Genomic DNA, 72,089 nt, shown 5'->3' on the forward strand with positions numbered 1-72,089 from the left:
TATGGGGTGGAAGAGGTCTGGACCACTTGGAACGCTTTTAATTACCTTTGTGCCAAAGTCAGCAAATCAAATGCTGAAGTGGTGATATGGAGATAATTTATCAGACCCAAATGTGGTGAGAGGAAGACCATGCAATACCATCTGGTCTATCCATTTTTTCCAAGATGACTCCTGCATGATGTTCAATCTTGCTGAGGCCAATGCTAGAGCACTGAAATGTTCTCATCAGGAGAAAAAAAAATGACTTTAGTGGATAGATAGCCATAGAAGACTATTTTTCACAAGTAGAACCCAATATATTTCAACTCCCTTTAACAAGGGTATAGTTTACAACTAACAATCATAAGAGCTCAGATCTCTCACTGTGTGACATGCTTATTTACATGGTCACCTAGCCAGAGATGGTAAAGAATTTCCCATTACTCTGAATTCACTCCATGGTACTATATATATATTAGTGCCAGACATTGGAAATTGAACAGCTGATATGCTGAATGAGAAGTTACGTAAAGCAAACTGATTATACCCTCCCTTGAATTCAAGCACCATTACCCATTTATGGAGGTAGTTAGTATGGATGCTATGGGACTATTCGGCATTCCTTCACCTTGGCACGCCAGCAGAGAATATGATAATCTATTGCTTATATTTGATCATAGTTTTATAATACTGTGGAATTCATTAAAAAAAATATCTTCCTGGTAGGAGACATTAGAATTAATGATGCTTTAGATATAGAAAAGAATAAATATATATTTTAGAATCCTGGGACGAGCTAGTTAGATCAAAAAATTGGAAAATGCTTTCATATCATACATGCTTTGTCCTGGGATTTCACATTTTTTCATGCATAACAGATAAAAAGGTTTAATTGAATGTGGACAGTTTTCATGGCATGCCAGTTTGCTCTTTCTGGAGACAAATCATCGAGTCATTATGTAAAACTGTTTTTATATTGGCATCTGGAATTGCACTTTTGGAATATGTGTTGGAAAATGAGCAGCTGACATGGTAAATGATAATAAGTTAAAGACATTCTGATGTCAGTTCTAATTTAGCTCTGGTATCAAAGGCAGATCATTCTCATTTATAGATACTGACTCATTTCTCTTACTTCTATGGGCCAGATGTATCAAATTGGCACAGCACAGGCGGCACAATTGCATATTAGCACAGTTATACTGGGGGGGGGGGGGGGCACTGTGATGCCTGAATGTATCAAGGGATTCTGAAATAATGAGACTGCACAATTCAAGTGCAAAATTTATAAATAGTGCCACCAAAGCACCGCACAATGGCACCAACAGGCTGCTTTGTGCTTGCTGAGGAGAGAAGAACTGTAATAGCACACAGAGAAGGCAGAAGAACAGTAATTATATTTAGTTTGAACAACTTTCCAGAACCCACCATGGCTGCAGAGAAAGGGCAAGCCTTCTCAGAACCAGGAGAAATAAAAAGGATCTAAAAAAAAAAGAGAGATGCAGTCATTAGTAAAGAAGATGAAAACAAGTGAGATTAAATTGTTTAAGCTTGGATCGTGGAAAAAAAAAAGCATACCCAGCACAAAAAAAACAAACAAACAAAAAAAAAAAACATTAATACTCAGGTCAACGCCTGAGAGAATAATATGCTTGAGCTGCCGTTAGAAAGTTGCAAACCCTCGTAAGCTCTGGAACAATTTGAAAAAGACCAAAAGAATAGTAACTATTAACAGTAAAGCAGTGTTTCCTAATTGGAATGCTTCAACACTCTAGTGTGCCATGGCTGAAGCTCTGGTATGTTCTGGACCTTTCTTCCAGTTGATAGCCAGTGATGCAGTGGGGTGAAGGAAGAGGGTAGGAAAGGGAAAGGGATCGTGATGATGCCAGGGGGAGAAGGGAGGGGGCAGTGAGGGGAAGGTGATTATTCTAGAGGGGGTGGAAGGAGAGGGGAAGGTGATGATGAAATAGGGCGGGTGAGATGGAGAGATAGGAAGATAATAATGCCAGGGAATGAGGTGAGAAAATATAGAAGAGAAGTTGCCAGGGTGTAGAGGGAAGAAAAAGTGATGATGCTAGTGGATGGTTGGGGGGTGGGGGGGATAGAGGGAAGAGACGAGAAGTTGATGATAATGATGATAGAGATGGGGGGGGGGGATAGAAAGGGAGGAGAAGGTACTGATGCCAAGGAAAGGTGAGTGGGAGGGAAGAGAAAGAGGGGAAGGGAAGGCAATGATGCTGGAGAGAGGGAAGGAAAGAGAAAGTGATATCAGGGGTAGTGGGGGGGGAAGAGATGATGCCATGGGTGCTGGAAGAGAAGGTGATGATTGCAGTGGAATGGTGAAAGAGGGAAGAAAGGGAAAGAGATGGTGATGTGAGGGGGTGGGAGATGGGAAGAGAGAGAATGGAAAAGAAGGTGATGATGCTGGGAAGAGGGAGTGAAAGGAACATGATAAATAATGCCAGAAGGTGGGAGGGGGTGAGGGAAGAAAAGAGAGAGTGATGATACCAGTGGGGGGCGGGAGACAGGGAAGGTGGTGGTGTGCCATGACAAAGTGAGCCATATGCCAGGTAAGCTACGACACAAAAAAAGGTTGGGAACCACTGCAGTAGAGAATCCAAGCAAACATAAAGGGGCTGAACAAAAAATCCCACTAACATTGAGGGGAAAAGGACATGGCTGCTTCCTTATTATCGTCCAAATTTGTGGCATTACAGAGTAGGAGATGTAGCTATTACAGTCTACAAACATTTAATCATTTTGTTATTACATCTCATTATCGGGTAATTTTCAAAGAGTTATGCCAGTAAATGTGACATATACACGTGTAACTAGCATATACACTTGCATATGCTATTTTGGGATCATTGTGAGTATGCACATACCTGAGGTGTCATGTGTAAGTAAATGTTAATAGGGAGAAGGGGCATTCCTGGGTGTGGTTCAGAAGTATGCACACGTCACTATTTTTGTAAGCGGTATACGCGCATACATTATCCAACCTGCCTGTATGATTTAGCACCTGATAATTAAGTCTTGGAAATAAAATTGAACTTGTTCTTTGTCTGCAGGTTTTGGGTGGGAGGTCTGAGTCCAGCGCTGGGGGGAGGTGGTCAGCGTGATGTGCTGGAGCGTCTGGGTGAACTGGTGGAGGAGTCGGTGAACCGGTGATTGCAGGTATGTGCACCAAGTGTTTCCATAAAGCAGAGTACACACATACCTGCCTCCATGTATAATTTAGGATTATTGCATGCACATCTTATAATTATTAAACAGATAACATATAAGCATGTCATTTTATAAAACTGGTGAAGAAATGTTTCCTGCATTACAAATATATTCACCTGCTGAAACATACGTGCCTACTTTCAGGGCGGCTCTCACCATACAGTTTATGAAATAGTAACAAAAAACAAACGGGGCTTCATAGGTGTTACATTTGATAACGTATGCAGACTATTGAAAATTGGGCTCCCTATGTATCCATGTGTGTGTATATATGTGAGGATTCGTGTTTGAAGTCTTAATACAAAGGCTCAGAAGGTAACATGTCAGTTAAAACAATTGGTTTTATTAAACTCAAATTAATGTAGGCATTGCAGTACCCATGGCTTAGACAAACTTAGGTCCAGGGTCTGACATTCCTCTCCCTTACAAAACTACAATGAAGTCCTAACAACCTGAAATCTGAGTGAAAACGTGTCAGGCTTCCCATTTTCAAAAGCTGACACTGCCCGGGACTTCACAGGGGGTTTGGAAATGAAACACTCTTTCAGAAAGAGAAACATTTTAATCCAGAACTGCTCTGGTATATCGTGATTTGGAAACAATTACAAACATATTTACATTCACTAAAAAAAAAAGAGACATGGGATCAGAAGCCTGATTTGTCATGACCTTTGCTCTCTAATGAGTAAGCTCCCTGTGTGCTAAATTAAGAGCTTTGGCAGCTATGGGCTGTACAGACCCCAAAGGAAATGCCCAGAGAGAGGTTTCACTCAGAGAGCTCTCTGACTTCTGAACCCTTGAACTTTCAGCAAATAGGTTTCTGACCTGTCTTCAGTAGCAGTTTTAACTGGCACTGTTTAGGGAAGGCTATCAAAGTCCACTGTCTCTGAGAGAAATAAAAGAAAAAAAAATGTTTCTCAACCCACATCCCCATTCTTCACACCAAACAACCTGCTTGAAATTCACTTTGTCCTGTTCAGTGCCTTCAACAGGCTATATCACATATTTATATATGTGATATAGTCTAGGTATCACATATTTTATGTACGCCGATGACATTCAACTCCTCATCCCAATAACCTCTACGATCGAAGATGCACTCAGCCTTACAGCAAACCACCTCATCTCAATCAGAAACATGCTGAATCACCTAAAGTTATGCCTCAATATGAACAAAACAGAATGCATCCTCATTAAAAGAAACAACTCAGATCTAACATCCCCATAGCCTTCCTTACAAATTGACAACACTAACATCCAGCTGAAGAACTATGTAAAAGACCTCGGTATCTGGATCGACAACGAAATGAACCTCAAAAAGAACATCACAATGAAAACAAAAGAAGGCTTTCACAAACTTCACATACTCAAACACCTAAAACCGCTCCTACACCAGCAAGGTTTCAGAACCGTCCTGCAATCACTCATTTTCTCAAGCCTCGATTATTGCAACTCACTTTTGATTGGTCTTCCTAAGTCTACATTAAAACCACTCCAACTGTTACAAAATGCCGCAGCCAGAGTACTTACCAGTAAAAAGAAATCCGACCACATCACACCTGTTCTGAGGAGTCTTCACTGGCTACCGGTCGAACAAAGAATCAAATACAAATCTCTAACTATACTTCACAACGCAATCTACAATGCAGACAACACCGCCCTCAATAACATGATTCAACTGCACAAAACACCTCGCACGACAAGAACCATCAGCAAACTGCAACTAGTCATACCCTCCCTTCCCTCTGCTAAACTGTCCAACACCAGGAACAGAGCCTTCTCTATTGCAAGACCAAAAGCATGGAACCCCCTACCAGGCTACCTAAGCACAATCAGTGACACCAAATCATTCAAAAATGAACTCAAAATATAGATATTTAGACAAACCTTCACAGATGGAGTTGGTTAAACCAAACCCATCTTCACAGACCCGCTATCCCTCTCAGCTCTGATTCATTTAACCGCATTTGTGTTCCCCCCATGACAATCTTCACTTACCATCTGTCTTTAAATTTGTAGCCTTTGACTAACTTTGTCCCCCTCCGATTCCCGAGAACCACCAACCTATCGATTCTTGAATCCTATAAACACTCCAATTGTTCGATGATACATTTAAGTTATTACGTTATATGCTTAGCCTTATCTGTCTTAATACTGTTCACACTCAGTAAGGCCAACTTATTTGGTCGCCCTCTATTATACCTGTTTTATCACTTTCGCTTTATGCCTTAAATGTAACTAGTTGTTTGTTCACGGTTTCACTATGCGTTATCTGTAATAAGTGTATTAAGGTTTCACTATACGTTATCTGTAATAAGTTGTTATAACTGTAAACCGGAGTGAAGGCAGCCCGCTATACTTCGGTATATAAAAGAGTCTAAATAAATAAATAAATAAATAAATATTGCCCAGGAAATCAAAGTCAGAGGGAGAAAAGCACCTGATGGAAGGACATGCTTCCCTTTCACTCCGCATATGTAATGGAAATTGAGTAGCATTGGATTTCAGACCATTTTGCTCTGTTTAGTATCACAATGACAAATCACAGGGAGGATAACATTCAAACAGCTCCGCATGGTGGCATATACATGCATACATGGCTGCACGTAGATCCACGATTGTATTTTATAACTCATATATGTCTCATGCACGAGTAGTTTAAAGTATGTGCAACTCTACCCTGCAGCATATGCACGTGTATATATGCTTACAGAGAATACATGCAATGTATTGAAAGCAAGTATTTTGATGCATTGAACAGGTACTTTTTTCCCCTATTTTAAAAATATATGAGCATATATTTTGTGCAGGAAAATACAGTAGGACTTACTCGCACAAGTTGGTCTATTTTAAAAACATGTGTGCAAAATTGAAATTAACAATAACTCCACCAGTTCATCCAGTTCTTCTCCAGGTCACGGAGACCCTCCTGGATTTTCAGCCTGAACAATCCCCAGTTTACCCAAACCTCTCAATCAGTCATTATTACACAATACACAAGTCTGGTATCAAGTATGCAAAATAATTAGCAGGTGTAAAATTACACAAGGAAGATGCAAAATTTTAAAAGAGCAATTTATGCATGTAAATGATAGCCCCTACCTGAACACCCCAACACCTCTAGACCACCCCTTTTTAAAATGTATATATGTGTGTATGAAATGTAAAGTATACACATACTTTTGCTTTTATAAAATAGTAATAATGTGAGTACAGGCTACTTATGCAAATATATGCCAATTTTAATGCATGTGACTCTTTGAAAATTCGACCCATAGTATTTTATGTTTTCATTGCTTAAAAATCTATTTCAAAATACTCTCATTCCAGATATCCACAAGAAACTAGCAATGGGTAAAAGATCACAATAACAAAGGACTTAATGGATGTTATAGAGAAGTTGAATATTACCAATTTACAAACCATTGACAAAATCCCTAAATCACCAAACATCTTTTAGTAATGATGCCATCAACAATGAAGTGCCTGATCTCTGAAGCCTGAAAAGATTGTGGTGCAATTGTTTGATCAAATGGCTACAGACATTTTAGAAACACAACTAAGCAAGGTAATGGTGAAGCAGAAACTAGAAGTTGCCACAAGGAAAGATTTAATTGCCATATAAAACAATGTTTGTGCATGCACTGATTCCTTAGGCAAGCTTAAAACTGCCATATATGCATCTTTAAGTAGGCTTCCTAGACCTGATACCATTCAAATATGTTTGAAATCATTTGATCAAAAAAACGTCAGTCAATGCTTATTCACAGAGGAGTAGAAATCAATCATCCACAAGTGACAGTATGAAGTGTTCCCCACATCAGTATTTAGGTATAATGGGTACAGATAATCATACTGAAATGGGAAAGAAGCATAAATATCATCAGTATCATTTAATTTTGCATTTATTTTTCTCATTATGCATTTCATAGAAATGGTGAGGTAGGCAGGCTAATGACATTTTTCACTAATTCAATGTTCAAATAACACTATTTTGCCATCATGCTATTTTCTGTTCTGCCCTCCTATTGTTTTAGTTCTACCTTTTGAAAAATATATGAAAAGGTCATTGTGCCTCTCTCGTCCTTCTTTTGTACCTGAATCAGTGCATGGGGATGAGGGCAGGGAGAGGTAGAAGATGGGATCAGAATGTGGAGATTTGGATCCTTCACCAACATTCAAAACACTGCCCTACAGCATGTAGAATGCAGTAACTCCATGTGATGCCAAAAGCTGCAAGATTCTTCCACATCTTCTCTTTTCTATTCTTCTCCTCTACCCCATTTGACTTTCTTTGATTTTTATCTTTGCCCTCTCTATTACCTCCAGGCAGCAGTGCTTTTGCTAATGAAAAATCCATCTGAAACAGAAATAAACCAGAGAAAAAGCTTTTACAATGGAATGTTTCTCCTACTCTACACACACACACACACACACACACACACGCACACACGCACACATACACACACCACCCTTACTTCTCTTTCCTTATTCTTTCTCCACTGTTACACAAAGAAATGTAATATTAATCAGATTATAATTATATAAGTATCTATATTCAGTTCTCCTAAAATATCATTATAACATTTACACTTTTTTTTTGGGGGGGGGGGATTAAACAGTTTTCCCATCCTCAAGGAATGTTTTAAGTAACATCTGAAGATTGTGTTTCATCAGCACATGGCAATAAGTAACAATATATTAGATTAATGATTATAGATTTATATTTATTATTATTATTATTATTGCACTGTTTAGTATATTTTTCTTTGAAAACCACTTTGGATTGCACTTTGGTACAAGGAAGGCAGTCTAGAAATGTAAATTAACATAACATAATATCACAAGAATCAACATCGGTATTTGTATGGGACCAGAATTCTATTTATAGTTCTTGCTATTTGAAAACTCTAGTCTTTACTTAAATAATGATGGAAACTGATATGATTACAACACAGAGAGGCAATTTACTAAAGCTGCATTAGGTTTGAAAGTTATCATATGTAACCCTGAAAAACTAATGATCGGAAAAAAAAAAAAATCTTGCATACTGTGGAGTTCCCTGATGATCCTCCTTTACCAGAGTAAATCACAGATTCACTGTGCTAACCTGACTTTTTTTTTCCTTTATATGGGTGGTGGGTACAGGGGAATAATAATTTCTATCTTCCATCCCACACAGTATGCTGAGGATTCCCAAGTCTTCTTTGATTACCCCTATGCCATCTCCCTGCAGACATTAGCACCCACAGCTGTCAGACTGAACCAGCTTCTCCAGCCCGAGTGACTCCATCTCCATTACTGCCAGCTGGAGGATCAGCACAAATCTCTTGCCAGCCTGGATGGCAGTCTTGAAAGTTGACTTTACACAATAACCCTCGTGATCTGGGTGATACAGGGCAGTTTCTGGGGGAAGGGGAGGTGGTCTAGGTTATTTGCCAAGATGGGTTAAGGAGGGATTCTGTTTGCTGCAGGGGCAGTAGGCAGGGAAGGAGTATTTCTGCCTAGGGTTGGAGAGTGAATAGAGGAAGTATGGATGCTTGGGGTGCTGGAGGAGTGTGAGGTGGATGAAAGATTAGTGTATCAGTTTGTCATGCAAATCCAGTTGTTTCACTTTAGGAACTATAGCAAAATTTTGGGGAGTGAATTGGCCATGCAAACCTTTTTCACCAACTAATGAATCTTAGTTCATAACTTTAACAGGTGACTGAACTTTTCTACATGGCCACATATAAACATGTCATTGCCTGTGTATAAATGCCTGTGTTGTTTATTGAATCCAGACCATCACTTCTTAAATAGAGAACATTTTGTCAAATAAGCACTACAAGGGCATCTAGTCTCTTCCTTCCTGATGAGATGCTGCAGAGCTTACCTGATTTTAGACTTTACCTTCATATACTCACAATCCTCGTTACTTTCCCCAAACTTTCTTAAACTCTGTTACTGGTTTGACTTCAATTTTATCCACTGGGAGGTTGTTCCATATATGCGCCATACTTTCAGTGAAGAAATATTTTCATATATTGCTTTGCAGTCTATCACCATTAAGACACATGTAATGACCTCTTGTTCTAGAATGAGCTTTCCAAGGAAAATATGCTTTCTGTTTGTGCCTTAATACTTTAGGGCAATTTGAATATCTCTGTATCCCCTCTACCTTCTCTCTTTTAGAGTGTATGAAATTAGGTTCTTAAGATTTATTTCACAAGGCTTCTGGTACAGACTGCACCATTTTGGTAGGCCTTCTCTAAATTACCTTTACTCTATCTATATCTTTTGGAGATATTGTGGCCAGATTTGGGCATGATAGATTGTTTTTCCAGGCATTATCACCTCCATATTTTTTACAGGTAATACCTCTTCCTATATACCCTAGCATTCTTCTACCTCTCGCCAAGTTTTTTCTACCTTGAGGACATTAGATATGATAATCTCAAGATCTCTTTCCTGTTTGGTACATATGAGTCTCCATCAAGTACTTACCTCTTAGGTTTCTATTATTAAATGCATAATGTTACACTTTTTGTGCATTCAAATTTAGTTTTCAAACTTTTGCCCATGTTTCACATTTCTTTAACTATATCTGAAAAAAGACAAACCTTTCCTACAAAGTCCACTACAATATATAGCTAGATTAATTAAAATGTGATACATTTTGCATGAATAATGCCAGTGATAAGGAAAGGGGGCATAAGAACATAAGAAATTGCCATGCTGGGTCAGACCAAGGGTCCATCAAGCCCAGCATCCTTTTTCCAATAGAGACCAAACCAGGCCACAAGAAACTGGCAAGTACCCAAACACCAAGAAGATCCCATGCTACTGATGCAATTAATAGCAGTGGCTATTCCCTAAGTAAACTTGATTAATAGCAGTAAATGGACTTCTCCACCAAGAACTTATCCAAACCTTTTTTGAACCCAGCTACACTAACTGCACTAAGCACATTCTCTGGCAACAAATTCCAGAGCTTAACTGTGTGTTGAGTGAAAAAAAAAATTCTGATTAGTCTTAAATGTGCTACTTGCTATACTTGCTAACTTCATGTAATGCCCCCTAGACCTTCTATTATCTGAAAGTGTAAATAAAGAGATGTGAATCCCGATTCTGGTTCCGATTCACATTGTGAAATTTTTTTCATGCGGACCGATTGGGTTTTATTTATCGGCTGCGCCCGAGCCGATAAACAAAAAACCCACCCAAACCCTTTAAAACAGATCCCTTAACTTCTCCCACCCTCCCGAACCCCCCCCCAAAACTTTTTAAAATTACCTGGTGGTCCAGTGGGATGTCCCGGGAGCGATCTCCCGCTCTCGGGCCATTGGCTGCCACTAATAAAAATGGCACCGATGGCCCTTTTGCCCTTACCATGTGACAGGGTATACATGCCATTAGCCGGCCCCTGTCACATGGTAGGAGTAATGGCCGGCCGGCAGGTCGGGAGGGTGGGGGAAGCTAAGGGATCTGTTTTAAAGGGTCGGGGTGGGTTTAGGGGTTGACGTTTTTCCCACCCTCCCCCAAAATGATGAGATCTCCACGAACAATTTTGTGGTGTTTTCCTATAGGTTTCGGGGAGCCCCCAATTTCTGACAACACTGAAAATATCATACGATTATTTTCAATCGTCAGAAAAACGATTCACATCCCTAGTAAATAACCACTTCACATCTACTTGTTCAAGACCTCTCATGATCTTAAAGACCTCTATCATATCCCCCCTCAGCCGTCTCTTCTCCAAGCTGAGCAGCCCTAACATCTTCAGCCTTTCCTCATAGGGGAGCTATTCCATTCCCTTTATCATTTTGGTTGCCTCCTATTATTAAAGCAACAATTTTGTCAGGCTGCACTTAAAGTGAGGATATATTCATATCATGGATAATGATCATTCCCTTTGAATTAAACTGTTTATAGTTTCCAGAACATTTTGACTTTGTGATGTCAATCAATAAAGCTCAAGGACAGACACGAAAAAATAGCAGATATAAAAGAGAGATTCCTTGCTTTCCTTGTGGATTACTCTATATAGTGTGGAATTGGAATTGGAAAAAAAAATTGAATCTCTTCACCCTAAGTCTAACACAAAAAAGCATTGGGCCCAATTTTAAAAGCCTGGTACATACAAATCCCAGGAGTTACCTTTTTGGCTGGGCCATGTCCGTGCCGAGCGCATTTTCAAATTGGCCCAGCCACACGATATCCCCTGGTATGCGTGGAAGTGCCAGGCTACAAAAAAAATGACGGGCCGGGGTGGGGTGGGGAGGGTCAGGACAGCATCATTAAGCGCTGTCCCGGGGAAGCGCATGCCAGCAGCCAGTCGGTGCAAGGAACTTACTCCTGCTCCATGGAGCGGGTAAGTTCAGTGACAAAAAAATGAAGGTAGGAAGGTGCGGTTTAGAGGTCATGGAGGAAAGGGGAAGATTGTGAGAGGATAGGGTTAAGATTAGGGCTAGGAAAGTTCCCTCCCAGTCTGCTCCTTTATTGGAGCGGACTGGGAGAGAACTGGGGTAAGCCTATTTGCATCGCCACACGTTTTTTAGAAAAATTCCCCCCCCTCTCGCACACGCGAGTGAGGCACCCATGTGCACATGTATGCTCCAATACAAAATTAGGTGGACATGTGCAAGTGGCATTGGATTTTATAACATGCACACTGTGACGCTCGCATGTTATAAAATCATCGCATTCATGTGCACATGCCGGGAGCTGCGCACACATGGAAGCACACATGTGGGTTTTAAAATGTACTCGATTGTGTATCCCACTTCTTTGCAATTAAAATCTAATCTAATATGGGGCGTGCTCCAATAGGAGAAGAACCTCTTTCCATTAATTCCTATCTAAGTGTGAGCTCTTTTGATGTTACTCCAAACAGCATTCAACTCCTTGAAATCATGGCATGTGATGTCATCTGATAGCGCTGAGTTTCAACACATATAAGCAGTGGCTTGCAGCTTAGCTTCTGAGAATGATGTCCCATGCTGTTGACCATGTTTGATCAATGGGTAAGAAAGAAAAGGAACTGTTCGGACCTTCCCATTTGGTTCCATCATGGTCAGTTGAGTTCCCAACAGACAATTGTTGGGTTTGTGGCATATTATGGACTCTTGGTCGAAGTGGCGATGACTCCTCCCATGGGGAGGGGCCCCGTGGGGAACCACAATGATTAGCTAGACTCTTAGTAAGCAGACACTAGGGATGTGAATCGGGCTTCGGACGATTGAAAATATCGTCAACATTTTCAAAATCGTCAGAAATCGGGGGCTCCCCTGAAACGATAGGAAAACCCCACGATATTGATCATGGGGGTTCTCTTATCATTTTGGGGGAGGGCAGGAAAAACAGCACACAAAAATAACCCCTAAACCCACCCCGACCCTTTAAAAATAATCCATTTGCTTCCCCCACCCTCCTGACCCCCCAAAAAACATTTTACAGGTACCTGGTGGTCCAGTGGGGGTCCCGGGAGTGATCTCCCTGTCACATGGTAGGAGCACTGGATGGCCCGCGCCATTTTTAAAGATGACGCTGGCCATCCAGTGCTCCCTCCATGTGACAGTGTCCGGCCAATGGCACGGATACCCTGTCACATGGTAATATTTTTTCCACGAGAGGGTGGTGGATGCCTGGAATGCCCTTCCAGAAGAGATGGTGAGGATTAAAACAGTAAACAAATTCAAAAGGGCATGGGATAAACACTATGAATCCCTAAAGGCTGAGAATGATAATGAAGAAATGGGTGCATGGGAGTAACCTGCAGGGAATGGCAGTTAGTACTAGGGATGTGAATCGTTTTAGGACGATTAAAATTATCGTCCGATAATTTTAATATCGTCTTAAACCGTTATGGAACACAATACAATAGAGATTCTAATGATTTATCGTTATAAATCGTTAGAATCGTGAGCCGGCACACTAAAACCCCCTAAAACCCACCCCCGACCCTTTAAATTAAATCCCCCACCCTCCCAAACCCCCCCCCAAATGACTTAAATAACCTGCGGGTCCAGCGGCGGTCCGGAACGGGCTCCTGCTACTGAATCTTGTTGTCTTCGGCCGGCGCCATTTTCCAAAATGGCGCCGAAAAATGGCGGCGGCCATAGGACGAACACGATTGGACGGCAGGAGGTCCTTCCGGACCCCCGCTGGACTTTTGGCAAGTCTTGTGGGGGTCAGGAGGCCCCCCCCAAGCTGGCCAAAAGTTCCTGGAGGTCCAGCGGGGGTCAGGGAGTGATTTCCCGCCGCGAATCGTTTTCGTACGGAAAATGGCGCCGGCAGGAGATCGACTGCAGGAGGTCGTTCAGCGAGGGTTCCGGCGCCTCGCTGAACGACCTCCTGCAGTCGATCTCCTGCCGGCGCCATTTTCCGTATGAAAATGATTCGCGGCGGGAAATCACTCCCTGACCCCCGCTGGACCTCCAGGAACTTTTGGCCAGCTTGGGGGGGGGCCTCCTGACCCCCACAAGACTTGCCAAAAGTCCAGCGGGGGTCCGGAAGGACCTCCTGCCGTCCAATCGTGTTCGTCTATGGCCGCCGCCATTTTTCAGCGCCATTTTGGAAAATGGCGCCGGCCGAAGACAACAAGATTCAGTAGCAGGAGCCCGTTCTGGACCGCTGCCGTTCCGGACCGCCGCTGGACCCGCAGGTTATTTAAGTCATTTGGGGGGGGGGGGTTCGGGAGGGTGGGGGATTTAATTTAAAGGGTCGGGGGTGGGTTTTAGGGGGTTTTAATGTGCCGGTTTTGCGATTTTACGTTTTTTCGATTTTTTACGATTTTTCACGATTTTTCACGATATTTTACCCCCCCAAACGGCAACAATACGATTCCCTCCCCCTCCCAGCCGAAATCGATCGTTAAGACGATCGAGGACACGATTCACATCTCTAGTTAGTACACTTAACCAGAAGGCATGGGTGATTATTACACTTAACAATTAACCTTGATGTTTTAGACATAACTGTAATATCACTCTCCACTTTGACAGTGGGGCAGGGAAAAAAGATTATTGGATTCTGAAGAAAGCCAATGCTATACCCAACTTTTATGGTCTGGGGTACTGATATGCTGACATTGGGAATTAAACTTCTATGGCCAAGTCCAAAGGCAAAGAACATTAAAGCAGCATTGTCTGAATTACTGAATGTTGCAGTGGGAGGTCGGAGAGTTTTTTAATGCTGCTAAACTAAAAAGGCAAAAATGAGTTAATGTTTGGATTAACCACGAGTACACTGAGGCGTGATTTTGAGTCACGATAAGAGGAACATGGAGGTAATGGTAATTTCATGGAACATCTTTCCAAGATAAGTAAAAATGATATGCAATTTTTAAAAAAAGAATTTGAAAAAATGTATCTGTTACTGGGAACTAGTAAATGAGGTTAACTAAAGTGCTTTTTGACCACGAATTTGGTTGCAGCCCTTTGAGGGCAAGAGCAAAACGACTGAGCACAGAGTATTCTGATACTAATTCCTTGTTTGAAAAACAGAATTTAATATGATGTGAGTAGTTTGTTATTCCTCATTTTTCTGTGATTACTGGGTATAAATATACACGGGGCAGATTTTTAAAAAGTATGCGCGCTTATCTTTTAAAATCCGGGGTTGGCACGCACAAGGCTGCGCAAAATTGGCAGGCTGCATGTGCCGAGCTGCGCAGCCTGCCTCTGTTCTCTCCGAGGTAACTTTTTTTTTGTTCCCCTCCACCTTTCCCTCCCTTCCCCTATCTAACCCACCCCCAGCCCTAACTAAATCCCCCTCCCCTACCTTATTTCGTTGACTTATGTCTGCCTCTGGCAGGTGTAACTTGCGTGCATCGCCGGCTCCCTGCCCCGGCACAGGCCACTGAGCCGGAGCACTCAGCCCCGCCTCGGACCACCACCATGCTTCCATCCCCGCCCTTGGACTGCCACCCTGCCCCCAACACCCCCCCCCCAAGCAAAGCCCTGGGGCTTACGCACGTCCTGGGGCTTTGCGTGCACCGGCAGCCTATGCAAAATAGGCACGCCGGTGCACAAGTGTCCTGTGCGCGTAAATCCGGCAGGATTTACACACACAGGGCTTTTAAAATCTACCCCATAGTGAGGAAGTAATAGCCTTATTAGTACGATTATTTGGTTTTATGTTACTATATTTAGCACTGTAATCTTCCCAGTCTCCTTAGCCCATAACCTTGAGTTCATCTTTGACTCCTCTCTCTCCTTCTTTATACATATCCAAAATACTGCTAAAATGCGTTGTTTCTTTCTCTATAACATCACCAAAATATTTTCTCTGAACACTCTACCCGAATCCTTATCCATTTTCTCATTACCTCCCACTTAGTCTACCTCAAGCTACTCCTCATAGGGCTCCGAGTGAACCACTTCTGTCTATTATAATCTATATAAAACTCAGCTATATAACTTTTCTTTTGCAAAAGTTGCTACATCCATATAACCCCACTTTTCAAGTTAACCAATGACTCCTTACCAGTTTCCATATATAGTCAAGCTCCTCTTATTCACCTACAAGATCCTTCACTCTGCAACTCCTCACTATCTCTCTTCTGTAATCTCTTCCTGCACCCCTCTATGTGAATTCTGCTCCTCAAGCAAGTCACTCTTCTTATCTATGCTCTTTTCCTTTGCCACTACCTATCTCCATGCTTTCTACCTTGTGATACCATATGCTTGGAATAAACTTCCCAAGTTGGTGTGTCATGTTCCCTGTCTTCTTATTCAAATCCAGTCTAAAAAGCCACCATTTTGAGTCTGTTTTTACATCATAACCCCTGATTATCTCGGTCACAGCCTTATTGATTTTAACCATTTTTTAAAATAAATTTCCAAAGTCTCTTTTTCCCCTTATGTTTGTCTTGATTGGATTATGAGCTCTACTGAGAAAGGATTGTCTGGTATGCAGTTTGTTTTACAGTGCTTTGTACATTGAGCAGTGCTATGGAAATGATGCCATTGTAGTTGTAGTGGCAATTCCAAGAGAAAAAATATGATGCATTGACTATTAGCAAATATACATTTATTATGTCATGCTTAACTTTGCAGTGGGATAGTATCCTTATTGTCTTAATCTTGAAGAGTTAGAATTAGTTGAACTCATTCCTGATCATCTAATTACTGATTTACCAACAAGGTGATTGAAAATGTTTTCTTTCAGAGAGAACAATGACATGTCATACATTAATAAAATTGTTCTTTAATCAGAGTGATATCAAAAATCTCTTTCAGGTAGGTATTCAAAATAAAACCTTTAGGTAAGTTAAATGGATAAAATGTATCCAGTTTACTCTTGTAGAATATTCAGTAACAAAACTCTGCTTCTGAATATCCCTGTCAAAATTGCTACTTATAAATTATTTCTGGCTAAGTGTTGTGAGGCCTGATCGCGATCGCGTGCGATCGGGCCTCCCTACCTCTTCCCCGCAGGTGAAACGGGATCCCTCCTCCAGGGGTCCGCTGAGCACGGGCCGCGGCGTGACGGCGTCCTGCCGTCTGAAGAATGCGTCGGGAGAGACGCGGCTGGCCCCGCCCCTTAAAGGGGCCGGGCCGTGAAGACGAGGCCGGCCCCGGAAACGGACGTCAGCTGAGGGGGAGATTTAAACCCCCTCAGTGAAGACACTGACGCCTTCTCAACAGGTCCCGTGCCTTTCTGTGTTCCTGGTTGCGTTTTGGACTCCTGCTTGCCTGACTTTGCCTAGCCTGCCGCCTGCCTTTGACCCGGATTGGACCTCGACCCTGTTTGCCTAGCCTGCCGCCTGCCTTTGACCCGGATTGGACCTCGACTCTGTTTGCCTTGTTTGCTGCCTGCCTGGACCTCGGAGTGGACTTGACCTTGCCTTGCTTGCTGCCTGGCTGGACCTCGGAGTGGACTTGACCTTGCCTGCCTGCTGCCTGCCTGGACCTCGGAGAGGACTTGACCTTGCCTGCCTGCCGCCTGCCTGGACCCCGGATTGAACTTTGATCTGCCTTGCTCGCTGCCTGCCTTGATTTCGGATTGGACCTCACGTTGCCTCGCTTATACTCTTCTCTGACCCCTGCCTGGAACTTGGACTATATCGGTGTGGTACCCTATTTGGCTGAGGCCCCGCGAGGGGTACTGAGGGGTTGTGGTCCTAGACTTCCACCTTCCGGAGGCATAAGGCATCCTGGTTCTTCAGGTGGGTGTCTTTTCTCTGGATCAAGGGTCCACTATTAACACTAAGTGTCTAATTTACTAAGGCTTTTCTCCCCTTCTGAGCCTATGGGAAAAATGTTTAGTAAATGAGGATCTAAGTTACACCTTCTCTATGGCAGGTCTAACTTAATCTAACCAGATAAGTATGAATATCACTAAAGTAAAATTACTATTTGTACTTAATTAAGGGTCAGAGGTACTAATCATTTTCTCCATAGATGCAAAATGAGACAATCCCTTTAGTATATCTGGCCCTAAAACTGGTACTTGTTTTCTCTATCTAAAGGATATTAAGTTAGGTAGACCCTACCAGCATTTGAATGTGTAACAATTGGGTATTTACTGATCTGAAGATATTATAACCAAATATTATAGAGACAAAAAGAGTAGAAAGTTCCACTAAAATTTTGCGGGATCTTTGTCTTGTTGCTTTCTTGCTGATTTTTCCTTAGTCATAGACAGGAATGTTGCCGTTGTTAAGCAAGATGAGCACCCACCTGCCAAACTTAGAGGATGTGAGAAGACAGGAGCAAGAGGCACAAACCACAAATTGAGCAGCCAACTTCCTTATACCCCCTCCCCTTCCCTCATCCCTGGTTATGCATATGTGCTCCACAGGCTGTGTTGCGATCCCCCCTGCTGCTGCGCTGCAGGAGGTCTCTTACCTTCCTCCAGAGGCCGCTCTGAAGCCAGGGCCTTGCCTGCGCATCATCCAGGACTTGCTCCAGGGCCTGAGAGGCCTAGCTGCTCCTGAGGCATGCCGGTGGCTTGCAGCCTCAGTGTTTGGACTTCCTGTTGGGCGACGCCCTTCCCTAGGGGCTGGCCCGCAGCTCTCTACCCTAGTTATAGGACCAGCGGTGGGCGGTCCTGGCAAGCTCCTCCCAGGGTGTTGCCTTCTACCTCCAGTATTTAAGGACTTTCTGTTCACTGTGTCTTTCGCCTTGGATCTGAGCATTACAGTTGCCTGTAACCTAGCTGATCCAGGTCCTCCATGTTTGATGGCGCCTTGTCCTGTCTCTGCTTGATGTTCCTGATGTCCAGTGTCTCTGCCTTGATGCCTGTCTTTGACCCTGCCTAGATGTTTGTTCCTGTGCCTGCCAGCCGTAAGGGCTTCGGATGTGAGTTTCCCAGCATCGGAGTCCTGTTCGCCTGGGTCTTCCCCGCACCCTCCTTCTCAGCGTGGTCCGTGACCAGCCTCCCAGGGCTGTGTAGGGTGCGTCTGGGACAGGGTGGTCCGTGACTCAGTCCCATGGGTGGGCTGAGTAGGGCGCCCTGATGGACAGTGCAATGTTCCCGTCCAGCCTTGTCTACAGTGTCTGCTTCAGCCCGTACCCTGATGTCTTCCTCTGCCAGCCGAGGGGGCTTTGGATGTGAGTATCCCAGCATCGGAGTTCCTACTCGCCTGGATCTTTCTAGTGTCTCGCTTCAGCCCTTGTCCTGATGTCTCCGTCTGCTTCAGCCTGCTTCTGCCCTGTCTGATGTCGTCTGTTTAAGGACTCTGTCTGCCCTCGCCTCTGTCCGGCCTGCTGCCCATTGCCGTTCCCTGCGGCAGGTCCGAAAGGGCCGGGAACAGTCGGAGGACCGTTCATTAGTCAACTTCCCCGTGTTGGCTACCATGGGCATGCAGGTCCGGCTGAGGGTCGGACTCCCTGCTTCTGTTCCTGCCTGCCTGGCTCACCATGCCTGCTCAGCTCACCTCCCACGGTGTGGCCTTGGGCTCCTCCTGGGGTCCTGCCGTGGCCCAAGGGCTCACCACCTGCCCGAGACGACCGCGCCCGCGCGTGCTCGTAACAGGCTGACCAATAGTGTACCCATCTGCCCCAATGTGGTTGTGGCTATTAGAGCTAGAGCAGCCAGATGGTAAGGTACCTGATGTGCAGTGGTGGGGGTCACCATCAACTGCAAACAATGACCGAGGTAGCTTGTTCCTTGGTGACAATTTTTGTCCTAGATATTTCCAAATGATCTTATCTAGTAGTAACAATATCCTTTAGTAATCTATCCTGCTGATATATAACTAGCATGTATGATGCAGGGGAGGGGGGATATTAAACTAATAATAGTACTTGAATATTGCTATATTTTATTCAACATTGTATGTTGCAATAAGATTTGCTTGTCATAACTTCTGTCCTAAAGTGCTCTCTAGAGCAACGAATCACAGTACTTGCAATGATATGAAGTGTCTGAACATAAAATATGTATTCAGCAAGTTTCTGCACACAGCTGTATTTGCTTTGCTGTTAATTGGTCTCAGATGAGATTAATTGTGCTATGGAATGCCAGTCTACAATTTGCAATTCTTTGTTTCTTTCCGTTTAGTGTTATGGGATTCCTTGCTTAAATCTGAAAAATCATCAGAAATTAAATGAAACCATGGATTAACATTAGTTGTGAAAAAAAATATTTCTGGAGATGAGATCCTTTTGGTGTCAGCAAATGTTATCAGTGAATGGTATGTCTTATATCTCATGCCATTCAAAATTTACTAGCTCTGAAATACAAGTGAAAATAGTTGAGCACTAATTAAATATTAGGGATGTGCAGAGACAAATTTTTGATTTTGATGAATTCATTCTTTTCAGAGGTCACCTCTTTCATTTGTTTTATTTCAAGCAAAACAATTTTTGTTTATTTGCTCTACTTGTTTCTTTGTATTCCATTAAAGCTAAAGGGAGAATCAATGCAGCTAACTTTGAGCTAATCAATTTTAATGAAACATGGGTAGACATCATCACATGAGTGAGAGCACTCTAGGGCACCAAGACTGTGGCACAGTGGCACCAAAAGTGGCATAAATAGCCTAAGGCATTGTAGAGGAGCAAAAGAGTACCAGCATGGGCAGAAGTTCTCCAAGGCACTGTGAGAGGAAACAAGTAGCAGCAAGAGTGGCAAGAACTCCCCAAGGCTTCAAAATATAGAACCAACAATGGTGGTATGAACCCCTGAAGGCAACACAAAAGAAGGAATGTGACACTAACAGTGACTTGAGCATTCTGAGGCAGAATGAAGAAGGAGTGATGCAACAAAGGTAGCAGGAAAAAAACTCAAGGCATCAGTAAAGGAACAAAGCAGAATAAAGAGTACTATGAAGACCCTGAGGCTCCATGAGAGATATAAAACTGTCATCTACAGTGTCAGGATGTAGACTCTGTTGTGCTTGGAGGTGGACCCTTGTCCTGGAGCAGTGGAGAATGGCTCCCTGGTAGGAGCCAGCACCTGCCCCCAGGGAGTGGAGCATAGGAGGAGACATAGGGTGAGATAAGCTTCAGCACTGGAAGCCCAAGGTCCCCTCGGGTGGAGCTCGTAGGGACCCGAGCCGCTTGGACTTAGGTGGGCCTCGCAGGATCTCCCGAAGAGGTAGTAGAGGCGTGCCCACGATCAGCAAGGGAGCACTGTCAGACTTCATGCTATTGGCCTGGAGAGGCAAGGAAGGCTCAAACAGCATAGGCAATGACAAGGCAAGAGACAGAGCCAGAATCAGGAGATGTGGTCAGTGGTAGCCGAGGTCAGAATCCAAGGATCAATCCAAGGATTAGTCAATGAGGCAGAGGTCAGGTTCCGGAGGTCAGATGAGGTCACAAGGCAGGCAGATGTCAGGATGCAGGCAGCAGACAGGAAGGTCAAGTAACAGGCCAAGGTCAGTACCAGAGAGACAGTCCGAGGGTACTCCATGGGAAGACAAACAGACAGACGCAGGAACAGGAGGACGCTGGAACAGTAGGACACTGGAACAAGGCTGGAATAGTAGGATTCTGGAACAAGGCTGGAACAAGACTGGAACAAGACTAGAACAAGACTATGAATGTGGAGGCAACCTAGCACACAATACAATGCTGACCCGATTGCCAATGCAAGGAAGTGCAGGCAGGGACTTCCTTATATTGTTCCATCAATCAGGGTGCGCCACAGAGCTAGGAGCCATCCCTGGCCCTATAAGAGACTGAGCAGTCTGCACACGCATGTAGGGGCATGGCCAACACCACTGGAGACGCCATACTCCAGCGTGGGGCCTGGTGCTCAGTGGAAGGCCCGGCGACTGACGCCGCAGGACGCTGAGGCCTAACAGTGTTCGCGGCTGCTGCTGGGGAGGCCGACCCATGACCTGCAAAGGAGCTAGCAAGATGAGCAGGCCCGTGCGCGGGCTGGATTCGGACGGGGCGCGCAAAAGACTCTGGGTTATGGAAGCAAGGCAGAATTGAAAGAAGACTGCTGTTGTGTAAAACATACATTATTATATCAAGGCTGAATAGCAGAAAGACTCCTAAGATCAGCATTAGGAGCAGAACAACAAGGAAGAATGGCTGCAAGATCTCCAATATATAAAGTCTGGGTTATGGAAGCAAGGCCATGAGACTCTCAAGGTGTAGATTCTGAGGTATGGCAGCAAGACCCCAAAGGTGAAACATCATGAGTATTGCAGCAAGACCCCCAAGGAACATTCAGTCAATCTGCCACTCACTTTCAGGTCGATACAGTACCGACGCATAAAAAAAAGTGTGGCAGTGTCCGGTGCCCGCTCATTTGACATGCGCACATTTTGGTTCACAATCTGCTCAATTCAGTATTCAAATTAGACGCAAATCCAAGCGGCGCCAAAGGAGCGCCAAAAGTGTGCCTATCAAGCGGTAGGCGTTCACAATCGATTTTACTGTATAGGACATTATAGAGCGCCTATACAGTATCCAAGGTGCACTGCTACCATACATGTCATTTCAATGGAAAGGGAAATGTCATATTGAAAATATAATGAAATGTTACATTCCAAACTTTTCATCAATCTGGAAACTTATCCCGTTGTTTCCCCTTTGTGATATCATCGCCATATCATGATCCTACCTTGGACATGTATATAAGTCACATCGCCAAGTAAAAAAGTCCCTTTGTATTTGGTTCGGGCCAGGACAGAGAGGTTACAGTGGTACCTTTGAATTTCTTTCGGAAGATCGGCAATGCTTTCAGCAGGTAAGGACATACTATTGGATGGTTCTTTCCAACAGACCTCACATGGACACTGAATGGACACTGTGACCACAGCCTTGAGCACCCGGACGTCCATGATCGGAGGCTCCCACTACATTCCACGTCTGGGCGCTCAAGGCAGCGGTCATGGACGTCCGGACAGAGGCGGGAATGTCCATGATCGGAGGCCCCTACCTTCCACATCCGGGTGCTCAAGGCACTCAAGGCAGCGGCCATGGATGTTGGAAGGCAGCAGGGCCTCCGATCATGGACGACTGGAAAGAGGCGGGAACGTCCATGATCTGAGGCCCCGCTACCTTCCACGTCCAGGCGCTCAAGTCGCTCAAGGCAGCAGCCATGGATGTCTTTATTGCATGTTCTGCATGTGTTCCTCTTCTCTTTTGTTGATTTTCACTCTTTATTGTATGCTATGCATATGTTCCTTTTCTGTTTTGTTGATTTTGTCTGTTTACTGTTTGCAGTGCTTGTGCTCCTCTTCTGTTTTGTTGATTTTGATTGTTTAATGTTTGCTATGCATGTGCTCCTCTTCTCTTTTGTTGATTTCCAATCTTTATTGTATGCTCTGCATGTGCTCCTATTCTGTTTTGTTGATTTTAACTGTTTGTTTGCTATGCATGTGCTCCTCTTCTCTTTTGTTGATTTTCAATCTTTATTGTATGCTCTGCATGTGCTCCTCTTCCTTCGGGGTCATTCTGTTCTTGATTATCGCTTCATTCATTGAACCCTTTCCTCCGTTTTTTTTCTCCTATTCAGACAATCATGCCAGGAAACCATTCCATTGCACGGGTAGAGGCACAGTTTGGAGATCGGCAACCGCTGGAAGGCACTAGTTCAGGCTGTTGCTTGATGCTGTCCATGGGCCTCTCTTGTTTCTGGTTTAATATTTTTTTCATTAATTCTGCTTCTGTCAATTTCCGTCATGCTGTCTCTCCATTCATTAACCCCGATTCTTCTTTTTTTTTTCCCCATTCAGGCATTATCATGGCTGGAAAACGTACTACTGCACAGGTCAAGGCAGAGTACAGTGAACATCAAGCAATGGATGGCCCACTCCATTTTTTAAGATGGCGCCAGCCATCCATTGCTCCTACCATGTGACAGGGGCCGACCAGTGGCACTGATAGCCCCTGTTACACAGTAAGGGCAAAGGGCCATCCGCCGGTCCTCTTTGCTGCCGCGTCAGTTTTGGCAGCCTTTTCTTTTACCTCTTTTCTAGTGTTGCGCCACCAGTGCTGTACCTGTTTTATGTCCCTGGGTGTGACAGAAAGGGAGCTCACATCCTGCGCGATCTTCTCCCAAATCTGTTTCTTCGTGGAGCAAGAAACCTTGGACTGGAAGAGAACTTTATATTTGTCACAGACAGCATGGCACAGTAATTCCTTTTCTTCATCCGTGAAGCGAGCGTTGCGGGTTTGCTTTTTGGACAGCTGGCTAGAACGTGTGCCTTCCTGCTCTTGATGTTCACTTGACCTGTGCAGTAGTACGTTTTCCAGCCATGATAATGCCTGAATGGGAAAAAAAAAAAAGAAGAATCGGGATTAATGAATGGAGAGACAGCATGATGGAAATTGACAGAAGCAGAATTAATGAAAAAAAATATTGAACCAGAAACGAGAGAGGCCCATGGACAGCATCAAGCAACAGCCTGAACTAGTGCCTTCCAGCAGTTGCCGATCTTCGATCTCTGCTGAATCACATCTCTAATATAATGCTGCTTCACACAACATACACAAGCAGGCTGCCTCACACACAAAACAACTATCAATACTTGAGATCAGTTACCCAGGACATGGTGAGTGCCTAAAGATAAATATATGAAACCATCACCCCACCTCATAACAAATTTATTAACATGTAATGAAGTTTAAAGTATGGCAATAACATTTGAATAAAAGGGTATAGGCACCAGAAAGAAATGGGGTTGAGCACATACAACACATACATACAAACAGGCTACTTCACATACAGCACACACACACACAGGCTGCCTCACTCACAACTCACACACACAAACATGCTGCCTCAAATACAACACACACAAATTGTGCCTTTTTCCATTCTTCTGCCACTGCCAACCTAGGATCCGGTGGTGGCTCACAGCCTCTTTTTTCCTCTCGGCTGTCACTCTCCCAGGTTCCAGTGGTGGCAGTTGGGCTTCTCTTTACTTTCTGCAGCCACCTCTGACCTGAGCTCTGTTGGCTGCTTCCTTTCTTCAGCCACCACCAGCTTCAGCTTCAGCTCCAGTGGTAACTTGCAGCCCCTTCTGCCATTTCTTCTGCCTCCATCAGCTCGGGCTCCGGTGTCATCTCATGGCCTCTCTTCTATTTCTTCTGCCACCATCGGCTTCAACTCCTGCAGTGGCTCACGGCCCCCTCTGCCATTTCTTCAGCCATCACTGGCTCGGATACCACAGTGGCATTCTGAGAGGGGCAGTTTTTGCTGCCACAAAATTCTGCCACTTGAATCGGCTGCTTTACCCTGCCTCATTATAAAACCACCCCTGAATGGCACTGTATCATGGTACCATGACACTGACCACTGCAAGCAGTATTCCAGAGCACTGCATGCAGTGTTCCAGGGTGTGGGGGTGGCTGTTGGTGCAGAAGGAGTACATGCTCACATTTTCCTCATTGGTTTCCATCCTCAGCCATGGTGAGTGAAAGATGGCACCAGCAGCAGCTGTGAAGCGTGGTGATGGCCCAACAGGAATCATAATAAACAGTAGCTGTGTTCTGAGTCCAGATCTTACCTCCCCCTCACCTCTATTTTACTCCTTCCCTTCCACACAGTTCCGTGATCTTCTGTTTGAACTGTGCAGCGGTCCATACATTCAATGTCCTGTACATTTCCAACAAAAAATCATTGAATCGAACTAGAGTGGGTAGAGCAGTGCCAACTGTGGGAGGAACTGCAGAGAGCTGCACTGAGTACCACTGGTGCTGGAACAGAAAAATGGAGGATGAAGGAGGAAAAGGGGCAAAAGCTCTGGCTAGTGAGAGTGAGAATGGGGGTCTCAGGGAGGAATAAATGGATTCCTGATGGAGATAAGAGAAGAAAGGTGTCTGCTGGGAGAGGGTGACATGATGGGGAGATAGGGTGCTTGATGAGGAAGAGGGGATAAAGATCATACCTGATGGCAAGGAGTGGGAGATGGGAGAGAGAAAAATAGAGTGGATGTATGCCTGACTGAGAAGAGGGGGAGAAGGGGTACCGGATGGAGAAGGAGTGGTAGATGAGGTCAGACTGATGAGAGTTGATGGGGAAAGGGTGTTCTTGATTGAGAAGAGGGAGGAGATGGGATAAGGGTGCCTCGTGGAGAAAAGAGAAGGCTGATAGGAGATGCCTGATGGGGAAGGACAGGAGTAAAATCTTTCTTCTAGCTCATGGAGTCATGAATTTTGTATACCAGTGCTTTTCAAGCCTGTCCTAGAGTAACACCATAGCCAGTCTGATTTTCAGAAAATCTACAATGAGTATACATGCAAAGGGGGCAACCTATCTCATGCATATTCATTGCAGATATCTTGAAAACCTGGGGTACCTCAGAACTTTCTTAAGAAACCAGAAAAGTTTTCAAGATATCCGCAATAAATATGCATAAGATAGATATGAAGTCAGTGCTTCCTTAGAGGTAAATTTTAAGACCCACACACAGGTGCAAATTTTCTGGCTCGCACACATGGATGTGGCAATTTTATAACCTATTAATGTATATGTGTGCGTATGTGCACATTTTAAAATTGGCTATTCACTTGTACATGTGTGCACAATTATATACTGATGCACGCATGTGCATGCAAATGCTACTTCTACAGTGTAAGTGAGGGGGATTTAAGTAGATGCATGCCAACGCAATACCTGTTTTCCCAGTTCATTCCCAGTTCACCCCAGTTAAGGAGAGGACTTCTAAACCCCCTAGCTAACTTGCTTCCCTTTTACCCTATTAGCCCATACCCTTAAAAGTCCGCTAACTAGCCTAGTTTTTGTATTTCGCAGCTTACACGCCATCTATAGCAGAAGTAAATTTATGTGGTAGGGGACCCCAGGGTTTGCTTGTGTACGTAAATATTCATAGATTTTATGGTACAGACCCGGCTCACCCATGTCCCAACCATGCCCCACTTAGACCCCGCCCCACCCGCCCCTTTTTCCAAAAAATATTTTGTGCACATACCGGGAGATGCATGTATACTCGTGAAGTTTTTAAAATCCATATGGTGGGTGCCGGTCCAAATCACACACGTATCTTCTCCAAGCTTTGGCATGTGTAGAGCTTTTAAAATTAACCAGTGTTCATCTCTATTTCATGCATATTCATGATGGATATCCTGAAAACCTGACTGGCTAGGTCTGTTCTGAGGATTGGGAATTGAGAACCACTGGTATGTAGGGTGAGGGCACACTTTTATTACTTGATCAATTGCCAAGCAATGACTTAGTTCATAACTCTGGGGGTCATTTTCTATCCCTATCGCACGTGAAAAGGGACTTTTCGCGTGCGATAGCTAGATAGGGGTGGAGCCGGCACCAGAAGATGAGGAGTCGGGGCGGCATCTGGGAGTACACCACGGAAACTTCGCTGGTGGCAAAAAAGTAAAACCCCTTATTTCCGTCAGTAGCGTGACCAATAGTGCCACCTTCAATGGTGGTGCTATTGGGTGCGAAAGCCAGCAGCGATAACACCACGGTGGTGCGATCGCTGCCGGCTTTCACAGCCTTGCCCCCCCCCCGATACCATGCAATTCAGAGAGGTGCGCGACATTAGAAAATCCAGCCCTTAGATTGTTAGGGGCACTGGCCATGGAGGCCCGCGGCCGGCTCCTTCCTTTTACCAGCATCGCGCCAGCATTCCTCTGGCTCCTGGAATCGTGGTCATGGCAGGGAGCTGTGGTGGATGCGCTGCCTCCCGCACTGCCCATCCTCTGATGAAGTCCTCTGGCATGGCCCGGCCGGCTGCAGCTCCTCCTGCTGGCTGCTCTAGGCGCGTGTGCATGCCTCCTCCCTCCCTTTAAAGGGACAGCAACAGGCACTGCCCCTACCTTCCGTTTCCGGTACTGGGCTATATCTAGGCAAGGCCTGCTCTCAGACCTTGCCTTGGCTTCTCCTGGCTCTTCTTCCTTTCTAATTCCTGGACTCCCGCCTTCTCGCTGGACTTTCTGGATTTGGACCCCGTCTGCACTTTTGGACCTTGAGTATCGCCGTCTGACCTGACCTTCGCCTGACCACCGGATTACGAATATCGCCATCTGACCTGACCTTCGCCAGACCTCCGGACTATGATATTGCCCCCAGCCCTGACCCTTTGCCCATCTACTGGACCACAAGTATTGCCGCCTGCCCTGACCCTCGCCTGACCTCTGGATTATGAGCACCACCGCCTAGCTTCTGGATCACAAGACTACCGGTACCTGAGACCCTATGTAAGTCCAGCTGGCTCCAACACCCAAGGGCTCAACCTGCGGGGAACGAGGGTTGGTAGTGGTGAAGGTTCCTCGGGGTCTCAGAAACTCTCAAGCCTCGCCAGCTGACGGAGGGAACCTGTGGGGCTTCTCCCCATAGGTGACACCAACTCCCCCTCGGCCCAAGGATCCACTACCATAACAGATGTATAAATTTAGATAGGCAAACCCAGTCAAAAAAACACCTGTCCTAATCTAGGCAGTCAATTTATGATTGGCTAGATTTATTGGAATTTTCAGCAGAAAATCAGGTTGGTTAGATTTGGCCAAACGTTTTCTAAAAGTAACTGGCTGAAATTAGCCAGTTATCTCACTTAGTGGCTCTTTGAAAATTGATTCAAAGTCTTTTTAGCATGCACTCAAATATGCATACTATGGTCTTAGAGGACAATAACCAAACTGTCCATATTATTGGAAACACTGTGATTATTTTAACTTGTAGGGTTTGCACCAATAATCAAAGCAAAACCATATATACAGTTTTGCTTTTATTTTTCCCCAGGGGGGGTGGGGAAACCTTACAATTTAATTCTGCTTTTTCTGCAGGTACTTTTTCAGCGCAAAATCACACTTCCAGTTTTGAAAATCCAAAATTGTGCACAGTGTTGCTTCCCCTGACATAGCCCCAGACATGGAAATGCCTCCACTGTGTAAAGATAAAAGTATATATATATTGTAAAACCATGTCTCATACTTTTCCTCACTTAAAGGATGGACAATTTTCAAAAGGCCCTTTTCTATGGATAAAATACTGTTTTACTCTGGGAAAGTATGTACACTAACTGAGGTCAGAAGATTTTAGTAGATATAAACTGATGCACAAGATCCTAAATAATGATTGATGTAGTTTGAATGTATGCAACACCTTTATATTCAAATCAAATCTTAAAATATCTATAATTATAACACTTGAGAAGAATGCACATGCATCAGAGAAATTGGTTTCTATGACAAATTACTGAAGAGTACTGTCAGAAATAGGGAGGGCTGAACCAATCGCTGCAAATACCTGTGTTTTATTCCTGGTTCAGATCCAGGTATCCAGGACTGTGGGTGCTTCAGATGCAGCATTCATAGATCCTCTTGGTGAGAGGTATGCCCTATCATTTCACCAAATGGCACATAGTGGACACATAGGGTCCATAATTGCAGGGCTCTGGAAAGATAACCCTAGTAGGGATGTGAATCGTTTTCCATATCGTCTTAACGATAGAAATCGTGTGGCAGGGCAAGAAAATCGTCTTAGGCACGATTTTTTAGTTAAAAAATCGTTAAAAATCGTTTTTTCAAATTAGTGCGCACTAACTCGAGTTAGTGCGCACTAACTGGGAGTTAGTGCGCACTAACTGAAAATGATACAATTTGACACTTTTCAGGTCAGTTAAGGTCAGTTTAGGAAGGAATATGTATTCCTATTGGCTGCCCTCTTATTTATTCATGTTACCAAGTTTCCTACTGACAGTATATGGGGGATGGGAAATGGAAACAGTTGGTAGCTTGACAAAACAAGTAATGTGATCAGTCAATAGTGACTAGAACTTGTGCCCTAACCCTGATACCAGGGGTATTGTGATCTTCCTGCACACAGTGCCCTATCCCTATTAATACCAGGAGTGTTGTGATCTTCCTGCACACAGTGCCCTATCCCTAATACCAGGGGTGTTGTGATCTTCCTGCACACAGTGCCCTATTCCTGATACTGGGGGTGTTGTGATCTTCCTGCACACAGTGCCCTATTCCTGATACCGGGGGTGTTGTGATCTTCTTGCACACATCCCGGTATCAGGGATAGGGCACTGCATGCAGGAAGATCACAACACTCCTGGTATTAATAGGGATAGGGCACTGCATGCAGGAAGATCACAACACTCCTGGTATTAATAGGGATAGGGCACTGCATGCAGGAAGATCCCAACACCCCTGGTATCAGGGATAGGGCACTGTGTGCAGGAAGATCACAATACCCCGGAGGAGTGAGGGTCAGGCAGCTCCCCCCTGTCTGTGAAGCCAGCCTCTCACTAGTAATGCAGGGAGGGAGCTGTCTCAGACTTCACCATCCTCCCCCCCCCCCCCCTCACCCACACACCATTCACTAGCTGGGACATGGGGGAAGTCAGGAGTGAGGGTCAGGCAGCTCCCCCCTGTCTGTGAAGCCAGCCTCTCACTAGTAATGCAGGGAGGGAGCTGTCTCAGACTTCACCATCCTCCCCCCCCCCCCCTCACCCACACACCATTCACTAGCTGGGACATGGGGGAAGTCAGGAGTGAGGGTCAGGCAGCTCCCCCTGTCTGTGAAGCCAGCCTCTCACTAGTAATGCAGGGAGGGAGCTGTCTCAGACTTCACCATCCTCCCCCCCCCCCTCACCCACACACCATTCACTAGCTGGGACATGGGGGAAGTCAGGAGTGAGGGTCAGGCAGCTCCCCCCTGTCTGTGAAGCCAGCCTCTCACTAGTAATGCAGGGAGGGAGCTGTCTCAGACTTCACCATCCTCCCCCCCCCCCCTCACCCACACACCATTCACTAGCTGGGACATGGGGGAAGTCAGGAGTGAGGGTCAGGCAGCTCCCCCCTGTCTGTGAAGCCAGCCTCTCACTAGTAATGCAGGGAGGGAGCTGTCTCAGACTTCACCATCCTCCCCCCCCCCTCACCCACACACCATTCACTAGCTGGGACATGGGGGAAGTCAGGAGTGAGGGTCAGGCAGCTCCCCCCTGTCTGTGAAGCCAGCCTCTCACTAGTAATGCAGGGAGGGAGCTGTCTCAGACTTCACCATCCTCCCCCCCCCCCCCTCACCCACACACCATTCACTAGCTGGGACATGGGGGAAGTCAGGAGTGAGGGTCAGGCAGCTCCCCCCTGTCTGTGAAGCCAGCCTCTCACTAGTAATGCAGGGAGGGAGCTGTCTCAGACTTCACCATCCTCCCCCCCCCCTCACCCACACACCATTCACTAGCTGGGACATGGGGGAAGTCAGGAGTGAGGGTCAGGCAGCTCCCCCTGTCTGTGAAGCCAGCCTCTCACTAGTAATGCAGGGAGGGAGCTGTCTGACTTCACCATCCTCCCCCCCCCCCCCTCACCCACACACCATTCACTAGCTGGGACATGGGGGAAGTCAGGAGTGAGGGTCAGGCAGCTCCCCCCTGTCTGTGAAGCCAGCCTCTCACTAGTAATGCAGGGAGGGAGCTGTCTCAGACTTCACCATCCTCCCCCCCCCCCCTCACCCACACACCATTCACTAGCTGGGACATGGGGGAAGTCAGGAGTGAGGGTCAGGCAGCTCCCCCCTGTCTGTGAAGCCAGCCTCTCACTAGTAATGCAGGGAGGGAGCTGTCTCAGACTTCACCATCCTCCCCCCCCCTCACCCACACACCATTCACTAGCTGGGACATGGGGGAAGTCAGGAGTGAGGGTCAGGCAGCTCCCCCCTGTCTGTGAAGCCAGCCTCTCACTAGTAATGCAGGGAGGGAGCTGTCTCAGACTTCACCATCCTCCCCCCCCCCCTCACCCACACACCATTCACTAGCTGGGACATGGGGGAAGTCAGGAGTGAGGGTCAGGCAGCTCCCCCCTGTCTGTGAAGCCAGCCTCTCACTAGTAATGCAGGGAGGGAGCTGTCTCAGACTTCACCATCCTCCCCCCCCCCTCACCCACACACCATTCACTAGCTGGGACATGGGGGAAGTCAGGAGTGAGGGTCAGGCAGCTCCCCCCTGTCTGTGAAGCCAGCCTCTCACTAGTAATGCAGGGAGGGAGCTGTCTCAGACTTCACCATCCTCCCCCCCCCCCCCCTCACCCACACACCATTCACTAGCTGGGACATGGGGGAAGTCAGGAGTGAGGGTCAGGCAGCTCCCCCCTGTCTGTGAAGCCAGCCTCTCACTAGTAATGCAGGGAGGGAGCTGTCTCAGACTTCACCATCCTCCCCCCCCCCCCCTCACCCACACACCATTCACTAGCTGGGACATGGGGGAAGTCAGGAGTGAGGGTCAGGCAGCTCCCCCCTGTCTGTGAAGCCAGCCTCTCACTAGTAATGCAGGGAGGGAGCTGTCTCAGACTTCACCATCCTCCCCCCCCCTCACCCACACACCATTCACTAGCTGGGACATGGGGGAAGTCAGGAGTGAGGGTCAGGCAGCTCCCCCCCGTCTGTGAAGCCAGCCTCTCACTAGTAATGCAGGGAGGGAGCTGTCTCAGACTTCACCATCCTCCCCCCCCCCCCCTCACCCACACACCATTCACTAGCTGGGACATGGGGGAAGTCAGGAGTGAGGGTCAGGCAGCTCCCCCCTGTCTGTGAAGCCAGCCTCTCACTAGTAATGCAGGGAGGGAGCTGTCTCAGACTTCACCATCCACCCCCCCCCCCCCTCACCCACACACCATTCACTAGCTGGGACATGGGGGAAGTCAGGAGTGAGGGTCAGGCAGCTCCCCCCCTGTCTGTGAAGCCAGCCTCTCACTAGTAATGCAGGGAGGGAGCTGTCTCAGACTACACCATCCTCCCCCCCCCCCTCACCCACACACCATTCACTAGCTGGGACATGGGGGAAGTCAGGAGTGAGGGTCAGGCAGCTCCCCCCTGTCTGTGAAGCCAGCCTCTCACTAGTAATGCAGGGAGGGAGCTGTCTCAGACTGGTATCAGGGTTAGGGCACTGTGTGCAGGAAGATCACAACACTCCTGGTATTAATAGGGATAGGGCACTGTAAGAGATGACTGTAGTAGATTGAATAAAGATCTGATGTTTCTGCTCTCCTCACACCAAACAAAAACAACACACAAGCAGAGAAGCCCTTCTTACAAAGCTGAGCTAGTGAGTTAAGTAGGAGGAAAAGTAAACATACTGGTGCCAGTGTGGCTACTTAAAAAATACACTTACCAACAATCAATTACATATATTTGAACTGTGTACAGTTCCAGCCAGGACCACCTTTCTAAAATGCACAGTGATTGGCAAATTCAACATGCACTAGCATTTCAGGTGCCTGCTAACAAAAATAATAAACAAACAAGTTCTAGTCAGGTGAGTGCTGATCATTACATTACTTTTTTTGTCAAGCTTCCAACTGTTTCCATTTCACATCCCCCCAACCATATTGGTAACATCAATAGATAAGAGCACAGCCAGCCAATAGGAATACATACATACATATTCATTCCTAAGTGACCTTTACTGACCTGGGAAGTGTGAACACTTTGTTTCATTTTCTGTTGGTGTTCGTTAGTTTCCAGTTCCATTTCCCATCCCCCCAACCATCACCTCAGTGGTAACCTTGGTAACATCAATAGATAAGAGGGCAGCCAGCCAATAGGAACACATATTCATTCCTAACTGACCTTCAGTGACCTGGAAAGTGTTTATTTGTATCATTTTCAGTTAGTGCGCACTAACGGGGAGTTAGTGCGCACTAACTCGATTTAACGATTTTTAACGATAAATCGTTAGAATTTCTATTGTATCGTGTTCTATAACGATTTAAGACGATATAAACATTATCGGACGATAATTTTAATCGTTGAAAAACGATTCACATCCCTAAACCCTAGTGTATGGCCCTTAGATGAGGTTTGTTGTGGCAATGGCTGAGCTAAGTAAGCTGGAAGAGAGTATTACAGTGGTGGCCAATTCTGGTCCTCAAAAGCCACAAACAGGCCAGATTTTCAGGATAGCCACAATGAATATGCATGAGATAGATTTGCATGCACTGCCTCCATTGTATGCAAATCTATCTCATGCATATTCATTATGGCTATCCTGAAAACCTGGCCTGCTTTTGGCTCTCGAGGACCAGAGTTGGCCACCCCTGCAATATAAACTAGAAGAAAAATCTCCAGGTAGTTGGAAATTAGGCTTAGGTGCTGAATCCCAGATTGATCACTGAAGTTCATAAGGAGCAGGAGGAAAATAGCTGGGCCAAATAAAAAAAACAAAACAAAACAGAGAGCAAGAAACAGGAATTTTAATATTGCGCCGCCACCCCCCCCCCCCTCCTTTTTACAGTTTTGGGAGGTAAAATGATTCATACAGGCAAACAGCATAATGTACAACATTTGAAGGGAAAAGGCAAAGAGCTCCTCCACAGATGCATGCAATATTAGAGATGTGCAATCGTTTATCACGAATTAGGCAATTACAAAGAAATTGCCTAATTCGTACTGGTTCGGGGGCCCAGAAACCCGAAAAGGATTTTCACCGAACTTCAGGGAAAATCCATTTTTCGGGTTTGTATGGGGAGAGAGGCACTTTTTTTTTTTTTTTTAAATTAAAAACCACCCCAAACATTAACATTAACTATAATAACACCCCCCCCCCCCATCCCGATCCCTCCCCAAGACTTACCAACATCCCTGGTGGTCCAGCGGGGTCCCGGGTGCCATTTGTCCCTCCGTGGGGTGCCCAGTGTGCTAGTGCTAGCCACGCTGAAAATGGTTCCAAATAGCCTCTGAACTACTATGTCACAGGGGCTACCGGCGCCATTGGTCAGCCCCTGTCACATGGTAGGAGAACCGACCAATGGCGCCGAAAGCCCCTGTGACATAGTATGGGCAAAGGCTATCAGCGCCATTTTGATTATTGGCAGCCGACGACGACATCGCTCCCGGACCCCCGCTGGACCCCCCAGGATTACTGGCAAGCTTTTTGGCCAGCTTGGGGGGGCCTCCTGACCCCCCCCCCCAAGGCTTGCCAATAATCCCTGGGGGTCCAGCGGGGGTCCTGGAGCGATGTCGTCGTCGGCTGCCAATAATCAAAATGACGCCGATAGCCTTTGCCCATACTATGTCACAGGGGCTTTCGGCACCATTGGTCGGTTCTCCTACCATGTGACAGGGGCTGACCAATGGCGCCGGTAGCCCCTGTGACATAGTAGTTCAGAGGCTATTCGGCACCATTTTGAGTGTGGCTAGCACTAGCACACTGGGCACGCCACGGAGGGACAAATGGCACCCGGGACCCCGCTGGACCACCAGGGATGTTGGTAAGTCTTGGGGAGGGGGAGGGGGAGGGATCGGGATGGGGGGGGGGGTGTATGTAATGTATAAAAATTAATTTAAATGCGTGGGGTGGGGTTTTTTTTAGCTTTGTTTTCCCGCGTCGTTTTTTGGCCCGGTTTCGGTTTTCCCCGTTTAGTTTTTTTTTTTTTTCAAAAAAACTAAACGATAAAAACCGAACTTTACCACGAAGTATCCGAGTCAAAAAACGACCGGGTAGCAAAACACGAAGCACATCTCTATGCAATATATCTGAGCTCAGGATCAGGGGTAGTGATAGAGAAAAAGCAGTAGAAAGAACTGCCACACAAGGACCCTTATAAAACCAAATAAGCAGGAATAATACTTTCTGACTTTAAAAAATAAACTTGTTTCTTGCACTCACTTTGCCTTAAATTAATCCTCTATTAGCAGAAAAACAAAGAAGAGCAGCAACAACAAAAGTATTGAAGCTAATTCTTTTTAGAGCTGTTCTATAGATAAGCTCCAGCAGTACAGTAAATGAAGATAAGGAGCTTCCATACCTTCTCAGTTTAATCACTGAATCAGAGACAAATTAAAAGCCTGTTATGACAGTCTTTCCCAAACATGTCCTTCTGACCCCACAACAAGTAAGGATTTTAGGATAGTGAAAATAAATATATATGAAATAAGTCTGCATATATCAGAGAACTAGTGTAAGCAAATTTCTCATTTATAAAGATTCACTTATTATTAATTCTGCAACTATAGATATAAATAAATCAGGGTGCTATTGTGATATGCAAAGTCATGACTTTATTCAGACACAGATCTGAAGTACCTATAGCATGAATATTGTATATACAACTAAACATTGACCTTAGAAAAAGAGATTTAAAATATCAGGATGAGTAGCCATAATAAAGCAATTATTTTATTTTAAAAAATGCAAATAAAAATAACTATTGATATATGCATGACAAAACTAACTTATTATTTCAGCGATCCTGGATACTATTGTAGAAGCAGTTATACTATTAGTAGTAAACAATCCATTCTTTCCCTGTACATACCCGGATCATTCCAGACTCCTGGGTTTATGCATCCATGCCAGCATATGGAGACAGAGAAAGTTTAACTGACATGCTTGATAAGCACTGGTGCCACCTGCAGTTCCTCAGTATTTCTCTGTCTCCAGCAGATGGTGGCTGGTGCATTCACCTGCAGTTTCTGGTGATTTTTTTTTTCGGTCTTTATTCTTTTTTCTTTTTTCTGTTTCTTTTTATCAGGAGCATTTCTCCCAGGGGTCGGGTTCCCTTGGGGAACCCTTCCCTGTTTGGTTGAGGTGGATGAGCTGAAGGTCACTGACCTTTTGTATGCTCACTCCAGCTCCTATCCGTGAGGTGCAAATCTGGTGGTCCAGATCCCTCACTTCACGAGGCCGCCTAGGTGGCTTTTCAGCTCGGGACAGCTGCTTTCTGTTTTTAGGGCTCTCTCTCCTTGCTTTCAGGCTGAGCTGACGCTGGATAGTTCCCCTCCGCCTTAGGAGAGCAGAGGACCTGTTATCTTTGTAAAGTTTAAAAAAAAAAATAGAAACAATTTCTCAGCAGGAAGCAGCTGCAGTGGGGCGGTAAGTCTCTCACGGGCTCTACAGGCAGCATTTTCGCTATCAGGGCAGCGTTTTTCATGGGATGGTCTCACTGGGCTCCATTTTAGTTTGCCAGGCAGACTTGGCAGCGCTTTCGTGGAGGCTGGAGTACTCCCCCCCCCCCCCCCCCCCACCATGGCTTTCCCCTGTAGGGGTACAGGGGAGCCTGGATAACATGCTGCTGGTGTATTTAGCTTGGTCAGTGGGCACTGGGCCTATGGGGTCTGCTCCCCGCGGTTTCTCCCCGGAATTTATTTTAGTGCTCCACTGCGCTTTTTTGGCACAGCAGGAAGGGTCAGACCTTCAGCTGGGGGGAATGGCTTCTCCTCCTCCCTCCCCAGCCATTCAGGCTGCTGAGTCTGGTTCTGTTTGGTCGTGAGGTACTTTGGTCCCTGGGATGCAGCATTTACTGGGGCCACCGTGGTTGGACAGGGAGTCAGGGGTTCCGGGGGAACCTCAGAGATGTCTGAGGATACAAGACTCCCCTTGGAGGGGATTCCAGCCCCTAATCATGGGGCAGATGACCCAGATATTACGGACCCAGATGCCGCCGATAATGATCCAGGGGACAATGTTGTAGTGTTTCCCGGCAGCGGCAGGCTCGTGACTGGCTCTACTCACCCCCAACACCCTGCTATGCTCCCAGGTTCCTCTGGCAGCTCCGTAGCCTCCTCTGGTCTCAGTAGGGTCTCCCCACGTGTGGCAAAGGGAGGACGCCACCATAACCTAATTCCAGTCTGTTTGCTTTAGGTGCGCCGCACCTTCCCTGACTTTAAAGGGGCCGCAGCAGGAAACCTTCCCACGGCCCTGAATGATGATGTCTTTGGGCCTTGCTGCTTAAGGCAGGCTTCCCCATTCAGTCTTTGCCTTGGCAACAGGTCTCCACACTTCCAGTCATGTGCTTCTTTGCTGCTCGTTTGTTTTCCTGTTCCTGTACCTGACCTATTTCCAGTCTTGAGTTCCTGTTTCAGTCCTTGTGCTTCAGTTCCAGCTTTTTGTTTCCTGACTACTCTTTGGATGGATTCCTTGGCTTTGACCTTTGCTTGTTCCTGACCATGATTTGGATGGATTCCTTGGCCTTGACCATTGCTTGTTCCTGGCCACTCTTTGGATGGATTCCTTGGCTTTGACCCTTGCTTGTACCTGACCTTCTCTCCAGCCACCTGCCCTGACTTCAGCTTGAACTCGACCTTGTCTCCAGCTGCCTGCCCTGTCTTCAGCTTGAACCTGTCCTCATCTCCAGCTGCCTGCCCTGACTCCAGCTTGAACCTGACTCTGCCTCCAGCTGACTACTTGGACTTGGCCTTCTTTGTCTCTTGCCTACTTACAAGCCCGAACATAACGTGTTCCTGACTCTTAGCCTGCTCTAGCCTGTCTGGGCTTCTGGATCCAGGCCCTATCTTGAGCCCAGCTTTGTTAGACCTTGTGTCTCTGCTGCTTTCTGGCTCCTTGCCTTGAACACCCTCCATGGGATCAACCATGTGGAGGCCCACCTAAGACCAGCTGGCCTCGGTACCCAAGGGCTCAACCTGTGGAGAATGAGGGCTGGTATTGGCAAAGCTCCAGTTGGTCTCCGTTTCCCATTCTGCTCCATGCCCCAACGGTGGGGACCCGTGGGGGCTTCCATATGGGTAGCGCCAACTCCACCTCGGGGTAAGAGTCCACCTCCGCAACAAATGTGGTGATATGCCAGTGTTCAGGGACAATCCCATGATTCTTTGTTTGTTTCATTGGGAAGAATTAGCCCCCTTAATTCCACTGGTCCTCAAAGAGCTCAGGTTGAAGCTACCTCATTTGGATTCAGCTATAGGTTCTGGATGGGACTCATGGTCCTCTCTCAGCCTTTCCTTACCATAGGTCCATGCAGAGGATGGTGGACCAGGAGTGGAGTTCTCCAGATGTGGGATTATGGGTGGTCTGAACTATATCAAAGCTCTATCCCTTATCCAAGCAGTCATTAGAGCTCTTTGCTATGCCGAAGGTAGATGTAGCAGTATCAGCTGTCACCAAGAAGATGACTATTCTGGTGGCGGGGGCCGCAGCTTTAAAGGATGTCCAAGACCATAAGCTGGAGACTCATCTCAATTGGATCTTTGAGCTTTCTGCTTTGAGCCTTTGGGCGACTATTTGCTCCAGCTTCATGCAGCAGGCATGCTTTCGTTGGATGTAATAGCTGCAAGGGGACCAAGCTGGTCTTATGGAGCACTTGGAGGCTTCAGTGGCATACGTAGCTGACGCATTGTATGACTTAGTGCGGGCCTCTTCATGGCTTATGGCTTCTGCGATGTTGGCCAAGAAATTATTGTGGTTATGGCACTGGTCAGCGGATGTTTCGTCCAAATCTCAGTTGAATTCCCTGCCATTTAAGGGTCGTCTTTTGTTTGAAGAGGACCTCGAGCAGTTGGTAAAACTGTTAGGGGACAACAAAGTCCACAAGTTGCCAGAGGATAGGCCTAAGTTCAGACAGTCCTTTCAGTCTCAGGCCCATTTCCGTGAAAGCAGAAGGCCTTGATATGCGAGGGAGGCAACAACTCTGGTGCTTTTCTATGAGGAGTGGGCCAGTCTCACTCAGGTCCTCTCTATCATAAGAGATGGTTACACTTTAGAATGTCCTCGTCCTGTCCGCAATCTCTTTTTGGTTTCCCCTTACAGTTCATTGACAAAGCAATGTGCAGTTCGGGAGATCTTGGACATGTTGTGGGGTTTAGGAGCTAAGGTTCAGGTTCCCCCAAAAGAACGGGGCACCGGGTGGAACTCATAGAAACATATAGAAACATAGAAATGATGGCAGAAGAAGACCAAATGGCCCATCCAGTCTGCCCAGCATGCTTTTGCACTTTTTTTTTCTCATACTTATCTGTTACTTATGGCCCTTAGTAACCTTTTGGTTCTTGTTCCCTTCCACCATCACCATTAATGTAGAGAGCAGTGTTGGAACTGCATCTGAGTGAAATAGCTTAATTAGTTAGGGGTATTAACAGCCGCAATATGCAAGCTACACCCATGCTTATTTGTTTACCCAGACTATGTAATTCAGTCCTTGGTTGTTGTCTGTATATAGATTCCCTTTTCTTCATTCCCCCCTGCTGTTGAAGCAGAGAGCTATGCTGGATATGCATTGAAAGTGAAGTGTCAGTCTTTCTCCCCTGCCATTAAAGCAGAGACCAATACTGGATATGCATGAAGTATCAGTCTTTCTCCCCTGCTGTTGAAGCAGAGAGCTATGCTTGATATGTATTGAAAGTGAAGTATCAGGCTTATTTGGTTTGGGGTAGTAACCGCCGTAACAAACAAGCTACTCTCCCCGCTTTTTTGTGAATGCAAATGCTTTTTTCCATATTTCCTCATTGCTGTTGAAGCTTAGAGCAATGTTGGAGTCACATTAACCATGTGTATGTTTATTGAATAAGGGTATTATCTCCAGGTAGTAGCTGTCATTCCCGTGAGCCACCCACTCTTCATTCACATCCTCTAGACTTTATGGATCCACAGTGTTTATCCCTCACCCCTTTGAAGTCCTTCACAGTTCTGGTCTTCACCACTTCCTCCGGAAGGGCATTCCAGACATCCACCACCCTCTCCATTAAGAAATACTTCCTGACATTGGTTCTGAGTATTCCTCCCTGGAGTTTTAAATTGTGACCCCTGGTTCTGCTGATTTTTTTTCCAATGGAAAAGGTTTGTTGTTATCTTTGGATCATTAAAACTTTTCAAGTATCTGAAAGTCTTTATCAGATCACCTCTGCCCCTCCTTTCCTCTAGGGTGTACTTATTTAGATTCTTCAATCTCTCCTCACAAGTCATTTGATGAAGACCATCCACCTTTTTGGTCGCCCTTCTCTGGACCGCATCCATCCTATCTCTGTCCCTTCGGAGATACGGTCTTCAGAACTGAGCACAGTACTCCAGGTGAGGCCTCACCAAGGACATGTACAAGGGAAAATCACTTCCCTTTTCTTACTTGATATTGCTCTCTCTATGCAGCCCAGCATTCTTCTGGCTTTTGCTATTGCCTTGTCACATTGTTTTGCCGACTTTAGATTGTTAGACACTATCACACCCAAAGTCTCTCTCTTGCTTTGTGCATATCAGCCCTTCACCCCCCATCGAATACAGTTTTTTCAGATTTTCACACCCCATATGAATGACTCTACACTTCTTGGCATTGAATCTCAGCTGCCATATCTTCAACCACTCTTCCAACTTCTTTAAATTCCATCTCATTCTCTCCACTTCTTCCAGCATGTCACTCTGTTGCAGATCTTAGTGTCATCCACAAACAGAAAAACCTTACCTTCTATCTCGTCCGCTATGTTGCTCACATAGATTTTGAACAGGACCGGTCCCAACACCGATCCTTGCGGAACTCCGCTTTGCACCGCTCTATCTTCAGAGTAACTTCCATTTATCATCACACATTATCTTCTGTCCATCAACCAGTTTGCAATCCAGGCCACCACCTAGGCACTCACTCCTAAGCTTCTCATTTTATTCACCAGCCTCCTGTGCGGGACCGTATCAAAAGCCTTGCTGAAATATAAGTAGATGACATCGAGTGCTCTTCTTTGATTCAATTCCCTAGTCACCCAGTTGAAAAGGTCAATCAGATTTGTCTGACAGGATCTTCCCCTGGTGAATCCATGCTGCCTCTGGTCCAGCAATTCTCCCGACTATAGATAGTTCACTATTCTTTCTTTCAGCAGCGACTCCATCACTTTTACCACCACTGAGGTGAGGCTAACTGGCCTGTAGTTACCAGCCTCCTCTCTGCTCCCACTCTTGTGAAGCGGGACCACTACCGCTCTTCTCCAATCACTCGGAGTTGCGTTTGTGCCTATTCTCACCCTCACTCCATCCTCTCTACCTTTGTGGTGACTCCCTTCAGCTCAGATGGACAGATGCAGCCGCGGCTTCTCTCTGCCTCTTGGTCCCGGTGTCCCCGGGCTGGCTTGATGCTATGGATCTGCCATGTTCCTGATGACGTAAGGGCGCGTGCACGCGTGTGCTCCAGACTTTGTACCAGCAAAGGTCTTTCTTTGCTAACTACTAACCAGTTAGCAAGGAACTCCAATGGGACTTGCTTCGGCAGTCCATGCTACTTGCAACTATGCTCCAAGTCAGCAAGGGGAATTCTTCTCCACTGTTCGGCCTTTTCAAACTTACCAGGAGTACCCGCTCCTCGGGGGCTCTGCTCTCTCTATTCTTGATTTCAGATTGTTGGACGGGATCCGGTACTTGCTCCTTGAGGGCCTACTTCCCGAAGACTCAGAAGACTCATACTGCCTGGAGGCGATTGCAGACGTGAACACAGTGAGTCCTATTACAGACAGGAACCGGTACTCGCTCCATGAGGGCCACTGTTCCTAATTGCTAAGGCTCCCTTCAGTCTAAGACATTATCGCAAGTATGGAGATCGTGAGTTACCATTACAGATTGCAGATAGGAATCGGTATTCGCTCCACGAGGGCCTATGTTCCTAATTCCTTTCTCATATTCTCTTCTTCCTCAGAAGATATTGTATACCTATACCTTATGGATTATTATTACAGATTAACAGATAAGAACTGGTACTTGCTCCACAAGGGCCTATGTTCCTAAATCTCTCCTAGCCTCTCTTCTATTCCAGAAGCCATCCCATACACAGTTTTTGTGAGTTCTATTTCAGACTGCTTACAAGAACCAGTACTCGCCTGCGGCTCCTGTTCCTGAATACTGAAGACTCTCTGTTGCATATGGAAGACACTACAGAGATCTACAATTGTGAGTGCATAATCCATCACTGGTTATGCCCTGCATACCCTGTCTACTCACTACCTATAGTCTCTCCTTACAGCTCAACAACTCAGATATCATGGTTCCAGTATAAGAGGGACTTCAGCCCTGCCGGGCATATCAGCTCACTACTGCCACCTCTGGTGGTTCTACTTCTAGTTTAATAAAGAACTATGTGTGTTTGTCTCAATACTCCAGCCTTGCCAGTGATCCCTCTCAGGATCTCCAATTGAGGGCGCTGTCAACTGCCATCAGCCCAGGGATTCACTATTTCTACTAAGTGTTATTCCTACACTAATAAGAGCGGTATCATCATCTACCACTCTGTGGGAGCCAACCCACATCAGACCATCACTCCTCTCTCTGCGGAAGCTGATCCATATCAGATAGCTATCTCCTCATGGGAATCATATTGGTTGCTGGTTCATCTTCTACAGGAACAAGGCATCACAGTTGCTACTCCTTCCATCTGGAAGAGCAGAGCAATAACAGATTGCTACTCCTTATTAAGATCCTTACAGAGTGCTACTTTGTCCCCTGGCGGGGTGATCACTTATAGCTTGTTAACTCCTCCTTCTACAGAAGTATCCAGCATCCAGATTCATAACAGATTACTAACTCCTCCCCTCTGGGGGGAGCAGATCTATAACAGATTGCTAACTCCTCCCCTCTGGGGAACTGGCCTCTAACAGATTGCTAACTCCTCCCCTCTGGGGAGCTGGTCTCTAACAGATTGCTAACTCCTCCCCTCTGCGAAGCTGGTCTTTAACACTCGGCACTACTCCCGTATCTAGGGATCTATTGAACAGGTCACACAGCGGACCCGCCAGCACATCTCTGAGCTCCCTCAGTATCCTGGGATGAACCTCATCAGGCCCCATGGCTTTGTCCACTTTCAGTTTCCCCAGCTCTTCCCACACATTCTCCACTGTAAACGGAGTTAAATCTACTCCACTCCCCTCCAGTTTCTTGTTAACTAGTGATGGTCCTTTTCCTGGGTCCTCTTTATTGAACACCGAACTGAAGTATTTGTTTAATATTTCTGCCATTTCTTCGTCTCTCTCTACACATTGATCCTTTTCACCTTTCAATTTTGCTATACCACTTTGAACTTTTATCCTTTCTCTGATGTATCTGAAAAATGTGTTATCACCTCTCTTTACCTCTTTGGCAATCCTTTCTTCCGCTTGACTTTTTACCGTCTTGATTACTTTCTTTGTCTCCCTCAGTTGTATCTGTTATTCTTCTTTGTGCTCCTCCCTTTTGTATCCTTTATATTTCTTTTGGGAATCATGAAATAAACTCCATTTATTTCATGGTTCCCAAAAAGGAGGGCAGACTTTGGCCTATTCTGGACCTAAAAAGAGTAAATGCAGCACTGAAAATCCTCAGATTTCGCATGGAAACCCTAAGGGCAGTGATTGTGGCAGTTTGCAGTCAGGAATTCCTAGCTTCCTTGGATCTAATGGAGGCGTATATTCATATCCCCATTAATCAGGATCACTAGCATTATCTGAGGTTCATGGTTCTCAGTCAGCATTTCCAGTTTCAGGCCCTTCCTTTTGGCCTAGCCATGGCGCTGCAAACCTTTACCAAGATCTTGGTAGTAGTGGTGGCAGCCTTGTGGCAAAAGGAAGTTCTGGTACATCCTTATCTCTATGATTGGCTCATCAGGTCAAAGTCAGTTGTTACTCAGCAGTCAGGAATGTCATTCAACTCCTTTAGTCACTGGGCTGGGTGATGAATTTTGCCAAGAGCCTTCTCAATCTGACCCAGTGTCTTGAGTATCTGGGAGCCCAGTTCGACATGAGCATGGGTAAGGTGTTCTTGACAGTCGAGAGAGCAAACAAATTGCTGTCACAAATCCACTGTCTATTGGCGTTGCAGGTGCCCAGATCTTGGGATTTTTTGCAGGTTCTGGGATCCATGGCTTCTACCGGGGGATGTTGTATTGGTGGCTCCAGAGTGGTCATGTTGCCAGTGGTTTGCATTTCTCGTCAACTTGGCCGTGGATGGTCTGAAAGAGTTCAGTCATCTCTCTCATCTGCTCCATCAAGGTCCCATATTTTTCAGTCAGGCAAATTGCTTCTGTCTAGTGACTTAGCTTTTGAGAGGCAATGTTTAAGGTGCAGAGGGTACCCAGAGCCAGTTATTACTACCCTTCTGCATGTGAGACGCACATCTACCTCATTGTCTTATGTCCGAGTCTGGAAAGATTTTTAGGCTTGGTGTGTATCCAAAGGTGTTGCTGCTTTGCAGGCTTCGGTGTCCCAGATTTTACCCTTCCTGCAAGATGGCTTGGGCAAAGGCTTGGCATTTAACTCTCTTTGAGTTCATGTAGCGGCTCTGACCTCTTTGCAAGGAATGATTGATAGAAGATCTTTGTCCTCTCATCCTGATGTTGTACAGTTTCTTCGAGGAGTCAAGAATTTACGTCCTCCAGTATGGAAGGTCTGTCCTTCTTGGAATCTTAATCTGGTACTTTGAGATTTGTTTGAACCACCTTTTGAGCCTCTTCATAGGGTGACTCTTAAGGATATGACGTTGAAGGTTGTTTTCCTGGTAGCCATTTGTTCGGTGAGGAGAATATCCGAGTTGCAGGCTTTATCTTGCAGGGACCCAATCCTACAGATTTTGGATTTGGAGGTATCCTTATGGATGGTTCCATCTTTCCTTCCCAAGAAGGTTTCAGATTTTCATGTTAATCAGACTGTCAAAATTCCAGCTTTTCCCAATTTGGATGCTTCTCCTCATCAAGGGAACTTGGGCGTTTGGAGAGCCTTACTGAGATATCTGGAGGTGACTTACTGAGATATTTGGAGGTGACTAATGCCTTTTGGAGATCTGATCACCTATTTGTTTTGTGGAACGATGGAAAAAAGGGCTCCAGTCTTCCAAAGCTACCATTGTGAGATGGCTCAAGGAGGCTATTGGGTCATCCTATATTCTTAAAGGCCACCAGCTGCCGGACGGTTTACGGGATCATTCTACTCAATCATAAGTGGCCTCATGGGCAGAGGCTCATTTGGTGTCACCACAAGAGATTTGTAGGGTGGCTACATGGATGTCGCTGCATGCTTTTTCAAGACATTATCTCCTAGATGTCCAGGATCCAGAAACTCATTCTTTCAGCAAGTGTTTTGCAAGTGGGACTCTCCAGGTCCCATCCTGGCTAGGGGGCTTTGGTACATCCCAGTAGTCTGGAATGATCTGGGTATGTACAGGGAAATGAAAATTGGTTCTTACATGCTAATTTTCTTTCCTTTAGTACCATGGATCATTCTAGAGCCTGCCCGCTTGATGGAGTTTGAGAGTCTTCCACTCAGCTGTGCTTCTTTTGCTATGTAGATTTTTTTTCAGAGCTTTAACAAGTGTTTTCAAGTTTTTGCAAGTTTTACAAGTTTTTGCAAGTGAGTTTTTGTGCTTGGGTACGTATCAATACTGAGGAACTGCAGGTGACACCAGTGCTTATCAAGCAGTATCAGTTAAACTTTCTCTGTCTCCATCTGCTGGCTCAGATGCATAAACCTAGGAGTCTGGAATTATCTGTGGTACTACAGAATGAAAATTAGCAGGTAGAACCAATTTTCCTTTTTACCTTAGAAAACCTTCTAAAGGGAGTCTGAATTACGCAATCATACCTAAGCAAATAGGGACCAAATGTAATTCACAAATTGATACATTGAAACCAAAAAGTATGGCTTGTAGAAACAAAATTTCTGTAGACTACCAAATGTAATATATTTTCATCATCAAAATGCCACTGTTATACTGGAATAGTAAAACCTTAAAGGTAGATTTTAAGATCCACGCTCAGATGTTCATGTGCGCTAGAAGTGTGCATTTGTTTGCAACGTATAGTGAATCTGCAATGTATATGGCCGGATTTATTGTATTTGTTGCATCACGAAACGTATCGTGATTTCCCACGAATACAATGAATCACGGCCAAATCATTCGGCCGTCAAAATGGCAATTTTAAACAACCCCCCCACCCCCAAAGACTTGCTTAAATTCCCTGGTGGTCCAGCAGGGGTCCCGGAGTGTCTCCTGCCCTCCCTCTGTCGGCTGCCGGCGCCATCTTGTGCTCCAATCATGTGACAGAGGCCGACCAATGGCAGCGGTAGCCCTTGTGACATAGTAAGGGCAAAGGCTATCTGCGCCATTTTGATTACTGGCAGCCAACGGCCCGAGTGCAGGAGGTCGCTCCTGGAGCCCCGCTGGACTTTTGGCAAGTCTTGTGGGGGTCAGGAGGGTCCCCCAAGACTTGCCAAAGTCCTACCATGTGACAGGGGCTGACCAATGGCACCGGTAGCCCCTATGACATAGTAGGTCAAAGGATATTGGTGCCATTTTGAATACCGGCAGCCAAGGGTGTGAGTGCAGGAGATGGCTCCTGGACCCCCCGCTGGACCACCAGGGAGTTTTGGTAAGTCTTGGGGGGGGTCAGGAGGGTGGGGGGGTAGAGTAAATTTAATTTTAGCCAGGAAACGAATAAGAATTAACGTATAAACGTATCGGGGGCCCCCTTGCCGAATGCAACGTATCTGCCCTCCAACGAATACGAATCCCGAATGCAACGTATGGCGTCCCTCTGCACATCCCTATATACAAGATAGAAAATACATGCATACTCACAATGCTTATAAAAGTGTTTCTATGCATACATATTTTTATTTGCAAAACCCCTTTGAGAAGTTATTCCTTAGTAATTATATGCTTCTCCTTGTAACCTTTTGCAAGTCACTTTACCCTCTGTTGCCTCAGGTACAAACAGGGAAAGTAACTGTAAAACAAGTGCACAGGCACCCATATATATGTGTAAATGGACTCGGAGCAAGATGCGCTGAAATTTTATATTCTGCGCATGCTTACTTGTTCATGTTATAAAATAGGTCTGGTATGTGTAAGTGTACTCCTAATTTTAACCATGTATGCACAGAGCAGGGAAATGTCAGCTTTTAGATGCACAAGTGAGGAAATTGTATAACATGAGCTCATCCAGGAAATGGCCAATTTAACCAGTTCATTCACCAGTTTACCCATTCTACAACTATATCCTCAAGACCACCCTGTTTCTTTATTCTGTATTCACCCAAGTTTTGCCAGACCATTCAGGTGGTTGATGTATGGCTTAAATAGATTTATTCAAAATTAGCAGAAGTAAATTTAGGCTGAAGTGGACCTGGACATGTGCCCATGTACATAGCTACATACAAGTATATCTCTTGACACCACACTGGAATGTGCATGCCCCACTCACACTCCACTCCTTTTTCCCTGATGTGAGATATTCATGCATGAGAACTTGTGTGAGTATGTGGCAGCTCTGTAAAACTGATCAGGCATACTCAAGTGATACATGCACATGCATCTCCCAGTTTTGTTGTACATATAGCTTTTAAAATTCACCTTATAGATTGAAAGCCCTCTGGGGATAGAGAAATAACTACAATACCTGAAGGTAATATGCTTTGGAGTGACAAAAATAATAATATAAAGTAATTTCAATGAAGAAAATATTTCATTTTATTAATACACAAAAAACATAAACAAGATACAGTATTAAAGAATCATTAGAAATACACAAAGAAATTGACAACACAAAATCCAATATTTACTGTAGTCATTGAGAAAGATCTATACTGGTGAAATCTTTCATTGGAAACATTTTGGGCAGAAAACAATTGGATATGATAATCTAACTAGATTGGATCTTCTGGAAAGATGGAAAGTAAATTTGCAAAATTAAATTAAATTGATTCCATTTTTTGTTCATAGATATAGAACAAAAGGAAGATTTGTGAAACAGTTGCAATTTATCTTATCAAAATAATGCAATGGAAAGAATGGCAGATGTTCATGTTGAATGTAAGGATATGCTCTTGTTTGAAAAGAATGGGTAAAACACAACAAATGAGTCCATATTAATTTCATTTGTGGTCTCTGGATACTAATGGAGGACACTCACAAATGAAAAAATAAATATTTGTCTCATTCATTTATGCTTCCAATGCAAGTGTATGGCTCATTCAAGTTTATGGCTGTATTTTGTGCAAATAAACAATGGAGGTAACTATAGCAACCAATGCTTGGCTTTGTGAGCTCAGAGCCCTGGCAGAGCTCAGTGAAGACAAGTTGGCAAGAAAACCACAGAAAAGACAATTTATGATGCAGCATCTTTAAAAAAAAACTATAGATGTATAGCTATTCTCCCACTGTAAGGTCTGAGCATGTGCAAGAAGCAGTCTGTAGGGGTGTGCATTCGGATTGACCGCATTAGTGAAACGCAACTCATTTTTTTTTTTTACTTAAAAAATTGATTCAACATAAACGATCGGATTTCCCACATATCGAACATAGATATGTTCGATATGTGGGAAATCACGATTGTTGAGCCAAAATAAAAATATAAACCCCCTCACCCTCCTTAATCCCCCCCCCCCGACTTACCACAACTCCATGGTGATGGAGCGGAGTGAGGACGCCATTTCTGCAATCCTTGGCGAGAAGCATGTGACGTCGGCGGCACGTCGAGTGACGCCGGCGTCACGTGATTCCCGGCTCGTTCGCGCCGGATGGCTCGTTCGGCCCAAAAAGAACTTTTGGCCAGCTTGGGGGGGTCAGGAGGCCCCCCCAAGCTGGCCGCGAACGAGCCGGGAATCACGTGACGCCGACGTCACGTGATTCCTGGCAAGTTCGCGCCGGACGGCTCGTTCGGCCCAAAAGAACTTTTGGCCAGCTTGGGGGGGCCTCCTGACCCCCTCAAGCTGGCCAAAAGTTCTTTTTGGGCCGAACGAGCCGTCCGGCGCGAACTTGCCGGGAATCACGTGACGCCGCGTCTGAGTGACGCGGCGCCATGTGATTCCCGGCGAGTTCGAGCCGGACGGCTCGTTCGGCCCAAAAAGAACTTTTGGCCAGCTTGGGGGGGTCAGGAGGCCCCCCCAAGCTGGCCAAAAGTTCTTTTTGGGCCGAACGAGCCGTCCGGCGCGAACTCGCCGGGAATCACGTGACGCCGCGTCACTCGACGTGCCACCGACGTCACATGCTTCTCGCCAAGGATTGCAGAAATGACGTCCTCACTCCTCGCTCGATCACCAGGGAGTTGTGGTAAGTCTGGGGGGGGGGGGGATTAAGGAGGGTGAGGGGGTTTAAATTTTTTTTTTGCACATATGTACATATACCCAACTCATTGGATTTTTTTTATGTCCATATTGGCGGCAAGTGGGACCCCCTTTCGGACATAAAAAATATGAACATAAAATTTTGCTCTGCACATCCCTAGCAGTCTGTATTTCCTCTCTAGCTTTTGGAAGAGAAAGATGTGTTTGTAGAAGATCTCATAAAGTTAAAACAAAAAGCTCAGATACTTTTCAATTTGGTGCTGCTAAGGTGCTGTGTTTGATCTTTCTGATGCAGTAGTCTCATTCACTCATTCTCATTTGTAATATCCAAATTCCCAATAGGTAGTGTACTTCAATAAATTCCATCATGTCAGGAAAAGACAGAGGGGAGAATAGCAGGCTTTGATTCTTTGGTAAGAGCAAAGGAAATGATACAGATCCAGTTTATTCTAGTAGCAGTGATTTTAAAAAAAGCACTGGTCCTGCCTTCAAAGTGAAAAGATACTTTATTAGCCATAAAGTGGCAGGAATGGAGAGTACAGACAGCTCAAATCAGAAGCAGTTGAGATTTGAAATGCATATGCTACCACCACTTGTTCCTCTCCCTCTTATTTTAAAGCAGAAGGAAAAGGCGGGAGAGCCATCAAAGGCAGAGAGTATCAGGGCAGGAGGCATGGACTGAAGCAGCAGAAATGCAACAGTCAAAACCTGCAGCACTCTCTTCTCAATTACTTACTACTTCTGAGGCAATGGAGGAAACATTTTCAACAAATGATTTTGAGGAAGAATCTTATCTGGGATTCTTTCAATCAGAAATTGAATAGCTAGTAGCTGAAGAAAATTTGGGAGGATTAGTCAGTAGTATCTTAACCTCCAGAATGGTGATGGGGAAAATAGATGATAATACAGAAGTGATGAGAGCAACCGCCATCAAGAGCAAGCTGTTCAGGTAGAAAGCATGAGTGATGCCCCTTGCATTTTTTCTCAGTGTCCACCCTCACCCTCAACTCCATTGCTAGCATCAGCCCCCAAGAATGTAGATAAGAGATCATAGAAGACATACCTAATCTGGGGTCAGTTTAAAGTGAGAGAGGACCCATGTTTTGCTCAGTATATTCATGGCAGTAAAAATAACAGTTTAGTGAAGAATGTGGGGCATCTGACAAATGCTGGTATGCAGCAGCACCTGCAGAAGTAGCATCCAATAGCATTGGCATCTGAGAAACATAGCAGATCTAGTCTGTGGACCATTTCTGCCAGTCAAACCAGAGGACAAGGTTTAAAAAGAGGAAGAATTTTTACAAGGCTGATCCCATGGCCCCTCATACCTGTCATGTGGCAGGCCAGCAGCACCCAGTCATGTGTCTACAGTGGCAAACTACTATGTAGGAAATGGGGTGGCATTCTATAGAACTGTCCCAGGGCAAGAGGCAGGCAGAACCTAAAAGTATTAATGGGAACCATCAGGGTAATGATTGCCCTAGATGTCCGTCTAGTCCCTGTAGATAGTGTAGAATGTGAATGCAAGCATCTGCTGCATGTGTTAGCCTAAATTACCAAGTGCTCTCCAGGAATTCATCTAGTAGGAGTCATCTTCACCCTGTTCAGCAAGTGATGTAGTCACATACACGCACAGATAGCTGCACATGCTTACCTCTCCATGATGGTATACTGGTAGCATGTGCCTGAGGCAGGGGCAGGCAGAAGCTCTAATGGGGTTGGAGTATCAGGATGCAGATGGGCTTTGCTGCATATGGATAGCCCCCATGCTTAATGTAATATTTATCATCCATAAGAAATATTCTGGAGGGTTGGCAGCTAGAATGCAGAGGCAGATGTATTCAGACAGGTTCCTTTGCAAGAGACAGTGGTGCAAATATGGTAAAGGAAATAGGAGATGGGCACTTTCATGGTATATGTTCTTTTGCACACTTGCTGAACCTGGCAATTCCCTGGAGATGAAGACCAAAGACAATCCATTCCTGAAGGACCTGATATAGAGGTACAAGAAAATATTAGTTCTTTTCCGTAGAAGTATAAAAGTGGGGCAGCTACTTTGTGAGAAACAGAAAAAATTCAGGATGTCTCACAAGCATCTGATTCAAGATGTTGGTAGTTGCTGGAATTCCACTTATATGATGCTGCAGAAGATACTGGAGCAGCAGACATACTTTCATGATCTGTCTCTGGAAACAGAGATTACAGTGTATTGCACTCTGGGGTATCATAATTGGGTAGTGATGAGGCAGCTGGAACAAAACATGAAGCACCGCAAAGATGCCACAGAGGATCTGAGTTCCAGATATACCACCCTGGGAGGGGGTCATCCCTGAGGTAAATATTCTGGAGAAAAAGTTAAAAGGCTACTGTAAACAAGAGAGAATGGAAGCAGAGGCTTTCCAAGTTGTGGACTTATTGTAATAGCAGCTGCAGGAGACACAAACTTCTGACAGAAAACAATACATATATGCTTGCTCAACTTTTTGATCCATAGGTGAGTCTCACCTTCTAGGCCCAGTATTTCACATTCATGAAGGAGATGCTGGTAGCTAGGATGTCAGCTACCATTTTCTTCCCCATCTCAAAACATCAAAGCCATCTCTCCTGGCACAGATCATACTTAAAGCAGCCAGCAAGAGAGACCCTCTTCCAACCCCAGAAAAGGAGACCCCAGCACAAATGTATGTTACATACGATCTTGCAGAGCCAAAGAAGAACATAGTCATAGATGTGCTGTCATATTGGGCACAGAAATCTGCAGTCTGCCCAGACCTTGTTAAGGTGGCTCTACACTACCTTTCCTACTTACCAATTAGCATGTCTAGTGTAAGTGTCTTCTTAATGGCAGAAGACATCATGAGATCTCATTGCTCAAGGCTGGTATCAAAGTTCATAGAAAAGCTGGTCTTTTTGAAAATCTACCTTCCTTTGCTTGGCTTCCCAGAATTTCCATGAGGGTGTGTGCTGATGCACCAGTTTATGGCTTAGTCCCTGTGCAGGAATCGCTGGTTAAACCCCTAGGAGCAGTGCAGGATTAGGTAAATAAGAGAAAAACAAAAGTAGTGATGCAGGGAACTATGTTTCCCTTAGTGCCTCTGCCTAGTTTCTTGGGCTAGAGGCCATCACCCCTGGCTCAGGACTAATTGAATTGGTTAACATCTCTCAGACTTAGAGGAAAATTATAAGAGGCTTGTGGAGCAGCTGAGCAGGGGCTCAGTAGGAGGTAGCTGGAAACAACTAGCCATGGAGGAGACAGAAAGAAAGCAGCTGGGGACAACTAGCCATGGAAGAGACAGAAAGAAAAGGAGAAAGAAAGGAGCTGGGGGGGGGGAAGGACCCACTTGAGAAAGGAAGCACACTTGGCCTTTTGTTAAGCATGGATGAAGGCACTGAGGATGAGGAGGACCCAAAAGAAAGATCACCTAGCAGCTCAACTACAAAGCTAAGTGAATTGTTCTATGCCTGCTGTGAAAAGGAGAGGTTGAAATTGCTAATCCTTGGGGAAGGGGAAAAGAGAAGTTTTACAGAGGGTTCTGAGGAAGCCAGACAAGAGGGGCAGATAAAACAGGAATTGGAAAAGCTGCAACCTGTTTTGATTTTGGTCAGCTTGTTTTGTTCAAGAATGTACAGCTACCGCTGCTGCAGTGAACTCGGTTGTACCTAATGGAAGAAGGAATGCATGTAATGGTAGCAGCATGGATTTATCCTTTATTATCCAGTAGTACTTTCAAACCTGCACAGAAATAGAATTCTTCTAATTTAGTAAGCTGTATCTAGGAGCTACACAGGAGTAAAGACTGTTAATCAAGAATAAGTTTTATAGAGCTAAAAGCTTTGGCTAAAGGATTAGCCAAGCTTTGGATCTATATATGAGTAAGTTGGTACTGACTAGTAAATCCATGAGTCAGGATTATACAGACTCTCACCCATTGGCCATATGCTTGAAACATCAGGTTCAGAGTGAGCCATACAGAGTGGGAACTCTCCCTAATTGAAAGCTAATTGTGTGAAACTGAATTTTCATAGCTGAAAACAAAGAAACCACTTGCTATTCAGAATCATAGGCTGTATTGGAATTGTGGAATCATCTAAGAGCAGTACTAGCAGAATTAGAATTGCTAACTTGTAAAACCTGATTAACCTGAGTCGTTTAGCTTACTTGTAGGAATTGCAACTGTTTTGTTTTCAAACCCAGTTGTGCAGACTGAGATTAGTTACTGGAGAATTGCATTTCTACCTGAAGAATAAAGTTATATTTTTGTTTTTTGTGATTGGACATAAAAATAAAAGCAGTTGAAGGAATACCTCTGGTAACTGGATTCTTTTTAAATAGGAGACTAACTAACAATTATTTTGGTTGAGTAAGAGAGCCGATGACCCTTGCCATTGAAGCCAACCAGAAGGCCAAGCCGGGATTAAGGAAATGGCACCTATACCACTGCTTGGGATCTAATGTTGGAACTCAACTTGGAACTCGATTTATTTATTTATTTATTTATTTATTTACTCTCTGATTTTATATTCCATCATTCGGTGATGTCATCACAACAGTTTACAATAGTAAAAAATACAATAAAGTAAAATCACAATAAAACATAATGGTTTACAGCAGTAATAAAAAAATAATAAATTAAAATCGCAATAAAACAAAATACATTAAAAATTATCAGCATAAAAACTGCATAGTAAGATTGACATTACATTGAAATAATATAATATAAAACTGCAAAAATTAAGAAAAGATAAAAGCCTCCACTATATTAAAAGCTTAGCATGCAAATGATCAGGAATCACAACCATAAGATCATCAGAATAGTTGTTGTTTTTTTTAATTTTCTAGTGTGAAATGATTCAAGCCATACATAGGTGACCCAGAACATTCAGAAGCCAGCCGGAGTGCTATCCACGAGGGTTGCCCCGCCACAGGGTGGCAAAATGACTGAAAGCACCTTGCACATCTTGCTGCTGCTTTGCCTAATTGCTATGCCCAAGATATCTCACATGTATATGTAAATCATTAAATCTATATTTAAGGATGTTTAAATAAGGCAGAAAAAGACCTCAGAACCTCTATACCTGTTCTGGCAAGAACTGTATGGCATTTATGAGGTTATTCCAATCATAGGTCTTGAAAAACCTCTAACCCCCTATTTCAAATTTATTGTGCAAAAAAGTCTTTATTTCAAATTTTCATATATTTCTTTATCACATTTTTTTATCTTTTTGAGTTTTTCGTGTATATTAAAATTCCTTCGCTCAATAGATCACTTCACATGGAATTCATAGAAGAACTAGATATCACAATTGTGCAATAATAAAGTGAGTCCTCAAAGGGAAATTACCATTTCAATATTTCATGGTTAAAATTTCACTTATCTTGATTTTTGATGTTATGTGCAACCATATAAACAATTGTCTGTTTCCCACATTGCTTTTCTTAGCAATTTGTGTAAGTACTCCAAGGGGAATTACTGTTTCAACATTTCATGATTTAAATTTGAAAGGATTCACTTATTTTAATTCTTGATTTATGCACAACCATCTCCTTCATATATAAACAACTGTCTGTTTCCCATGTTCCTTTCTTTAGCGATTATTGGGGCAGGATGAGTGATTTGCTGAATGGATTGTTCATGATAAAACCATAAAGAAGCTTATTCAAACATAGAGCTGACATCAGCTAACATTTTGCCATCTGGCTGTCTCAAGACTCAAACTAAATGAAGATTTCAAACATCCATATGTTTTTCTCCAGCTGAACTCCGCTACTGAATTTTACTGAGTTCCATTGGAGAAAAACGTATGGATGATTGGAATCTTCATCGAGTTTGAGCCTTGACACAGCCAGATGGCGAAACGTTAGCTGATGTCGGCTCTATGTTTGAAAAAGCTTCTTTATGGCTTTCACATGAACAATCTGTTGATGTGGACCCTTGAGCCAGAGCGAGAGGTGATGACCGCCGAGGGGCAACCCTCAATGGAACTCATCTCCGGAAGGTGGCATAGGCGAAGAGGAGGACTCACGAGGACTGGTTCCAGGGAATCAGGCAGGACAGCCCTCTGAGGAGCGGATAGCCTATGAATGCAAGAGAGCCCCCAAGGAGCGGGAACTCAGAGCATTCACCCAGCGAGATAGGAACCGATCTTTACGAAGAGGTGGAATGGAGTCCAGGCAGAAGATCCGGGGCAGGCAGTGAAAAGGTGAAATGAAGTCCAGGCAGAAGATCTGAGGCAGGCAGTGAAGATGCAGAATGAAGATACAGGCCACAGGTCAGGACAGGCAGCAGACAAGAGAAGATGAGGAGACAAGCTGAGGTCAAACCAGGAGATCAAGCTGAGGAATGGGTCCAGGTACAGAGGCAGAATCTTCGGAGACAAGGAACACTGAGGCACAGGAACAGTGAGGCACAGGAACAGTGAGGCACAGGAACACAGAGGCACATGAACATAGAGGCACAGAAGGAAAGGAAACCAGCACAAAAGCACAAAAGCAGCACAGCCCGAGAGCAACAGAGGGATTCTGTTGCAAAGGCACTGAGGGAGTGCAGCTGCAGAGTTTAAATACCCCTCTGGGCCAATGTCATCTTCTGGGGCTGGGCAGTCTCTCCCGCCGTGGCCCTTTTAAGAGGTGGGGCCTCCCGCGTGCGCACATCAGGGGAGGCCCCGATGCTGGCAGGGAGGACGCTGCTCGGGCTGCATGGTCAAGTGTTTCTGGCCTGCAGCGGAGGCAGGACCATCGTGCTGAAGAAACACCGGAGGTAGAGGGACTGGTCAGTCACAGCCAGGTGTCGCAACAGTACCCCCACCCCCTTATGCCCCCTCTTAGAAGGACCAGGCTTGCCAGGGTTGTCCGATGGAAGTGCTGAAGTAAGGACTTGTCCAGTATGTTAGAGAAGGGTTCCCACGAGTTTTCTTCAGCACCGAACCCTTCCCAGGCAATTAAATATTCCCAATGCCTATGGTGTCATCCAATATCTAGGACCTCCTGGACCTGCTAGACTGTGTCGTCATCCGAAACCACCTCCAGAGGCTTGGGTGGCATGGTATGGTATGAAGACAGCACCAAAGGTTTTAACAGGGACACATGAAAGGAACTGTGTATCCAGAGGCTAGAGGGCAGTCTTAAACGATAGGTCACAGGACCTAGGTGTTCAGAAATTGAAAATGACCAATGTATCTAGGTGCCAGCCGCATAGTTGGCACCCACCACATCCGAAGGCGGATGTGGTGGGTGCTGAGCCAAGTCCGATCCCCCGGGTTAAAGAGATGGGCTGGACGGGGGTGTCAGCAGATTTACATTTGGCAGTGTCAGCAGGTTTAATCAAGTTGGCATTGGTGGTCTCCCATAGGTTGTGCATCTGGTCAGCCGTGAATTGGGCTGCGGGAGAAGGTACAGACAGAGGTAGTGGTAGTGGAGTTTTAGGATGCCTTCCATAGACCACTTGAAATGGAGTTGACCCCATGGCTGAATGGATGTGTGTAAACTCCGCCCAGGGCAAGAGTGAAGACCAATCATCTTGGTAGCTTCCTACGAAGAAACAAAGAAAGGTATCCAATCCCCGGTTAAGTCGCTCGGCCTCTCAGTTTCCCTGTGGGTGAAAGGCATTGGTGAAGTCCAAATGTACACCAAACTTCCTGCACAGGGCCCGCCAGTACTTGGCCATAAACTGGGTGCCACGATCAGATGTGATATGCAGGGAAAGAACATGCAGTCGGAATATGTGCAAGGTGAAGAGCCGTGCCAACTCTGGAGCTGATGGTAATTTTGGTAAGGAAACGAAGTGTTCCACCTTAGGAAATCTGTCGATCACGACCCAGATTACATGGTTGCCAGAGGAAGTAGGCAGGTCTACCACAAAATCCATGGAGATGTGTGTCTAAGGATCTCAGAGAGCCGGGAGAGGCTGGAGTAACCCCCAATGCTGACCAGACAAGGGCTTTTGTTGTGCACAGGTTGGGCAAGAATCCACATAGGATCTCACGTCCTGGGCCATCCGAGGCCACCAGTAATATCGAGCTAATAGTTACAGAGTTTGGGCTCTGCCTGGGTGTCCCGCAGTGAGGGAGCCATGTGACCAAGCAAACACTTTTGTTTGCTGATGAAGGGGAACTACCATTTTCCCTTGCGGTATGGTGTTGGTAGCAGCTAGATGGACTTTGGCAGGATCCAAGATGTAGTGGGTTACTTCCAGTGCATCCTCAGCCTCATGTAGCCTGGAAAGTGCATCTGCTCGTGCGTTTTTATCTGCAGGACAGTAACGTAGTATGAAGTCAAATTCACTGAATAACAGCAACCACTGAGCCTCACATGCAAATGCATGTGAATGAGGCTATTACTCATTCACTCCACATTCCAAAAAATAAATGTGTGTCTCAGATGCACATTTATTGCTCAGATATTAACGCCTGCCTGGAGCAGGCGTTAATAGCTTTGTGCTTGTAAAAGAAGTAAGAAAAGCAGAAAAATCTGCTTTTCTGTACTTCTTCAGTATAAAAACAATCAAACAAACAAAAAAACCACGGCAGACCGCCGAGTTATGAAGACCAATGCCAGTAAACTCGGCATTGGTTTTCATAATCAGCCATCTGCCAGTAATGAAAATGGCTGCCGGTTATGAAGACCGACGCCGGTAAACTCGGCATCTGTTTTCATTACTGGCAGACGGCTGGTTATGAAAACCGATGCCGAGTTTACCGGTGTCGGTCTTCATAACCGGCAGCCGCCGCGGGGTCGCATTAGCAAGGAGGCATTAAGGTCATGCAAGCGACCCTAGCACCTCCTTGCTAGCGCGAACTCCTAATTTGCCTATTGCATGGCGCCACCCTGCATGCATTAAGAAAGCAGGCACTGAAAAGTCAGTCCCGCTTTCCGTGAAAATTATTGCATCGGCCCCTGTATATCTAAAACTGCCCCCCCAAAGCTTACCATACCCTCCAGACCTTACCCTGAGTTAATTGTGCCCCCTCTTACAGTGATATAAATAGTAGAGTGACAGCTCAGTCCCTACAGAGTGTCTGTTTTGTGTCTCTTTTTCTCTGTCTCTCTCATGTTCCCATTTTTATTGTGGGTACTATTTCCACTATATTTATAGCATTTTGATTAATCCAGGGGTTAGTTTGTTCATCTAAAACTGGCCTGAAGATAACCAGTACAATAAGTGGTTATCTTCTCTGTTCACTTGGGTTTTGAATATTTATTTCTTTGTTTTAACATTTTGTAAGTGGCCAGCAAAACACTGATGTTTCAGTTTCATTATAGTAGCTATACTTAGATTACATATGCATAGAGACAGATAGAGATCAAATTCAACTGACTTTGGAAGGTCTGTTTCCACATCTTTACTTTTGATTATACTTCAGTATACCTTTAAAGCAAACTATAAATAATAATAATTGAAAACATTACATTTTAATCTAGTGCCTAAAATGTTACATATTGGTATAGTTCACTGCTGTATTAACTATATTTTGAAAGAATATTTTGATTCTGTAACTGCAGAAGAATTTTTAAAGATATACGGGTACTGATGTACAAAGATTTGATTTTGTCAGGTAACATATTTGAGGCTCTTTCTGGTTCTACTCTCAAAGAAATCACATCAGTATAATTGCATTTAGGGAGCAGTGCTTTTGGTAGCATTTTAAGCTACTAGGAAACATTATTTGCTGTTTTGTTTCTTGTTTTTCACCAACTGGGTGACCTTAACCAAAGTGTAAAATATCAAATGCTATTGAGAAAAAGGATATCCCCACTGGTACTGGATTAAGAGTATCAGTCACTGTCAATGTTTTACTTGAAGAAAAACAAACTTCTCAGCCTCTCAAATATATGAGTAGAAGAAATCTAGGCATCCTAGGAGAAAGGAGATGTTATCTGCTGATGGAAGAAGACAGGATATACAGTATGACATTGATGACAGAAGACTTTACCTTGAATATTCTTTTTTATTATGTTAATTAAGCCCTTTTAATATCTTTTCTGCAGCTTTCATGCTTAACATTAGGCTATCTACAAATAAAAACTGGAGGTAAAAATTCTACTTAGAAACAAGGGATGTTCTGTCATCCATTTTGTTTTATTTAGCATATGCTAATTTATCTAGTGTCGGATAATACCCATTTAAAGGTGAATTTTAAAAGCCAGGCGCACGCCAAACTTTGGAAATGTGGAAGCATAAAGGACATGTGCATGTCCACCCAAATTTAAAAGCTGCCTACAAGCATGTGTATCTCCCTTGGAATGAAAAAGGGGTGTGGTGTGGGTGGGCATGGACATTCCAGGGTGGTGCCAATGGAACTGTGTGCAAGGGCTTTGTCTAGGTCTAAATCCATATAACTTTACTACCACTATGAAGGAGGTGGTTAAAAAAAAAAAAATCCTTGAATAGTTTAAGGGGTCTAGGGGAAGTGCAGGTTAAAGAACTAGAGTGGGGGGTTGAGGACTGAGCTGAAACCTGGGCAAACTGGTGGATGAGCTAGTGAAACTGGTCATGGTGTGAATGTGTGCCTTTTATCATATTCCCCCAATTTTGAGGCTCATACACAGATGTGTGCAGCTGTATGTGCCCAGTTGTAAAATAGGGCACATATGTATGCATGCTAGGCTATTTTATAATGTACATTATAACATACCCTATAAAATTTCAGTGTCCCTGGGCATGGGTTGACGCACACGTGTCAATGTGTGTCCATAGACCCCTTTGAAACTTACCATCCCTGTTTGCACTAATTTGATTTAGTGTGCACTAAACTGCTTTTAGCATGTGCTAAAATAATTTAACAAGTGCCAAAATATAACAATCTAAAATGAAACTAAAATAAATAAAAATGAAACTGTTTTGGGCTGCATACCCCAATTATAATCTTCTTCAAAGAACTGCAAAATATTTGAAATAATTGAAAAAAAATTCACCAGTATACTAAAACACCCAACGCGCATCTGTTTTGACTGAAAGTTAGATTTAAAAAAATATATATTTATACTTAGGCTACCTTCATTGCCATAATGTGGATAAAGTTGTAACATTGCGCATACATGAGCCTGAAAATATTCACATAAATGAAACCAATTTTCAAATTGGACTTATGAACACAAATCCGATTTAACAATTGTCCCAGCAATGGACACTCACAGAATTACATCTGCTCTTTGGTGCACATAGTTTTGACAGGAGAATTTTTCGCATACTTTTAATAAAGCTTGTATGTATGTCCCAACCTCTATCATTCAAAGCATAACATTTTATTTATTTTTTCTTTGCTCTGGGAACCTCACCTATGATTCTTATATACAAATGGGTATGTCATGAAATTTCAGAACATGTACTATATCTGGTTATTTAAAACCTTTTAGGACTACAGCAAATTTGTTGCATGTGTGTTCAGTGCAAAATGTCCTAATATCATTTAATCTAAAAATCATTTTAATCTAAAAAAATTAATCAACACTACACTAAAAGATGGCTTCTTCAAGCTACATACATTAAAAAAAACTCAAACATCTATTATACCTTAATGATTTTCGCACCATATTATAAGCCATCATTTATCTAAAATTGATTACTGCAATGCCGTTCTCCTAGGTCTCCGAAAAAGCACGATCCAACCCTTACAGATACTCCGAAATACTGCTGCCCGAATCCTCACGAATGTACACAAAAATGACCATATCACCCCTGTACTCAAACACTTACACTGGTTACCCGTAACATCCCAGATAAAATATAAAACACTCACTATAATTCATAAATCTCTACACAACAATGACATGCAATGGTTCAAGGAACACCTCTACTTCCACGACATTGGCAGACCCACAAGAAAACAACATGCGGCTACCTTACACACACCCTCTCACAAATTGTTGAAACTGAACTCCACCTCTAATCATGCACTCTCCACTGCTGGCCCTTCCCTATGGAATAACATGCCTCACACTCTGCGACAGGAACCATGTTATAAGAAATTTAAACAGAACCTCAAAACATGGCCTTCACCTGAGCCATCCTTCATTACTCCCTTCCCCCCTACTTTTAGACACCCTCTCCCCCGTCGCCTGTCCTTAGTTTCCAATATTCTCGCCAATTACATGTCACTTTCTCAGCTACGGTATGTATTTATTTATTTTGATAATCTACACCACTGAGTAAATATGCCATGCATAGCTATTAATTCCTTTGACTACCATGTTATATGTACATTTATGTATAGTTTTGTCATATATTGATGACTTTCCTAAACATAGCTCTACATAGTAATTATTTCGCTCATACCTATTAGTTACATTAACTACCAAGTATTATTTACTTTGCCTGTATCTGAATTGTTGTTCACTAAGTTATATGTAAAGCCTGTTGCTGAATTGCTGTTCATTGTAAACCAATTAGATGTTCCAAACGATTATTGGTATATAAAAACACTAAATAATTTAAAAAAAATAAAATAATAGAAAGATGATTATATTAAAATGGAATAGCATGTGCAGAAAGGCTTTTGCATACACCCTTTTTCACAGTCTTATCCTATCCACTCACAAATAAATAAGGACATGTATTTAAATAGCAAGGGCCACTGCTTTATTAGCAATATATAGAAATGTGACAACACCCACTTTAATTCAACAAATTAAGGGGGTTATTTTCTAAGGCTATTGCACATGAAAAGGAACTTTTTACGTGCGATAGCTTGCCGGGGGCGGAGTCGGGGCAGAGTCAGGGTGGAGTCGAGAGGAGTTGGGGTGGCAAAAAGGTGGACGCGGCGCTATCTTCGCTGGCGGTGATAAGGTAAGACATGTTATCGCCGCCAGTAGCTCACCCAATAGCACCACCTTTCACAGTGGCACTATTGGGTGCGAAAGCCAGCAGCAATAACACCTCAGTGGTGTGATCACTGCCTGCTTTCACAGGCCCATTCCCCCTCTGCGAGAATGGAAAATCCCGGCCTAAGTCTCACATTTGCCCTAGTGGATCCTCTGCCATGACCTAGCAAGGCCACAATAACCTGCAGGCATTGCTGGTAAGATACCACCACTGGGCCCCCATTATACTTTGCAGGTGTTCAACACCAGGTGTGACTACACCTAATCTACACATTTTAGGAATACAAAGAGTGGCAGCAGGAACAATCCTTTCAAACTCATAGAGAAATTTCTACCTGAACTGTTAGCTATCGCTTTTGAAATTTAAGATTTTTATGTGAAATGCACACTTGGGGCCTAATTTGTAAACACCATTTACATGCATAAAACTTGGTTTTCCTCCAGTAAATGCACTTTACTCGTGTAAGTGAGCTTTTGAAAATTGCTACAATAGTATGTCACATTTACACATGCAATTCTTTTGAAAATTCACCTACATATAGATCGCAAATATGAAGTTCCTGAGGTTATTACTAATACAAGACATCCACAACTATTGCAAACTACTGTTAAAGAGAGAGCTCAAGACCTTTTGATGTATCAACAGTAGGAAAATATGAGACCACCTAAGTACCTAAAAACCTAAAATAGTTTGTATTATCTAGTAAGAATGTATTTTATTGAAGAAAATAAATTCAGGAATAAAATTGATGAACACGTGCTAAATCTATAGGTATACCAAACTGACTTGAGAACCTTTCCTAAAGAAAGAGGTCAGATATTGGAAGGATCTAAAGATGAACTGCAGACATACACTCAAAATTCATTTCAGGTATCCAGAAATCAATCAACCAGTTTCCGCAGATCCATTTTGGATTTTTTTCCAGATTTTTCTTCAGCTCCATGTGGAAAAATCCCATGGCTACTTGGTTAATCTGTAGATTGCATTAAACTTAGGGCATCATTTATCAAAATACTATATGGCGTTTTTGCATGCGTTAAGGCATTTTCACATGTATTAAGCACCTTTAATGCATGCAAAAATACCTTTAATGCATGTGAAGGCACCATAACGCATGGTGCGATGCAAATCAGAAAAAAGAGGAAGAGTTGGGGTGGGATTTGTGGACAAGTGGGCTGGCTTTACAATGGGCCAGATTATTAATATTATGTGCATAGGTACATTTGTGCGTGCTACCCGGCATGCACAAATGTACACCAAATTTTATAACATGCGTGCGCTGCCGCACGCATATTATAAAATCCTGGGTCAGCACATGCAAGGGGGTGCATACTTGTGCACCTTGCACATGCCGAGCCCTAGGGGAGGCCCGATGGCTTTCCCTGATCCCTCCAAGGCCACTCTGAAATCAGAGCGGCCTTGACGGGAACTTTTTTTTTGTCCCCCCCCCCACCTTTCCCTCCCTTCCCCTATCTAACCCTCCCCCCAGCCCTACCTAAATCCACCCCACCTTATTTCATTGAGTTATGCCTCTGAAGGGGACCAAAAAAAAAGTTCCCTCCAAGGCCGCTCCGATTTCGGAGCGGCCTTGGAGGGAACAGGGAAAGCCATCGGGCCTCCCCTAGGGCTCGGCGCACGCAAGGTGCACAAGCGTGCACCCCTTTGCGCGCGCCAACCCTGGATTTTATAACATGTGCGCGCATGTTATAAAATTGGGTGTACATTTGTACACATGGTCCTTAAAAGGGAAGGTCCCAAAAAGCACGAATGGTGACATAAAGATAAAACTATATTTGAAATCTTTGTGGTTGCAATTTGCCCATATCAAAAATCGACCTCAATTTAAAAAATTGACCTCAATTAAAAATTGTTCAATGCTTTATAAATGTGTCTACAGTTATCTGTATGGCAATCTGTAAATGTTGTACCTTAGATATGTATCTATTTTTGGACTCAGGTTGGCTGGAACAGCTATGAGCTTGTATGACAAATTTGTCTTATCAAATACAATCCGCTAGGGATGTGCAGACAAAACGTTTATGTTCATAAGTCCATAAGTCGAAGGTGAGGGTCAATTTCGGTCAATATGGACATATGTAGAATTCCATAAGTTGAGGCTATGTCCATACGTGCACCGGTTCCCTAAATAAAAATTTAAACCCCTCACTCTCCATAATCCCCCCCCCCAAGATTTACCAAAACTCCCTGGTGGTCCAGCGGGGAGTCAGGAAGCCATTCCTGTATTCCTTTGCGAGGAGCACGTGACGTCCGCGTCACGTCGGAGTGACGCGGACGTCACCTGATTCACCGCGCCTCCGCTCCCGGACCCCCATTGGACCCAACCGGAACTTTTGGCCAGCTTGGGGGGGCCTACTGACCCCCCCAAGCTGGCCAAAAGTTCCGGTTGGGTCCAACGAGGGGTCTGGGAGCGGAGGCGCGGTGGAACACGTGACGTCCTTGTCACTCCGACATGACGCCGACGTCACGTGATTCACCCTGCCTCCGCTCCCGGACCCCCCGTTGGACCACCAGGGAGTTTTGGTAAGTCTTGGGGGGGTCAGGAGGGTGGGGGGTTTAAGTGTTTATTTAGGATCAACGATCGCGATTTCCAACTTATTCAACATAGCTATGTTGAATAAGTTGGAAATCGCGATCGTTGCACCTCATCACTTTTTTAAGTTAAAAAAAAAAAAGTTGCGTTTTACATATGCATTCAAAATGAATGCACTCCCCTACAATCCGCTGTGGCACTAATTCTAAAAAAATGTATATGAAATCATTATTAACCATGTACTTAAAATGTTACTTAAATAAAAACATATTTTCTTATACATGGACTGACCTTATTGTTTTAATAGCGAATCATTATTTAAGTAATGATGAAGTAGTTGATGATTTCCTTAAAAAGTGGGAGCATACTATTAGCATTAGTAAAAGTCTCATCAGAAGCTCCTTACACGCCTCAACCTTATTGGACTATTGCCGGTATAAACGTATACCAAGAGGACTGCACATTAACAAACCTCCGAGCATGTATCGCAAAGATTCAGAATTCTTAAATTGTTGGGAAGCAATTCTTAACAAATGCTCTCTGGACTTAATGATATTGGTGATCAAAACATCTAGAAAAAGAGAAGGGAAACTCAAAAGTGAACTCGACACCGAATTGGAATATTTGAAGAAACATGATTTATGTTTTGATATCATTCATGAGGATTATAAGAAAAATGTTGACAGTTTCACCAAAGAATTAAAAACTACCAAGTTTGACAAATTCAAACGCGATGAAACTGATTATAAGAATAATCGTGTCTACTCTTGGCAATATTCTAATAAACAGATACAGAGAAACAATGATTATACTGGGGTAGATTTTAAGAAAATGTGCCTTCGCGTACTTTTGTTGGCGCACCAGGCGCCAACAAAAGTACGCTTGATTTTAGTAGATACGCGCGTAGCCGTGCGTATCAGCTAAAATCCAGGATCGGCGCGCGCAAGGCTGCCGATGTCGTGTAGGTGGCACGCGCCGAGCCGCGCAGCCTGCCACCGTTCCCTCCAAGGCTGCTCCGAAATCGGAGCGGCCTCGGAGGGAACTCGCTTTCGCCCTCCCCTCACCTTCCCCTCCCTTCCTCTATCTAACCCACCCCCCCGGCCCTATCTAGACCCCCCCCTTCCTTTGTCGGGGGATTTACGCCTCCCGGAGGGAGAAGTAAATCCCCACGTGCCAGCGGGCCGCTAGAGCGCCGAGACGCGACCTGGGGGCGGTTCCGGAGGGCACGGCCACGCCCCCGGACCGCCCCCGGCTGAAACCACGCCCCCGGGCCAGCCCCCGAAACGCCACGTCCCGCCCCCAAAACGCTGCACCGATCCAACACGCCCCCCGACACGCCCCCGACATGCCCCCCTCAAAAATCCCCGGGACTTACGCGAGTCCCGGGGCTCTGCACGCACCGGTAGGCCTATGGAACATAGGCGCACCGGCACGCAAGGCCCTGCTCGCGTAAATCCGGGTGGATTTACGCGAGCAGGGCTTTTAAAATCCGCCCCACTAAGAATAGGATTGAGATAATTAATGACAGAGAGGAAATAAATGATAAAGGGCTTCCCAACAGTCCTAATATGGATAGGAATGCTAAGCGTGTACGGAGTAATACTGATTTAGATATTGATTCATCAGTGCCCTTATTTACCACTGGCACAAAAGATTGACCATTTAGAAGAATACACGAGATAGGAAAGTTCTGGAGGAAAGACTCAATTAGAGATGAAGTTATTGAGCCTAAACATCAACTTCTTTTTTCAGAGGAAGAGGAGAGTGGAGAGGGAGTTTCAACAGCCGATTTCAGACACACCAGGACCGTAGATTTCAGAATCAGAACTAGGATTAATGAACACTAAAATGATTATTAATATATCTTCAAGAATCCTTAGTAATGATGAAATCAGCACATTGAACAAAGGCTTGTCATTCATCCCAACCCATTCTTATAATTTATTCCGCACCAAGGTGGTTATTTAAATTCACACGTAAATTAAGGATTATTGAATTTTTTTCAAAAACTAAAACCAAATACATAGATACATCAATAGTGAAAAAGCTCAGTACATGGATACCCCCTGGTGTAGTCAATCTGGTAATACATACATATGAAACTCTAATACTACAAGAAATCAAGAAACTTGAAAAGAAAGGAACTAATAAAACATTTTTCAATATGACCAAGAAAGAGAAAGAAGCTATACATAATTTGAGAAATGATCTAAACATAACTATCAAACCAGCTGACAAAGGTGGATCAATAATAATAATGGATACTAGTAAATATATCAAAGAGATCGAACGACAGGTTTCAGATCAATCCTGCTACCTTAAATTGAACAGCAATCCAACAATCACCATTAAGAAAGAGATTGACGATTTATTACTGATTGCAAGTGATAGAGGATTTTTGACCACCAAAGAATTGCACTTTCTTAAAGTAGATAATCCTATTATGCATACCTTATATGTATTACCAAAGGTATACAAATCAATAACAGAACCACCAGGCAGACCCATAGTCTCTGCAATAGGATCATTACTGGAACCCCTCTCTACCTTCATAGATACCTTTCTCAAATCTAAAGTAACTGAGACACCATCCTTTATACATGATTCTTCACATGTTATCAATACTCTAGAAACAATTGACAATATGACTGATGAGACTATAATGGTGACATTTGATATAGAGGCTCTATATACCAACATTCCCCAGCTAGCAGGTTTAGAAATTATTACCCATCAACTAGAAAAACGCACTAAACATAAACGTATTCCAAGTGAGTTTTTGATCAAATTAGCAGAAATAGCATTAACAAAGAATCTTTTCTGTTTTTATAAAAACATTTTCCAAAAGATCAAAGGTGTGGCCATGGGGTCTACGATGGGGTCTACGATGGCCCCATCAGTAGCTAACTTATATGTAGCTAAGGGCCTTATTTTCTAAAGTATCACAGGCCTGCGATACTTTAGGTAATGAGTGGAGGGCCAAAACGGGGGCAGTCCTGCGCTAGTCGGCAATGATCGCACCGCCGTGGTGCAATCACTGCCGGTTTCGCACCCAATAGCGCCACCATAGAAGGTGTAGCTATTGGGCACGAACTAGGATGCAAAAAGGGCCTTACCTTTTCGTCGTCCCCGGCGTCTTCACGGAGTCGGCCCCGGTGAAGCCCTGACTCCTCCTCTTCTGGGGCTGACTCCCCCCCCCCCCATCTTGGTATCGCATGCGATCCGTCTGGAAAATAAGGCCCTAAATTTGAAAAATATTTTTTTGACAGACCATGAGTTTAAAGATAATATCATATGGAAAAGATTCATTGATGATGGTTTTTTTTTTTATTGTGGAAAGAGAGTTCAGAATCTCTGGAAACAATCTCTGGAAACAATTTAAAATTCACCATGCTTTTTAACAAAAAATCTATTCCATTTCTAGACATTAGGATTAGCAAGGTTAATGGCTTATTCATCACCGATATATACAGGAAGCAGATGGACACAAATAAGTTACTAAACTATAAGAGTTGTCACAACAAATATTTGTTGAAGAATTTATCATACTCGCAATTTTTGAGGTTACGGAGACTCTGTGCTAGTGATTCCATTTTTCACAAATGAGCAGTAGAAATGAAGCAAAGGTTTATGGAGAAAGAATATCTGATTAGACATTAGGGATGTGAATCATTTTAGGACGATTAAAATTATCGTCCGATAATTTTAATATCGTCTTAAACCGTTATGGAACACAATACAATAGAGATTCTAACGATTTATCGTTATAAATCGTTAGAATCGTGAGTCGGCACACTAAAACCCCCTAAAACCCACCCCCGACCCTTTAAATTAAATCCCCCACCCTCCCGAACCCCCCCCCCCCAAATGACTTAAATAACCTGCGGGTCCAGCGGCGGTCCGGAACGGCAGCGGTCCGGAACGGGCTCCTGCTACTGAATCTTGTTGTCTTCGGCCGGCGCCATTTTCCAAAATGGCGCCGAAAAATGGCGGCGGCCATAGACGAACACGATTGGACGGCAGGAGGTCCTTCCGGACCCCCGCTGGACTTTTGGCAAGTCTTGTGGGGGTCAGGAGGCCCCCCCCAAGCTGGCCAAAAGTTCCTGGAGGTCCAGCGGGGGTCAGGGAGCGATTTCCCGCCGCGAATCGTTTCCGTACGGAAAATGGCGCCGGCAGGAGATCGACTGCAGGAGGTCGTTCAGCGAGGGTTCCGGCGCCTCGCTGAACGACCTCCTGCAGTCGATCTCCTGCCGGCGCCATTTTCCGTACGAAAACGATTCGCGGCGGGAAATCGCTCCCTGACCCCCGCTGGATCTCCAGGAACTTTTGGCCAGCTTGGGGGGGGCCTCCTGACCCCCACAAGACTTGCCAAAAGTCCAGCAGGAGTCCGGAAGGACCTCCTGCCGTCCAATCGTGTTCGTCTATGGCCGCCGCCATTTTTCGGCGCCATTTTGGAAAATGGCGCCGGCCGAAGACAACAAGATTCAGTAGCAGGAGCCCGTTCCGGACCGCTGCCGTTCCGGACCGCCGCTGGACCCGCAGGTTATTTAAGTCATTTGGGGGGGGGGTTCGGGAGGGTGGGGGATTTAATTTAAAGGGTCGGGGGTGGGTTTTAGGGGGTTTTAATGTGCCGGTTTTGCGATTTTACGTTTTTTTGATTTTTTACGATTTTTCACGATTTTTCACGATATTTTACCCCCCCAAACGGCAACAATACGATTCCCTCCCCCTCCCAGCCGAAATCGATCGTTAAGACGATCGAGGACACGATTCACATCTCTATTAGACATATAGATAGTGGCTATAAGAAAGCTTTAGAACACAAAAGATCGGATCTGCTTACAATCAGGTCAATACAGTAAAGTTCGCGGGAGAGCGGGCGAGCGCCCGCTCTCCTGGCGCATGCACAGGCCAGTGTCCTGTGCGCGTGATACAGTAAAACAAAATATTTAAATGAGGACCCACGGTAAAAAGAGGTGCTAGGGACACTAGTGCCTCTTTTTGGACAGGAGCAGTGGCTGTCAGCGAGTTTGACAGCCAACGCTCAATTTTGCCTGCGTCAGTTCTCGAGCCCGCTGACAGTCACGGGTTCAGAAACCGGACACCGGCAAAATTGAGCGTCCGGTTTTCAACCCGCGTGCCGTGGGCTGATTTTTAATTTATTTTTTTTTAATTTTTAACTTTTTTTAACTTTTTGGATCTCCAACTTAATATCACTATCGCTATGATATTAAGTCAGAGGGTGCACAGAAAAGCAGTTTTTACTGCTTTTCTGTGCGCTTCCCCGGTGCCTGCAGAAATTAACTCCTACCTTTGGGTAGGCGCTAATTTCTTAAAGTAAAATGTGTGGCTTGGCTGCACATTTTACTTACTGTATTGCGCGGGAATGACTAATAGGGCCATCAACATGCATTTGCATGTTGCGGACACTATTAGTTTCGGGGGGTTGAACGTGCGTTTTCGATGTGCTATTCCCCTTACTGAATAAGGGGTAAAGCTAGCGCATCGAAAACACACATCCAAATGCGGGTTAACAGTGCGCTCCGACGGAGCACACTGTACTGTATCGGCCTGAAAGAGAGATAGAAAAACAACAAACCATATAATATGTCCATTTACTTACTCACATATGTCACATAACATCATTTCTAATTTAAAGAAGTATTGGCCTATCATACAGGCACTAAAAAGGTTTTAAAGATAGAGAACTGATGGTGGCAAATAAACGTGACAAAAATCTAAAAGATATATTAGCTCCATTGGCATTACCTATGAATTCAGTTCAAGACATCAGGCCACCCGGTCACTGCCCATGTGGAAAATGCTCTGTTTGTAAGGTAAATCTTCAAACAGATCAGTTGAACATACCTAGACAGCAGAGATGCTTTAAACTCAATACTTTCACTAACTGCAAAAGTAAGGGGTTAGTATATGTAGCTATTTGTCCATGTAATAAGTTATATGCAGAGAAAAACAATCAGAGAATTCAGCAAAAGGATAACATCAACCACCATGCAACTTCTAAACCATTAGTAGAACACTCCATAGCGTACAATCATACGTTTGATTACAAATTTTGTGTCATTCAGAAACCTACATTAAATTGGAGAGGAGGAAATTTAGATCGTTTGCTATTACAATTAGAACAGAAATATATATATGAATTCGATACCATGACTCCTAATGGTTTTGAATGCTGAAATTGATTATTCTGTTTTTTTGTAGGAGTTCTGATCTTTGTTTTAAATATCATCCTGTTTCAATGATTTTATCTTTATGTTTTCAGTTTGCCTATTTAACCTTTATAACTCATACAGTTTTCACGTTTTAGTCACATTAGCATACATTATTTTTACACTCAATTGGTTTTTAATATAATTTGTTTTATGCTTTTTAAACCTTAATATTTTTTATCTTTGGACCAGGTTTTTACATGATTTTTAAGCAGTAGCTTTAGTTGATCACATTAATTATTTTTTACATTCCAAATATTTTTTTATACCCCTTTAGATCAGGTGGGACATTCATGTTTTACTTATTGTAACCAGCATTCACAATAGTAAGTTTCACGTCAGAGACATACCCCTAGCATGACTGACAGATGTGGATACTGCCTCTTGGTTTTAAAAGTTCAATTATAAATTATTTTAATTAACATACCCATCTAACATCCTCTTGTATTGAGATGTTTTATTATACGAGGCTTAAAATATTGCTCCCGGTATTTTTTTATTTTTTTGTTTTTTAATCTGCAATTTGATTGACAACCTTTTTGCCGCCAAAAATTTGTTTTTATAAAAAAATGGTTCAGTGTTAGAGTTTCAATGGTTGTTAGTGCAAGTGGAGATGACAATCCAGATGTGAAGCATAAGAAAATTTTTGGATTAAGTTTTTTCATAGCGTGGCGAGCTGTTATTGTTTAAGAAATACATACTACAATGTTTAAGATGATTTGGAAATACCGCTTTAGTTTAAATATTATTTTTACTTTATACCCTTGAGTTCACAGTATTTGTTGCATGATTTTAGTACACTGTATTATTTTGATGGGCCAGTCGTTATCGCTATCTCAAGAGTATCTCAGAGATTTTATATATACAGCTCTGTTTTAGAGATCATATTTTACACCGATGGGGAAGTTTAATGCAGTCTAGTAATCTAATCCCTTCATTATAGATGTTGACTATATATAGTACATTTTCTGCGTAAAATTTTGATTATGTTTAAGTAGCACAAACATTAAAATATTTTTGAATCCCTTCACTCCCCGTAGTTGAAGTTTATACATTAAGGGGCGGATTTTCAGAGCCCTGCTCGCGTAAATCCGCCCAAAACCGGGCGGATTTACGCGAGCAGGGCCCTGCGCGCCGGGAAGCCTATTTTACATAGGCCTCCCGGCGCGCGCAGAG

The sequence above is a fragment of the Rhinatrema bivittatum genome, chromosome 5 (assembly GCF_901001135.1).
Source record: "Rhinatrema bivittatum chromosome 5, aRhiBiv1.1, whole genome shotgun sequence".
Classification (NCBI taxonomy): domain Eukaryota; kingdom Metazoa; phylum Chordata; class Amphibia; order Gymnophiona; family Rhinatrematidae; genus Rhinatrema; species Rhinatrema bivittatum.